A 69,659-nucleotide genomic window follows, 5' to 3' on the forward strand; every position below is an offset into this window, starting at 1 on the left:
TTCCCCTAACCTGGAATTTACCTGGTAGCTGCTTCCTCAACCAATCTCCTGTTCCAGTTTGGGCTAGGAAGAAGAATCCCAAATGGGGATTCTTTTTGGCAGGAAGGGGTTTTAGTTTTTCAGACAGGTTTATAGGGCAGCCTTTTATGTAAAAGAAGTTAAAGCACATTAAAGAATGTTTCTCCTTCCCTAACTATGACTGGTATCAATCTCGAAGCACAATCTTGGAGTCACATACAGGAGGTGGACAGCTAAGTCCTGGAAGTCATAATTAGGATGTAGACTTAGCCCAAAGCACAAAGATATTATGGACAGTGTGGGGTGAAACAGCTTTTTGTCTGCCTTAGGGGAGTTTTGCACATGGAAAGAGACTCTTTCAGGACATGGGTAAAGTGAAAAGTCAGTAGGGCTTTCTTTGCCCAATTCAGTTTTGCAGAGCCCCAAGAAGCACAGCTCCTCAAGAAAACTCTTGCTGGACTTTCAAAGCAAAACCTTGTGTTGGTGTCATTTTTGGGGACTAGTGCTTCCACTTGTGCTCCAGGGGTTTCCCAAGGCAGGTTCAACACACACGGTCCACTCAGCTCCTTGGCGATCTCCAGTTCCCCCCGATCTCTGCCCTCAGTCCTGAGCCCTGTGATAACCTCAATCTAGGGAAGGAGAAACATCTCAAACTAAGAGCTTGGCCCCTGCTCCTGAAATACCTATATGAATTCAAATGTGCATACTAAGTACCACTACAGCCAAGGCAGGACCAGGTTATATTACCTGTGTAGACACACAGAATTAATGCTTGTGGGACTTGCCATGCAAAGGATGATATTCTTTAGAAGTGCTGCCACAGCAGTTGCTGAAGCAGCAGCCCTTCAGCTCATCCAGAGTTGCCCTGGGGGTAAAATTAGCAGCCAAGTCTGTTTTTACAATGAGGAAGAGGTTATGGTGTCTTCTTCTCTCCCTCTCCAGCTTCTTCTTTCCGAAGAGCTGCCAGCACATGCTCTGGGCCCTTTATCACAGTTTCACTGTAGGTTCCTCTCTTCTGGAGCTATTTTAGACGGAAAAAAAACCCACCCTGGCATTTACACTCTGCTTTTGCTACCTTTCCTTCCATCCCAAACCACACTTCTGGACAGAAGGGATAACAGGGAACAAAACTGTCACTGTGAGTTACACATTATCAGCAGGACGTGCTGACATTTGGTGACTCCCTTTTGGGGCATTGCAGTAGCCCCTCTCCTGCCACCCTGCTGGGGCACTGGGGTGAGGGCATATAGCCTGCAGGACCATGGTGCTTGATGGTGAAACCATGACCCCATGCCTACTTGATCCAGTTCTACTGGCTCTAAGGCTGATTGGAAAGGATGTGGTGCTGGTGGCTGGGCAGCAACCAACCATGAAGCACTCAGACAGGAGCAATGTTGGCCAAAGTGGCTTCGATGGAAGCGGTGTTTGTTAATCAGCTTGTGGTTGCCCACAACAGGCTTTGAGTCAGTGTGTTTATAGCTCTGGGTATTCCCCATGCTGCCCAAGAGCAAGGGGAAGGAGCAATCCATCCAGCCCCTTAATTTGGCTGGGTGGTGCATTGCTTGCTGCTGGGCAGAGTCTGGCCATGGTTTTTCTGGGAGTTCATGAAGGGATGGGATGAGCCAAAGTGAGCTCCATGGGCATGAGAAGAAATAATCCTCTGGGAGGAAACAGCAAACTGGAGCTGTCTGGGGTTTTCTGAGTGAGGAACTTGTCCGTTTGTTTCTACAGGGTAGAGACAAGTGAGACTTTAAGTGTATTGTCTGCAAGCAAAGAGACTGCATTCATCTCTGTGTCTGACATGTAACTCTGATTTGTCTTAATAGCAACACTCTTACCAGGCACCAAACACTAGTACATTTCTCATAGGCCAGACAGCAGGGATGTGACAGATCAATTTTCCATCTGCTCCATGGAGAACATAAACACTCCATTATTCAGCCGTGAAAAGAGCATCTCTTTGGTTCTTAGTAGCTGGGTTTGTTGGCACTTGAAGCCAAGCAAATTGAATTCTTATTTTTAACACTAAAGCAGAACAGATTTGCAGGTTTCTGTTGCCAACAAAGTGATGCCCTGTGCCTGCTTTGTCCCTCTGTGTGTAGATGTGCAAGTATCCCCCCATGGTATACTGCGAAATGGGGCTGGCCTTGATGAACTCAGCAGACACTACACCATGTATTTAATTAGCTAATGTTAAGGCTGTGGAAGGGGTCTGTTAAGTAAATGTGTGTAAAGGAGCTGATGCTATTCTTTCACCAATTCAGTCACAAAATAAAGAGGATGATCAAGGCAAAGGAGCATATTCCACTTTGGGGAAAAATAGTTGCTTATCTTCCCTCTGAAGCTTAGCAAAGCTTCTGCCTCTGCAGAAAGTTCATGAGCTCATTTTTACGGCTCAGGAACAACTTGAAGACCAGGGATGTATTTCTCTATAGAATCCCATTGCTACTGGTGTATTTTTGCTATACACCCCCCATTTTGTAGCATTTTTTTTCAAGAGGGTTATAAGCCATATGTGTAAAGAACTTGTGTACCACATGTTATAAAAATTCCGTCTTGGCCATGGTCTGATTTAATTATTTTATTACAACTGATTAATATAGAGAGGCAATAAGCAAGCAGCGCTGGGTGCGTAGGGGAGTCTCTGCTCCACCAAGACACACGCCAGGGTCTTTGGGGTCCAGTCTCTTACACTTCTTGGTCTTTGGTCTCAGCCAGTCCCTTCTTCATCTGTACCCAGATGCTGACACGGCCCCTTGTCATTGTTCTTTTCTTGTTGCCGAGGTCTGCTTTTTGGTGAAGAAACTTCTTGGAAGAGGTACTGAACCCCTTGGTAATGTATTAATAAAGAATCATTTATCACAAGCTTAATCACAGCCCTAGTTCTATCCTTACATGGTTATTTAGTCAAAGCATAGGTTTCACAAACCCCTTCCTTAAAGCATTCAAGCAGTAAAACAAAACCTTATTATTTTAACAGTCAAAAATGATTAAAGACTATTCTATTCCTTTGTTTCTTCTTCTCTCCCTTCATTATATTGACAGCAACATCTATTATAATCAAAGTCGGTTTTATACATCCCGCACATGGTACACTGGTCACAGGTGCATTGGTAACAATGATTCCCAAGTTCATGACACCAATCATTCTTGTATTCTTTACACACACATGGGGTGGAATTTCCAGTGTTGCTGCAGGAATGATGCTGAACCAGAGGGAAACTGCTGGCAGTGGTGGTGTGACAGCAGGTATAAGGGAGAGGCACTGTTTCCCAGCTCATTGTAGATACACTGATGAAACAAAGCAAAATAAATCACATTCCATTAAAACTCCCAGCCCTTGGTTACATTCAGAGCACTGTTTATGCTAGCAATGAGGCAATTCGTAACTTGCACCACAACGGACTGACTGCAACCAGAAACACTCTTGTGCTGGTTTAGTCACTACTTCCCCAAATGCCAGCACTTCCTCGTGGTGCCAGAGGCACAGCCCTGTCAGGATCATTTGCAAAAGCTCCATCTGAAGAGGGGTTCTCATCTCTTCAAATGTTTCCCCCCCCAGTTCTTAAGAGCAACACTGGCAGCAACAGCTTCATAGGATCACAGACAGGTTTGGGCTGGAAAGGACCTTAGGATCATCTGGGTCCAACCCCCTGCCATGTGCAGGGACACCTCACACCAGACCAGATTGCTCCAAGCCCCTGTGTCCAACCTGGCCTTGAACACTGCCAGGGATGGGGCAGCCACAGCTTCTCTGGGCACCCTGTGCCAGCGCCTCAGCACCCTCACAGGGCAGAGCTTCTGCCTTAGATCTAACCTGAACTTGCCCTGTTTCAGTCCGAACCCATCACCCCTTGTCCTATCACTACGGTACTGGATGAAGAGTCCCCTCATAAGCTGATCTGTGGTGATTGCAATTCAGGTGTCACTGGGCTGCTCTTGGTCCATGCTGCCAGGCAAGACCCATCTCCTGGCGGTCAAAGTGCATGTTTTCCTTTCAATAGGCTTTTCAGAGGAGAAATCCTTTCCCTTGGCTCCCCTTGAGCACAGTTGTTCCTTTCAAAGGTTTGGGCCGGAATACAGCTGGCTGAAACCTTCAGACTGAGCCCAGCAATTCTGAAGCTCCTGCTAGCCCAGGCTTGCTTTCACATTCCCAGAGCTTATTTCATGATCTTGAAGATTCACTGCTGTTGTAAGAGGCAGCACAAAGCGCTTTACCCCGACACGACCAGAAGACATCTGCACGTTTCCATCTGCCAGTGCCACGCAGTGTGCACACACATCTTTCAGCACCAACGTATGAGCAAGCAGGTGGCCAACAGCACCAAGTCCACCCAGATAATCTGTTATTTAGCATCAAGTCAGCTGTAGGCCACATTCCACAGCAGGAGGTAACATCGGGGGCTCTGTGTGTAAAGCATGGGTGAAGCGAGACAAAAACTTAATATTCCAGTTCCTGAGACATTTCGACACATCTCCGGCCATCTGTCCTTTGGCGGGGATTTGCGGTAAGGGTAGCGAGGGCAAACAATGCGTCATGCAACAAGGGTTGGCATGTTCTTCCCCAGAACTGCTCCTGCGTCAGCTCCAAGGTAGCTCCAGTCACTCAGGCCATCTGCCCGGTCAGTTCACATGGCAGAGGGTTATGCTTCTTCTCTAGCGATGTTAGGCTCAAACCGCATTAAACAGCCACTGTTGCTTCTCTCAGGGAAAATCAAGTTTGTGAGCTGGGAAGGATGGCCAATTCCTCCCCCAAAATTAAGGGGCAGGAAACAAGAAGCTGAAGGCAGTAATGCGCTTAGGAGCTGTGAGCATGAGTCTCCGGGCTTGTGTAAAGGCAGTCTCCTTGGACGCTTTCCATTTCCAATTGTTCCTTACTTAAAACAGATTTTAAATACCTTTGTGGATGATAATGTGGAATTGAATTCAGGCTGATGAGCCGTGGATGGCCTTAAGGATCCGCGCAGGACATAACATTAAGAAGCACGTCTCCATTCCTCACAGTTGGAACAGATGCCATCCCACCTACCCCCTCCCTGTGCAAAGGAGCAGCTCCAAGGGGTCCCAGCTCCAAGGAGCACAGGGGTTTCAAGTGCCCCTGTGCTCCTTAAAGCAAACCTTAAAGACTTTAAAACTCAAAGACAACGCTCTTAGATTTTGCTATATAACTTAGCCACCACCCCTTACCCCCAGCAGTACCCCTGTATTTGTCTGCACCTCTTATAGAATCATGGATTCTCAGACTGGTTTGGGTTGGAAGGGATCTTAAAGCTCATCTGGTTTCAACCCGCTGCCATGGGCAGGGGCACCTTCCACTGGACCAGGTTGCTCCATATACAAGTGTAACAACTAGGAGCCCTGTGCTTCCTTGGGCTTCAGGCATAATGCAATTTCTTAACATGCGTGTTATAGAAGACACCCTAATATCCAGAAAGGTGATTGGGGTGTCTGTTTTGATTGGTGACAACCCACCCTGCCCATGCCCCTCAGCAGCAGCGCTGCCCTTCTCCATCCTGCTTGAGGATGAGGTGTGCGCATATTTAAGGGAGTTTTCCTGTATATTCACAGATATTATTGATTTTCTTAGATCTCTAAGTAGAGCTGGAGAAAAGGAGGCTCGTGAGCCTTGCCTGGTTTCTGCAGCAGGACCAGCTGATTTGACAAAAGCTCCCGCACATCTTGCCTGCACTGGCTCTGCAGAGGGAAGAAGAGTGCTGGATGGGTGCAGTGGTGAGGGTTAGCAATAGGTGGCATGCTTGAATAGGGTTAACCCCTGCCTTCCCCCAAGCAGCTCAAGACATCCCGTGGAAAGGACCCCAGCAGCCTTTGCTCTCTTCCAAAGGCAGGCTTAGCTGGGCTCATCTGCAAGCAGATACATCCACATACACACTGGCATTAGACCACAGGCACAGATTTGATCAGGTCTTACATGTGGCTGGAGGTGAGCCCGGGCCCCTGGTGCTGTTTGCTGGCACTGGGGTGCTGCTGGTGTGTTCTTCACCAACGCTGTTAGATCTTCCTTTTGGCCCCTACTCCCCTCAGTCGCTCTCGATGGGCCTCTGCAGGACTTGATCTCCCACCCAGTCTGAAGCTCCATCACACCAGCCTGGGACTGGCCATCTTCCTGCTGCATCACCCCTTCCTCCCTGCTGCCTTCAAACCACCAAGCTGGATGTTTCTGGGTCCCATGGTCTTCGCCAGGCAGCTGAGTCGCTCCTGGAAAGCACACGAGAGGCTCTGAGCACTGGCAGCATCCGCGTGGGTAATTCATGGCTCACTCTGTGAAGCTGGACTAAAACCTTGGCAGCAAAGGGAGAATTTCAAGTACACTTGAAACAAAAATGCGTGGGGTTTGTTCCTAGTGAAAGAGCAAGAAAAACATCCATTTGCTTGGGACTGAAGTGTTTCCCAGGGAAGGCGGGAGGGCACTCATATTGCCTGGTGCTCTTCTCGGTTTTGGAAATGCGAACATCATTTAAAACCACAACCACAAGGTCAAGCCTTGCATTTAGAAGCTGAAACTTCCCATGTTGACTTTTGGTAAGATGCAGAGTGCCTTTACTCCATTACCCAGGCCGTGCATCTTTGTGGCTTGGCTTGCCCCTGGGTGGGAGGAATGCAGAATTGCTGCCTGCATCTCCTCCTGAAGCATCTTTCTCATGGGATTTCCAAAGAGAAGGTGTCTCAAGTGGGAGGCACCTCCTGGCCAAGTCTGATGGACGGAAGTGATATGGTTTTGCTTGCATTTTAGATAAAAAGATAGCATGTTCTTTCATCACCAGCAACCACGTTCACACTTCATCTGATAACAACCACCTAATGTGGTAACACAGTATTTAGGCTTCAATGTTTCCCTTCTCAAAGACACCCTGATACTTTGCCCTATCTTGGCTTCCATCTGGGTGTATCCACATTGCTCGTCAATGATGGTTGTTCCTAAATATCCCCATGAGGCAGGTGATGCAGAAACCAGCAAAAAGGGGTGACAGGATTTTGTCAGAGCTGCAATAGCGCTTTATCTACCATGTATGGACAGTCCTTTGGCTGCAGCGATGCTTCTAAGGCAATAAACATAACCCTGGGAAACCCAGGGAAATAACCCTGCTATAGTCAACTGGAGTTCAAGTGGAGGAGATGGAAGATGAACTGATGAAGTCTTCTTTTCTATGAGCCTCTGGTTATGTAACTGAGTCTCAAATCTCAATTCATAGAATCATAGAATCACAGAATGGTGTGGGCTGGAGAGGACCTTAAAGCTCACCCAACTGCCATGGACAGGGACACCTCACACTAGAGCAGGTTGCTCCAAGCCCCATCCAACTTGGCCTTGAACACTGCCAGGGATGGGGCAGCCACAGCTTCTCTGGGCACCTTGTGCCAGCGCCTCAGCACTGTCACATAACTTCTTCCTTATATCCAACCTGAACTTCCCTTCTTTCACTTTGAACCCATCACCCCTTGTCCTATCAATCACACCTATAGAGTTATTTTTGTTTCAGTTCTTAATCTAGGATTTTATGTGACTGTCCCTCAGGTATCTGAGCAACAAGGTATAACTCTGCTCTTTTGTGCTGAAAGTTCAATGTCTATATTTTCTGTAACAGTGACAGAGAAAAATGACAAAGTTTGCACCCTGGCTTGGAAATGCATCCTTATGATCCATAAAGGAAGCTCAGAAAATTAAACACAGGCAAAAAGGAAGGGCAAACTTCTATCTGTGTCCACAGCACACGGCAGGTTTGACTCTTCTGGTTTTCCTGAAGTGCTCTGCAGCTGAATGCAGAGACCTTGCAGTGACTGGCAAATGAAATATAACTGGTTAGAGATGGGAAGTGGTTTTCCTGTGTGCTAGGTTGATTTTGTTAATATCTTTCTACCTCTAATGACAAAGGAATGCTTTGGAGAAAACAGGTTTAATAAGGTTTTGAGTATGTTTCCACTTCAAGGCTGAGAAAGCTGTAAGCGCAGGGAAGCAGGGACCTCTCCTAGCAAAACCAGGCTTCTCCATCCCAGTATAGCTGAGGCAGAGGATGAGTGAGCCTGAGAACCCCCTGCAAAGGCAACAGGTCTACTTCTGCTTCAGACAGCCAAGAACAAAGCCACAGCTTGAAGACACCACCACCAGCGCAGCCCCTGCAGCTCTTGTTCCAAGTCCCTGTGTGGGGTTTCAGCTGGTCAGACTCTTGTGGGCTTTCACACCCCATCAGAGGAGAACGGATGCAGCACTCTATGTGCTGACCCTTGGGCAGGTTTTTCACCCCCTGGAGGGATGAAATGTGTGCTCATTGCATGCAGGTCAGGCTGTTCAGCTGAAACTGGTGAGGAAAGTGGGGTTAACGTTAGTGCCCAGCTTTACCAGGCATCACTCAACACCCCGCTTTGCTGCTTTAAAACAGGGGATCAAAGGCAGAGGTTTGAGCTGCTGCCGTAAGAAGCTATGAAGCTTTAACGGGTGGTTATGAGCTGATCTAGTTAAAAGCATGCAAGTGACATCACAGTTCGATTTAAGTCTGGTTATATCTGTTTATGTATTTCTGTATCAGCTTCATGCCTTCCTCCTCTCAAGGCAAGCTCAGTTAATAAGCCCTATTTCAATCAGAGTCGGTGTAACCATTTGTAAACAGGTTTCTCTAAAACCTGCTTTTAAGCCGCCTGGAAGACTTTTCTATTCTAGAAACTGAGTCAAAGCATCACCTCATGTTCCTGCATCAGCGACTGGTACGTTTTTGTTAGCTTCCTGCACGTTTTTACTGAAGTCATCATGAAACCAAGCATCAGACTTAGCTGAAACATTACCTTTCCCCATTTGAGCCCCTGCTCTGCTGAAGATGGCAAAGTGGATTCGTGTCCTGCTTAGAGGACACCATGAGGACCTGGCAGAGTGGGTTCATGTCCTGCTTAGAGGACACCATGAGGACCTGGCAGAGTGGATTCATGTCCTGCTTAGAGGACACCATGAGGACCTGGCAGAGTGGGTTCATGTCCTGCTTAGAGGACACCATGAGGACCTGACAAAGTGTGGCTGACACAGGGCCTGCTGCACCCAGGGCTCACACATCCAAGCAGCCCCTCTCCTTTAGGGTGACTCCCTATGGGGTGGTGTTTTGGGGGTGTCATGGGAGCCTGGCTGGTGCCATGAGGCTCTGAATGATGTCTGGGAGTTTGCCCAGACCTCTTGAACAGGGCTTTGAAAGATGTGACTCTGTGGAAGGTCTCATGCCAGTCCAGCACTGCAGGGATGAGGAGCACAGGACACAGGAGTCAATCCCTGCTGGCATGACTTGAGGATTGGAGCAGATTGGAAAATAAAAGCTATCCTTAGCAAATCACTGTTGCACAATGAAAGCCTCAAAGTGGAAACCTCAGGTATGAACCATCTGCTCTTTGAAACCTCTTTGGGTTTCTGCTTGAAGGTTAAGAACAAGGAGCAAATAAGTGAGGCCCTCTCCGTTGGGGTAAATGCAGCACATCTGCATATCCATTCCCAAGTCTGCTGTTTCCACTCTGCAGCTTTGGCTCAGGAATACAGTCACCACAAGAGCTCAGATCAAACCGAGTCAGTGTAAATGATCTGCAGCAGGAATAGGAAGAGGGAATGAGGCCAGAAAGAAAGATTCCTGGAGCATTTCACCCAGTACTTTGTGCAGCAACCCCGCTGTGGTCAGTGGAGCTGCATCTGCATGGCTAAATTTGACCCTGTGGGCCTCTATCCTGCTAAACTGCAAGAGGAAAAGTGAAAAGGGAGGAGAAATACACAGGAGTGAACTGGAATCCTGCTCTGGAATTGGAGCCGTGATGATGGTCAAAGATATATAGTCTTAGTTTCACTTTTACAAGTGTAAACCCAGGCTGGGTGGGGACAATCTGGACCGTGACGCATCTTCCTCTTCCCAATGCTTCCCTTTCAAGCTTATCTCTGGCCCTGCCCTTCCCACAACCTGTTCTGTAATCTCTGCTCCTTGCTGCAGTGTGTGCCACCACAAAACCAGCCCCATGAGGACAATCAGGATCTGAGGTGTGACAGTGAACATTCAGGGTATTTCAGTAGGGTAGGTTTTGGAGTCAGGACATCGGGGCAGATGCTGGCTCCAGATCCAAAGTTTATTCTTTAATGTTTTCTTGGAGAAAAGAGCATGTCTTTAGTGTGCTAAAGAACACTGGAGAAGGAGCATCTGAGAGTGAGGTACAGTGCCAGGAGACAAAGACCCCAGGGCAAGGCAGGGGGGATGACTTTGGCTTGCTCCCAGCATTGATTACACCCTTGGCTACCATGACCCAGCTAAGGTCCCCCGTCCTTTGATGGGCACCACTCATGGACAGGTCTGATCTTCACAGTACTTTTACCTACGTAGCTTTGGAGAGCTACAAGGCAATGGTGTGTTCTGGAAGGTTTCTCCTGTTTTCTGGAGGGATTTGGAGTAGGAACTCAAGGGTGTGCAAGGAGAAGCTGAGGAGAGCTGGTAGTAGAGCAGAAGGTGGACCACATCTCTGCAGAGCCACACAGCTGTGAGGAGGCCAAAAGTGGAAGCCAGGGCATGTAGTCAAATAGGCTTTGCACAAAGGGGAACTGGATGCTCTCGGTTTATAGCAGGTAAAGTTAAGCATCAGTTATCTGCAGAAAACCAGCTCCATACCCACCTGGCAGCACTGGCAGCAGAGCTTGGTCCCTTGGGTCAGCATGGTGCTGCAGATGAGGGATTGGTGCTGAAGCACCTCGGAACAGAAACCTAAGACAGATCAGCTCAGGCGTGGCCCAGGCTGAGGACTGTGCAAGATGTTCATCACCAACTGCTTCCTGTTTCCCTCCTGGTGCATCACTGCTCGTCCTGCCTTGTCCTGGCTGCCCATGACCTCCCTGCATCTCCCCTCACTGTGCTCTTATCGTTTCACTCTCTTCTCCCAAATCCATTGCTCAGCTCTTTGCCTGTTGTCTGCAATTCCTGGCTAATGTGCTACACCAGATGACAGAAAAGAGGAGCTAAGATGCCTTTGGTCCTCTGCTGAATGCATGCGAAGTCCCCTCTTCCCAGCAGTTAGATGCTGGCAGGGGAATGGCTGTACTTGCAGGACTGTCACTCCATGTTGCAGAGATGTCCCTTCATGGAGAGTTGTGAGCATCCAAAGCACCTCTAGGCTGCGCTTTGCCATGGCTGGTGAACCCCAGAACAGGTCCCATCAGCTGATGCTGTCTGTATCCCTCCTCCTGCTGCTCTTCTTGGGGTGCCTGGATGCCTCTTGCCATACTCTGCTTGAGGTCCCTGCCATCCCATGGTGGCTCCTGCCGTCCTGTGGTGGCCCCTGCCATCCCATCAGCCCAAGACTTAGACCTGCATCACTTCTGGGTGGGGGGATGCTCTGGCCATTGAGGAAGAGTCTGGTAGGGGACACCTCCAGAGGAGATGCTGCTGCGCAGGGGGGTAAATAGTGCACAGGGCAAGAGGCTGTGCAAGGGGAAGACACCCCTAAGAGGCAGCTGTGTGGCTTGGGAAGCCCACACTGTGCGCTGTAATGGTGTAACGTGAAATCTGTGTGCGGTCTGGGACCCCAGCGCACAGTTCCATGCAGAGAAGCTGTGTGACAGTGGCAGCAGCCATGGACACAACAGCTCTCATGGACTGAAGCACACGGAGACACTCGGGCTCTATCTGACTGCTCAGGGAGGGGGGAGCCGTGATGCCCAAAGCCACCGGTGCTGTCCCTGCGCCAGCCTCCAGCTGGGAGCTCCACAGGAGCCAGCAGCTGCTGCCCTGCAGCCCTCGGAGCTGCTCCCTCCAGCATCCCGCACGGCTCCTGCCACAGCGCTGCGCCGGCCGAGGAGGAGGAGGCTGCAGCGGAGCTGAGCCGCGAGGTAGGTACCGCTTCCAGGCACGGGAACCTGCTTTACCCCCCGCCGCTGAGGAGAACGTGCCCAAACCCGGGCACTGTTCCACAGGGGGACTCCGGGGTGGTGGCGTTTTATCTTTAGGACAGCCCGTGGGTTTCCCTCTTGTGCTCTCCTGCGGTGTTTTGGAAGCTGGAGAGGGGCTCTGCAACAGGGACTGTAGCGATAGGACAAGGGGTGATGGGTTCAAACTGAAACAGGGGAAGTTCAGGTTAGATCTAAGGCAGAAGCTCTGCCCTGTGAGGGTGCTGAGGCGCTGGCACAGGGTGCCCAGAGAAGCTGTGGCTGCCCCATCCCTGGCAGTGTTCAAGGCCAGGTTGGACGGGGCTTGGAGCAACCTGGTCTGGTGTGAGGTGTCCCTGCCTGTGGCAGGGGTTGGAACTGGATAAGCTTTAAGGTCCTTTCCATGACTGTTTGACTCTGTGAAGACTAACTGTTGCCACACATCTCCTCCTCGCACAGCTGCCTTTGCCATGTGGGAAGTGACTGTATGGAAAGTTGGCCGCTCCTTCCCCTCTTTTCGATCGCTGTGTATTTGCACCCACAGCTCCGGGGGACAGTGACCATGTGCATCCGTCAGCTTTGTGGTGCTTCTTACCTTTGGTAATTCAGGCCCTACTGCCTGTGACGTGAGAGAGGAGCTGAGACACAGGCCTGCTAGGGAAGGAACAGCGTAGATGATGCTTTCCGCTCAGGCACTGTGTGTTCACACTTTGGCAACGGCCAGAGGGCTGATCCTTTCTCACCTGACTGCTTCTCTGAAAACACTTCAAATGGGATGTGAGACCTCTGGATATCCTTGGTACCCCTGATTGCCAGCCGAGCTGCCTGCTGTTCATAAGAGCATCGTGTTCTGTCTGGTGGCAATTCCCTCCCCAGTGTGCTTGTACCACAGGCAAGCTCCTTCCATTCAGCGCAGGGTGGACTGTACTGTGACCGTGTGGCAGGAGTGAGATGTCAGGGCAAGAGCAGCAACAGCAGGCAGCAGCAGGCAGATTCAGGCAGACGGAGGTAGGTGGAGGCGGTAGCAGGCAGATGCAGGCAGATTCAGGTAGGCGCAGGCAGATGCAAGCAGATTCAGGCAGTACCAGGCAGATGCAGGCAGCAGCAGGCAGCATCTCTTCCCCACTGCCTGCATGGCACCTCCCTGCCACCACAGAGGGAACGGGCCGCTTCTCTGATGCTGCTGAAAACCTGTTGTTCTGGTGCCTTTTCTGCTTGCAGCAGACGGATTGGCAGGCAGAGCAGGCAGCCCTGCCGTGCCCCTGGCAGTGCGTGCTGCAGGGGTTGTGCCAGCCACAGTTATGGCTGTATTTTGTTATACCAACCTCTCCCAGTCCTTTCCAGGTCCCTCGGTTAGTGTCCTGTCGGTCACATGCGTATCCAAAAGCCTACATGAAATTTGTTTCCTGAAGAGCTTCTTGAAGGACCACCCTTGGCATCAGCATTTTGATGGAGGGTGGTGAATGCTGCTCCTGACATGGTTCTGTAACCCCTGCAGGCCGTTTGTGTGATCGCGTTGGCCAGCATGCTCAGGCCATAGTTTATGATCCTAGACTCAAACCCAGCTTCGTATTGAAATCATGGCTGAATATCAGGCTTGTAGGTGAGTCCCAGGGCTGAGGTTTTAACACAGCAAGTGCATCAGTGACCCTTCTTTGTCACGGGGTTCTGGAAAGCCTGGAGACAAACATGTAATTGCTCTATGCAGTTCTTTCCTCCACAACAGGCTAGTAAAAAGGTGTGTTTTAATCCAAGCTCAACACGGAGAGCATAAATGATGTTGTGAGCACACTCATGTTGTTGAGTAGCATGCCTTAATGGGAAGCACATAGAGCATTAACCTCCTGTGGTATATGTGGTCAGGTGCTGTTTGATGTCTCATCAGAACATCTATTCACATTTCAAAAGGCAAAGAAAACCCCAAACATTGTGCATCTGGGAGTTTATGAAGCGATTCCACTTTGCTGCCTTGGACTGTGATCTATTTTATTACATTACAATGAAGAATCTCCACTTTAACTCTTTGGGTTGAATTTTCCAAAACTGAAATGAAACACAACAGGAATAAATGAGGGCTGTTCTGGTTCACCTTCAGACCCGCTTTACTGACAAAAAGCCTTAAGTAATCACAAAGGAAAGCCTTCCTTGTCCCAGCTTATGACAATTAGCACTAGCAGAGTGAGGTGCACAGGTTTCCCAGTGCTGACTGCCCCCACCTTTGCTCTGTGCTCTTCCTTAAGGAAAACATCCGCGTTTGGAATCACAGGCTTTGCACATGTTTGATAGAATGAAGATGAAATAAGCAGACAGCATTTGGGGTAGAAGAAGCACTAACACCGGAACCACTACTTTTCATTACTGGATATTCAATATTATCTGAGGCTAATTCAAGCGCTTCCTTTTTCTTTAAAGGTGGCCTGAAGCATCGGGGCTCAGCTCTTGACTTCAGGGTTTCTCAGTTGTCCTTTGCTCTGCCCAAGCAATGTGGACTCATTGCTATTACTCTTGTCTATTGAAGTTGATCTTGTGTTTGGTTCTGCTCAGAAAGACACGTTCACACCCAGTGATTTCACAACAGTAATGAAACGTTTGACTTTTTACCTCTTCTGCCTCCAAACTTATCAGAGGTGAGGTATGAAACCTTGATGGTTCTTGAGATGATTGGGGTGTATCAGCAAAGAGCGAGCAAAAGAAATTCTGGGTATCATAAAAGGAAATGCAGATGCTACCTCCGCAGTGACAAAAGTTCATCTATTCTGTCCCACTCATTCGAAACCCACGAGACCACCTCTCGTGCTTTCAGTACACCAGAAAAACATGAAACTGCAGTTTGGTAATGAGAAAACCTGCCCCATGCGTCTGCATGCCAGAAAGATCCTCCTCCTCCTCCTCTTCAACCCAGCCTCTTGCTGGATCTGGTAGTTTTGTGATGTATCTTGTATCACCTTTGAGCTGTGCATGTCCATCCCCAGCCCCCAAGAGAGGAGGACGGTGTAGGTGGTGGGATAGCCCTGGATATCCTAAGGGATCCTCTTTACTCATGAGGTGAAGAGGGGCTAAGAAGGGCTGATGCATAAAGCAAACCCATTCCTGTTAGTGCATGGTCAGCCCTGCTGCAGCCAAAGCCAGGCTTGCAGCTCCAGGCTGGGGAAGGAGGGATGCCTGTCCATCCCTCCCCACAGCTTTCACCCTCTCCTGCCAGCATTACCTTGTCTCCCTGATAGCAGCAGGGGCCTGATTATCTGCTTGTTTTCCTAAGCAAGATTAGGAGAGACTTTAAACACAGTGAGCATTGATCCCTGCAGGATTTGTACCTGCGCTGCTGCCTGCAGCATGGGGCAAGTCATGGATATCTGCCAAACCCTTGTAGTGTCCTGATTGCTCCTGATGTGTCTGGGATGACTCGCTGGGTCCACGCGAAGGTGCTGAGCACAAGTGGCCATCCCTCTTCCCCATCACACTCTGGCACATGGGCTCAGTGCAGCTGCACTTGTTTGCAGCAGTGTGGATGGTGCACGTGCCTGGTGGGGACAGCAGGCTCCACGGTGGGACTTTGGTGTTGAAAATGAGTTCCTAAGAGGCTGGTGCTGCAGCTCTGGAAAGAGCTCTATGCCCGTGGCTCTCCTGACCAGAAAGCTTTGAAAGCTCTTTCTGGATCTGGTGAAAAGCCCCTGAGTTTGGGGCTTGAACTAGATGATCTCCAGAGGTCCCTTCTAATCCTAATGACTCTGTGACTCTGTGATCTAATCGTAGCGCAGATGTGTGCAAGTGTCTGTATTCTGCACGGTTGAATTGTTTTAGCCTTTCCTTCACTACTGTGTGCTTCAGCTTTTCAGTGCAAGTTTTCAGTGCCATTGTGATGCCCTCCTTGCCTTTGACTCGCCACCTCTTGTAGAGCAGCTTGGGCTAACTGGGAGGTTTTCAACACTTTGTATCTTGCACATTTCCTGCAAGAGGTGGCAGAAAAAATGTGTTTCCTGAGATGAAATAAGCAAAAAAACCCCAGCTACACAAACCAGATCAAAAGAGCCTAAAAAAAACAAGAAAAAGAGTAAAGCTGCTCAGCAGCTTCCTGTTTACCAGCGGCTCAGGTATAGATTGATCAGTGGCATTGCCAAGCTCTCCTAACAGTTCCTCTCCCTCAGCAAAGCTCTCTTCACACTCCGGCAAGGGCAGAGGCCTGAGGGAAGATGTGAAAGATGGGATAACACTGCACAGACGCCTGCTCTGCCATCGTAGCCACTGTGGTCTAGATGGGCATCGCCAATGGATGCGCTGTGTGATGCTCTTGTGCTAAGAGCAGCCCACCCTGCGGGGGCATTGCTAAAGGCATGGGTCCCTCCAAGGGGTCCTGCTGCAAGTGGCAGGGTCCCCGAGTCACCATCCTGCTCTTAACCCACACAGGCTTCCCTGTTTTAAGAGCATGGTTTCATACACTGAAGGCCTTTTTTTCCTTTTAGAACATGATAAATGACCAGAGCTGCTTCCACGGGAAACTTCCGTGGTGAGAGTGGACATGGGCACCGGTGGCTGAATGGGGAATATCCCACCCTGCAACCCCTCACATCCCTACATCCCCCAGGCTGGCATGGCCCAAGGCAGGAGAGGTTGTCCCCTTTGCAGACTGGGGCTGGGTGCCGCTGGGGCAGGCTGCTGGCTCTGGTGATCCTTTGCTTCAAGCTAGTGCCAAGCTCCAATGGCCCTTTGCTCTGAGTCAGTATGGTGAGGAAACAGCAGCCTACAGCAGAGAGGGAATTCCATGCCAGTCAGTGTAATTGCAGTTGCTGGAAAGCACAGGAAAAATAAACAGCCTGCAAGAGAACAGAAAGTGTAAAAGACAACACACATTTGTCAGGAAGCAGCTTTATCACATTATCCTCAGTTGGATGCTGAAAAGGGACTCTTCATCAGGGACTGTAGCGATAGGACAAGGGGTGATGGGTTCAAACTGAAACAGGGCAAGTTCAGTTTAGACCTAAGGAAGGAGTTCTTCACTGTGAGGGCGCTGAGGCGCTGGCACAGGGTGCCCAGAGAAGCTGTGGCTGCCCCATCCCTGGCAGTGTTCAAGGCCAGGTTGGACACAGGGGCTTGGAGCAACCTGGTCTAGTGGAAGGTGTCCCTGCCCATGGCAGGGGGTTGGAACTGGATGATCTTAATAATCACAGAATGGTTTGGGTTGGAAAGGACCTCACGCTGCCAGGGATGGGGCAGCCACAGCTTCTCTGGGCACCCTGTGCCAGCGCCTCAGCACCCTCACAGGGAAGAGCTTCTGCCTTAGATCTAACCTGAACTTCCCCGGTTTCAGTTTGAACCCATCACCCCTTGTCCTATTGCTACAGCCCCTGATGAAGAGTCCTTAACAGATTAAAAAGCCTGGGAGCAATGGGTTGCAGTTCATTAAGGACAAGCACCAACTTCTGCACACAGACATTGAGTTTGTCGTCAACTGAGACCACAAACACAGGATGGGGAAGGCAAGGCTTCTGGGGAAAAGGATTTGGGTGCTGTCATCCAGCACGACAGAAGCATAAGTCATCAGTGGTACGTGATTGCAGAAGACAGCTACTGCAGGCAAGAGACTTCCAGTCTGCTTTGCCAGGGGTGAGGCCACAGCTGGGGCTTTATGTCTAGTTTTGGGCACTGTGATGCTAGAAGGATTAAGGAAAGCTGTGCAGCTGCTACAGGAGCACAGTGGCCACGATTAACAGTTTAGAAAACATGGCCTAAAAGGACAAAGAAGATGGAATATGAGCTACTGCAATCAAAGGGAAAACTGCACTTAGGGTACTTTGAAGCAGCTAGAAGAAAGTAGTGCTTGTTCCTCCAGGGATAAGGTAAATAACTGACTCCAATCGTACCAGGAGGGTTTTAGACGTTAAGCACTAAGTACTTAAAGAAGAAGAAGTAGTAAGACAGATTTACTAGGAATGAGTCTGAAGAAGCGCTGGGATGGTTTGTCAGGAGAAGCTGGGGGTAAAACAGGGGCTGTAGGAGCAGGCTCGGCAAGAATGACAGTGGGACACTGCCCCTGCCTTCAAGACAGGAGATGGACGACATGATCTGCCAGCGTCCCATCCAGCCCTCTCATGTGATTGCTCTGCTCTCATTCATTCTTTGCTTTTGTCCTTCTGTGTTCCCCACCCTCAGGCAAGGCAGTGTCAGATGCTGGTCTGAGAGGTGCCATGTGCTGATGTACCAAAGCTGCGGGTCAGCAAAGTGCTTCAGGGTGAGAAGAAACGCATCAGATGAGGGGCAAACAAGGGGCAGGCTTGTTCTCAGAGATCCCATGTGCACGGGGTGGATTCGGTTACTTCTTTCTGTCCCACAATCACCCTGTTGTAAAACCCGGGTGAGAAAACCCCTCTCGCTGCTGGCATTGCTATGAATGAGTTACTGTGCTGGGAGGTTTGCAACGCGCTGATTCCTGCTTGGCTGCAAGTAAGCGATTGCGCAAGGCTGCAGCTGTCACAGCTGTAATCCTTGTGGCTTTGGTGGCGGCAGTGAAAAGCAGAGCGTGGAGGAGAGTGAGCTGGAGGCCTCGCCATGCACCTCCAGCTGCTTCTCCTTCACAAACTCAGCACCGGCTTCTGGAGGGCACCCTCGATCGCAGCCTTTTATCTGCACTGAGCATCTGCTGCCTAAGAGAGAGCCAGAGCAATGCCCAGAAGGCTTTTCATAGGCACTTTTGAACATGTGGCGTAGGCAGCAGGGCCAGGGCAGGGATTGTGCCCCTGTGCTGGGCACTGGTGAGGCTGCACCTCAAATCCTGTGTTCAGTTCTGGGCTCCTCACTGCAAGAGAGACATTGAGGGGCTGGAGCGGGGCCAGAGAAGGGCAACGGAGCTGGTGCAGGGCCTGGAGCACAAGTGTGATGGGGAACGGCTGAGGGACCTGGGGGGTTCAGATGGAGAAGAGAAGGCTCAGGGGGACCTGATCGCTCCCTACAGCTGCCTGACAGGAGGTTGTAGTGAGGGGGGGTCGGTCTCTGCTCCCAAGGAACAAGGGACAGGACAAGAGGAACCGGCCTCAAGCTGCCCCAGGGCAGGTTTAGATGGAGCTGAGGAACAATTCCTGCCCCAGAGGGTGCTCAGGCATTGGAACAGGCTGCCCAGGGCAGGGCTGCAGGCACCGGCCCTGCAAGTGCTCACACAGCGTGGAGACGAGGCCTCAGTGCCATGGAGCAGTGGTGGCCTTGGCAGCGCTGGGGAGCGGTTGGACTGGGTGAGCTTGAAGGGCTTTTCCAACCTGGTGATGCTGTCTGCATACACAAGCGCGTTGTCGCAGTGATGCATTCACTGTGGTGGAGGGTGTCAATGTATCTGCTGACCAAGCTGAACAGAAAACTGAACATTTCTGCCTGCTGTCAGCAAAACAGGCCCATCTTAGTTCTACTGGAAGAACCTCTGAAGCTTTGAAGCCTGCCCGGTTTGAGGAAGCAGGGTTAGAAGAAGAGGTTATTTCTTTGTAAAATGCTGCATTTGAAAATGACACCTTTAAGAATGAAAAATGGCAACGATTTGGCTGGAACTTGTCAGAATAAAGTATTATGGCTGTTCTGTTACTTTTCTTCTTCCTCTAATTTGGAAGGGGGAATCCCCCTCGGCACTTTCAGAGGTTTTCATCAATCTAAATCTACTTTTTTTTTTATGACAAAAAAGCCCCCCAAATACTCAAAATCTCACCTGGTCACAAAACCTCACCACCCCCCCCCCCCCCCCTTGTTATGCAGGCATACAAACTTGTTATCCCCATCAAGAAAGTGAAACGAGCCGTTCTGTGTATGGCATATTTGTACCTCTACACTGGCAGTGGTTGATTCAACAACTTTGATTAAGACCATGCAGTCCTGCTAGGCTGATGTGTTGATAGCTGAGGCTGAGTGTGGAATCAGAGTCATAGAATGGTTTGGGTTGGAAGGGACCTTAAGATCACCCATAGGCACATCTGAAGAACTTCTGATTGATAGACCCAAATACTGTGGCAATGACTGAAAAAGGCAAAGATTCCTCAAAGACAGCTCCTGTGTGGGGTTTCCTCCTGTAGCTCCCAGGTGAGTGCCAGCTCTGTGCACTCGGTGCTTGGTGTCCTTTCCAATCCCTGCTGTCCTGTGGGAGAGGGGTGCAAGGGGGATACAGTCAGTGGAAGGTTCTTGTTGGTCCATGCAGGCAGCAGGGACTCTTGGGAGAGGGATTTTGGGGCAGAGATGGCCAGGGAGAGGGATATCGGGTGAGATGTTCAGCAAGGTGCTACCTGCCACACTGCTCTCCCTCTGCAGAGGACATGCTCGCCCTGACCCCCTGCCTCTGCCTTCCCTGCGAGTCAAGCTGTTGTCATTGTTCTCCCCATCAACAGTGATGATTCCTGGTGGTTTATAAACCATGTTAGCTGAGCAACCCAGGATCTGTAAACACGCATACCCCCTGCTGCAGTCAATCCTGCCTTTGTTTCCCCTACTGAGCTAAGTCACCTAATATTACTCTCTAATATGGGAGAGTAAGAACTCTGAGATGCAAGGTTTGAAAGGGAAAGGCCTCTTTTTGACTAAGAAGCTCCTCTTATTTGGCCATCAAGCCAAGGCAGAGAAAGTCTCTGGAGAAGAGTGCCTCACTCGGATGGTTACCACCGCGTTGAGATGGGTGGAAGCAGAGCATCACATCAAGGCAAACTTGTCCTCCACTTGCCAGCTGGGTGCTGTGACAGTGAGCAGTTCCAGGAACGACTTAGTCTTCTCTTGGGAAATATCCTACCAGGTAGGGTATCCTACTCTGCTTTTATTCCCATCTTTTCTTAATGGCTGCTGCACCAACACCATAGCCTTTGCCGTGGTGACACAAAGGTGCCTCCCATCCGCTTGACCCAACAGCCAGAGCTATACCAGGGCTTGCGGCTGAGGCTCCTGAGGCCAAAGCAAGTTCTTGCTGGTGGTGTCTTTTGTTTTAACCGCAGTTTCCTTTCTGTGATCAAGCTCGATTCACCCAGACCATCTGTAGGAGGAAGGAGAGGTTTCTACAAGAGCAGGCATAGCAGTTTTGCAGCAGCTAAGCTGGCTGTCACCCCAAAGTGACAAGAAAACCCTCTGGGGCTGATGTCAGAAGCTGAGCTTGGTGGGCATGGTGGTTCCCGCAGTGCCAGCAGGTATGGCTGGCTGTAGGAACTGCAGATGTGGCCATGCTGTTTGCCTCCCAGCAAGATTCGTTGTGGTCATGGCATTTGTCACAGCATTTCCACTTTACATGGGCTTCAGCAGAGCATCACTTCCCTGACCTCGGGGCTCTGAATAGTGTGGGGGAGAGGAACTCTGCGTCACTCAGATGTGGTGGTCACTTTTAGGCTGACAGTGTCTACATGAAGCATTGCATAGGGGTTTTCTTCCCCACTGAGGCAGAAACCATAACTTCAAAGAGCTGCTGTGGCTGCTGCAGGCTGACCCTGGCAACCACCATCAAAACACAAGACAAACCAGAAGGCTTCTCCTACAGTGACATTTTCCCTGTGTTTTTGAACCTGTGCAACAGTGTTTTCATCATGGTGGTGATACCACATAGCTCTTCCCCCTGCAGTTCTTGACTGGGGGCATGGAGCAGTGTGTGGCATAGCTCCTGCACCCAAACTGGCCATAGGATGGAACACTGGAGATACCAACAGTCAGTTATCTCTCTTGCTGTAAGGTGTTTCTCACAGGAAAGCCCACAAGAACACGGAGAGACATCACTACCACTGCTGTTAGTGTCCAGACAAAACTCAGCTGCAGCGTGCCTCTGGGTCTGATGTCTCCCTTCGCACACTTAACCCAGGACCACTTACACCAGCTGGCTTGCTCTCCTCCTGCAGGAAGGCTGCTCCACAGCACCAGCACCAGCTCCCTTCAGCCCAAGGGGCAACCTGCAAACATTGCTCTGCTGTGCCTGTGCTTTCTGTAAAGCAAGACAATCCTCTTTTCCCCTGGCCTTCTCCATGCCGGGTTGTCTGTATGTTCCAAATGTATCCCTCACATGTCTTTCCTTTGTCAGGCTAAGCCCAGCTCTCTCATGTGGATGCTCCTGCCACCTTGCAGACTTTCTGTACCTCTTTCCACCCGAGCTCAGCACTTTCAAATGCAGGTGACCTTTAACTTCAAATCTCTTGCTGGTTTACTACATTTTCTGCTTTGTTAGCCTCTGCAGGTGAACTTCAAAGGATGTTTGTTGGCTCAATAGAGAGCCCTTGTTTGCCTCCGTGGTCCTTGTGTAACTCAGGAGGAGGTGTAATTCAGGATCATAGAATTACAGAATGGTTTGGGTGGTAAAAGGAGCTTAAGACTATTCAGTTCCACCCCCCTACCAATGGGCAGGGACACCTCGTACTAGACCCCGTCACCCAAGGCTCTGTCCAACGTGGCCTTGAACACTGCTGATGCTACTTACAGACTGAAAAAGTGTTGGAAGGGTGCAGATCATTGCAGCCTGGCTCGTAGCTGATGGTGAAGAACATTGGAAATACATCACTCCCATCCTTCCCCCTCCAGATAACCTCCTGTGAGCTTTAAAGGGAAGTGTAGCATGCCTACAGCATTCAGCCTCCCACATCTGTGAACACACATTCATCTCTACCACCCTCCAGCCCAGCAGTGCTCTCTCTGCTCATGCTCACCTCAAATTACCTGTAGGAGAGTGAGTAGCCAGATTAGTCATCTCCTAAACCCATCGCTGCTCCCTTCATTTCACTGCCTTCAACAGATTACATCTTCCGTTGCCTTTACTGAATTGCCTTCCTCCATTGAGGAAACCTCAGAGGATGACTGTGCCAGGATCACCCATCACCCTGGAAGCTCCAACCACAGCAGTCGCCAGGCCTGCTCACTTCTATCTTCTTTTCTGCCACTTGAATTCAAGCTCTTTTACTTGCCTTTAAGGTTCTCTGCATCTTCTTCCTTGCTCCTACTTTCTCTAACACACAGAGTGCTCCCTGCCACACTCTTCCACCTCCATGCTTCACTTTGCCTGGCCCTCCAGAGCTGCTGCTGCTGCTTCATGTACACAGCTTGAAGTATCTCCCAGTTGAAAACAATAGACATTTTGAGTGAACTGAAGTCTTTTGCAATACCATAATACCTAGAGCAGAAAATTATTCAAGAAAAAGCACAAGATTCTCTTTTCATTTTAAAATAATCATGAGTATTTAAAATATAGATATATTTCATTGTTTTATTGCTTTCAGGACAAACTATTCTTACTTTTTTATATAAATTAATAACTTATTGGCCAAACTAATGCACAAACCATCCAGTGGAAAAGGGGGCACCTTTAGTTGACCGATGTTTGCTCATAAGAAGAAATGATGAAAGCTATTGATTTCTAAACAATGAAAGTAGGTAGAATGGAGTTACATTATGTATGTAACAGGAGGAGGGTTCTAACAGTAAACCCTGTAACTGGGTGCTTGGAGGCAGAGTGGTGCCATGGTCATTGGTAGCATTTTGAATTCATAGAATCATAGAATAGTTTGGGTCAGAAAGGACCTTAAGATCATCCAGTTCCAACCCCCCTGCCATGGGCAGGGACACCTCACACTAAACCATCTCACCCAAGGCTCTGTCCAACCTGACCTTGAACACTGCCAGGGATGGAGCACTCACAACCTCCCTGGGCAACCCATTCCAGTGCCTCACCACGAGGTCTTTTCTTTCTGCCTGTGCTACTGACTAGTGCCAAGTCCTTTGGCTGCATCCAAAGGAGTGTGGCCAGCATGCCAAGGCCAGGCTGGATGTGGTTCTGAGCAACCTATCTAGAAGAAGATGTCCCTGCTCATTGCAGGGGGGTTGGACTGGATGAGCTTGGTAGGTCCCTTCCAACCCAAACCTTTCTGTGAGTATGATTCTATAAATAGGTTGGTTCTTCATTTTTCTCTAGCCCATTTTCTCACTTTTTTCTTTGTCTGCCTACAACTTTTAGCTCTTCTCTTTTTTGGGGATCTTCCTTCACTATTTGTTTCTGCATCAGCCAGCAAGCTGGAAAGCTACTTTGGATTGGAGCTGCTACCAAAGAAGTTAATGACTTTAATAACAATCAAGCTTTGGATCTGCCAAGTACTTGTTTGTGTCTCTTGGGCAAAGCTCATCTTCTCTGTGCTCCTATAAATCAGGAACACGGTGCTTGTTGAGATTAGTGGATGAGAAACGCATCATTTGGCTGACTTACAAAGCACCACAGTTTACAATATACAGTACAGAGATCATGTAAAGTTATTGAATAAAGTAAAAAAAGTCAAGCTTGTCTTTGCTTCAATATTTTACCCTTGACCTAAAATAATGCACTAGAATATACTTAAACCCCAGGTAGCAAAGAAGCTCTCAGATAGCTCCACTTGAATAAGAGCTGCTTAAAAACTGATTGCAACGAGGTATCAGTAGCTGTGAGTTCTTACTTTGCTCCTGAAGTGAATACATTACTGATGGGGAGAACCCAGCCAGAGCGCAGTTCTTAGCTGAAGGAAACAGAACACTAAAATAACACGACTCGGAAATGATCCACCAGCTTCTGTAGAAAGCTGCAAGGTTACGTATGCGTTCTGTGATGGAGATATCTCAGCTTTACACCCCTGTCAGGGGTGGCTGTGTAGCAGTGGGGTTTAGCAAGTGCATTGGAAGGAGAACACCTATTCATGTGCCACCTTCACTGCCTTGAAAAGGGCCGTGTTTGAGTTTTGTTTCACATAATGTGTTTGTGTCACCTCTTTTCCTGTTTACCACAGCTTCAGGATCTTCTGTTTGCCTCTATTCTGTAACTAGCAGCTGCCCATTCGACACCTGCATATCACCAAACCTCAGCCATCTCCGCAGGCGATGGAGTAAGCCTCCTGGAAGCTCCCGAGCCTGCAAGAGAGGACAAGGACACAGTAGAAGAACGGGACCAGGGCCAGTGGAGAGAGTAGAGGCTTCTTGCTGTCAAAGGTAAAGTCTATCCACATTTAATGTACTACTCATGAAAGTAATAGTCTAACCTTGGCAAGGAGGGCAAAGGGACCTGCAGCAGTTACTTCTTTCCTCCGGAAAACTGCTTTTTCATTCCGACTGTTTCACCAACTGATGTGGAGAGGGGAGATGTTGGAAAATGTGCCCAGGTTGGAAGCTGGCAAAGGTATCAAATGTTTCAAAAATCATCTGAAACTCTAAAGCGGGGCCTCTCCAGTCCCTATTCAACCCAGGAAATGCATTCTGAATTCTGCCATATCAGATGTTTTATATCTATAAATCTACCACTCTATGCATGTATTTATATATCTATATACATCTGCAACACAGCATTCACTATCGTTTGATTTTTGGTTTGACTTTTGGTTAAATCTATTGACTGGTTTTAAGGGGTCCCTCAAGGAAATAAGAAAATCAAGCCATTGCTGCAATGCTGACAGTCACAGTGTGTGGGGGGGTCACATATCAAAAGCATTAGCAGGAAACATTTTCTACCCATATGTATTGCTGCATGAACAGCCGTTATCTAGTGACTCAAAGTGTCAATATTTAGGGGCTTATGCATGAAAACAAAGTTGACATTAATAACACAAATGTCCTACCTACAGCTGAAACCTCAATATACGAAAGCATCACACGATCAGCGTGGGTTGCAGCACTGCTTTCTTTTCATTACTCTTATTTATGAACAAGGAACTCCATAGGGTTGAGTGCTGTATTTGTAAAAGGTTTCTCTGCATTGCATATGCCAATTGCCTTTGGAGAAAACAGTCCTGGTGCCCTAAGGAAAGCTGAGGAGATCAGTGGGGCATTAGTATCCACAGCTGGAGCAGAGGATGAACACTGACTCCCGCACCTCTTTGTGTTGTGCATACTGGTCCTCCTATTTCCCTGCACAAGGTGGCACAAGATAGGCAGGAAGGGGTGAATTCCAGTTCATTCCTTGTCAGTATGAACACTTTCACCATTATCTGCCTTTTTGTATACCTTTTCACTTATAAGAGCATGTCCTCTGCTTTAATGAATTAATCACCATCAATTATATTATTATTAGAGCTTACTAGCAATAATTATAGTCCTGGAAACGGTATCTTTGAAGGTCTTTCAAGATATGATCAACCTGTACACAGGCATAACAGAGGTGCAGTGAACAAGAAACATGCAAATGTCTTAGCAACGAGAAGGCAAACACCTTTGAAACAGCATCTTTCAAAAGAAGCATCACTCCTTAAAATGTGGGCACCTCATTCTGCAAACCAGATCCCTCTTACAGGGGTGATGAGGTGACATCTGGAAACAAATGAACAAACAAAACCCAAAAGGTGGCTTAAAGCACTGGCTCCCTTTTGGAGAGCAGGTCAGACTACTTTGACGCTGTCTTCACTGCAATGCTTCAGAAAGGACAGAGAGGAAATGCTCTCCATGCCCTCATCAGCTCAGCTGAAAATGTGTGATGGCTTCTTCAGTCAACACACTTTCATAATGGTCTTTATGCTACAAGTGAAGGACCTCCCCAGCCAAGGAACAGCGATAAAATCCAGATTCTTAGATCAGATGCAGGTTTTGTACCATTTTACACCATTACAATTATTCAGAGCATGAATCCTTTCTAATGCCAACGGTTGGACTTTATGAGGTCTTAAAGGTCTTTCCCAACCTAGTTAAATCTATGTTCCTCTGGTGAGGGGCTAACTCACTGCCACTGAGGCAGTTTTGGGGAAACGAAGAGCACCCCAGTGCTCGTACCTCTGCATGTATAGGAATGGTGGCAGGCTTTCAGCACCAACCCAGTGCTTTTGAGTGGTACAAATGAGACCAAGACTGCATATCGCAGTTGCTCTCTGCCTGGAGGCTGACCCACGGGCTCGATGCAGCACAGGGAGAGGCAGAAGCCACTCTAGGAGTCCCATGCCAGGACAACCAGCCATTTATCCCTTGCTCTTTCCTGCACAGGTATCTGAGATGAATCCCACAAGCCCGTTCTTTGGCACAACAGAATATGACTATGGATATGATGAAAACACTGCTCCATGCAATGAAGAAAATGGCTTTCGCAGGTTTAAGTCCCTCTTCCTGCCGATTCTTTACTGCCTTGTGTTTGTCTTCTGCCTTCTGGGAAACTCCTTGGTCCTTTGGGTTCTCCTGACCAGGAAAAGGCTGACGACAATGACTGACATCTGCCTCCTGAACCTCGCAGCCTCTGACCTTCTCTTCGTTGTGCCTCTCCCGTTCCAAGCCCACTACGCTTCAGACCAGTGGGTTTTTGGCAACACTATGTGTAAGATAATGGCTGGCATTTATTACACAGGGTTTTACAGCAGCATTTTCTTTATAACCCTCATGAGCATTGACAGGTATATCGCAATTGTCCACGCTGTCTATGCCATGAGGATACGGACAGCCTCCTGTGGTATAATCACCAGTTTAATCCTGTGGCTGGTGGCTGGCCTGGCTTCTGTACCCAACATCATGTTCAACCAGCAGCTGGAAATCGAGCAGTCTGTGCAGTGTATCCCCATATACCCCCCAGGCGACAATACCTGGAAGGTTGCTTCTCAGTTTGCATCCAATATTTTAGGCCTCTTGATTCCCCTTAGCATCCTCATCTGCTGCTATGCCCAGATACTGAAAAACCTGCAAAAATGCAAAAACCGGAACAAGATCAAGGCCATCAAGATGATTTTCATCATTGTCATTGTTTTCTTCCTCTTCTGGACTCCCTTCAACGTCGTGCTGTTCCTCGACTCCCTGCAGAGCCTGCACATCATCAATGACTGCAAGGCGAGCTACCAGATAGCCCTAGCGCTGCAGCTGACGGAAACCATCTCCTTCATCCACTGCTGCCTGAACCCCGTGATCTATGCCTTTGCTGGGGTGACATTCAAGGCCCATCTGAAGGGACTGCTGCAGTCCTGTGTCCGTGTCCTCTCCAGCCCCGTTGGAGGTGCTGGGGCTGGTCAGTTGTTCCCAACACCCAGCCAGATCTCCAGCTGCTCGGACAGTGCAGTGATCCTGTGAGCCCATCCGAGCTGCCTTCTTCCTGTGTGAGTAGTTGGCCTAAGGTCCGTTGTGGACCTGGAGGCTGGTACCATGTGTGCAGCATCCTCTTGGGAGAACCAGTATACCTCCTTTTGGGATATGCTGTGAACAGAAGAAGAGGCCACATTAGTTTCCTAAGAGTTTGTTAAACGGTGACTTTACAAGCTTGCCATAGAATGGGTTTTAGTTAAGCTTTAGAGCTCTTTCATTTCAGCAAGTAGCGTGCTTCCTCTACTATTTATTTTCTCTTCTGATGCAAGCATCACTTCTGCCTCATCCCAGACTATGTTCTGCCTTGTGGAAGCTGTTCCATACATGAATCCCAACATCCCTGGGACAGGCGTGGGATGCTCCTCTCGGAAGGCATAGGATTACTTCACATTGCAAAGAGGGAGTCACCGCAGCCACTGTCACCATTCCCATTTTGCTTCAGCTCCCAAAGAGGCCACTCAGACCACAGCCCTGCTGCTTTCCCATGGGATGATCCCAGGGGACACAGCTGGTGGGGTCCCTAGAGCTGCAGCTGCCCAAAGCAGCCTTTGGGGTGGTGATGCCTTCGAAAACCGCAAAGCAACACCTCCAGGTGCCTCATAGAGTCGCAAACACTCGGATATGTCATCACCAAAGCAGCCTGGTAGTCTGCATCACTGCTGGAGGTGTGGGATCTGTGCCCCCAGCGCTTGCAGCTGAATGTAAGCACCACACAACGTAGCATGTAGGCTCTGTGTCTTTTTCCATACATCATTATCTCCTCCTGCTTTAGAATTGTCTTCTTTGAATAAACATATTAACTGCACCTCTTTGTCTTGGCTCCTGAAAGTCTTTCCAACGGATGACAAGCTTCGGTTAGGATGAGGAAAGGATATTCTAGCCAGTGTCACATAAAACACGTTACATAGAGATTCGCAGTGTTGACTGGTATTTAAGAACCCAGTAGTGTACATCTAAACCCCCATCCTCTCTCAAACACTGTTGATCCCTCATAGATTAGGATTGCGGATCCTTAGGACACTTTTCCCTTCAGAAGGCTATTTCTCTGCCTAATGTGTCAGTAGAAAGGAATAATACAAGCAGCTATTTTCCCCCTTTTAAGGCATGAACTACCAGACTAGAGACACAAACATACCCAGCATAACCCCAAGTACTCATGTACAGCAGAGCTCTCAGGAGCATTGTGCCTCTTCTCTAAACATGACACTTAATGTTGTAAATCCACAGGATTTTATGCTACTCCTATATGAGATGGAAAGAATCTATGGAGACAGTAAGCAGTGCTCAAAAATGTTTGCACTTCTACGCACTGAAACAGTTCTGGATCACAGCATCACAGTAGTAAGACACTATTAAGGAGCTGGTACTGCCATTTTTAGTGTTACAAGTATTTTGAGGTAGAAACTTGTCAACGACAATCTGCTTTCTCCTGCAGACATAATATTCTCCTTGGGATAAAGCAGGTAGCAGATGCACTATTTCCTCAGTTGCACGGGTTCTGACACACAGTAGTATTGGCAAAAGGATTCTGCAATCTGCTCAGATCAGCTCATTTTCATGAGATGTTGTCAGATGCAAAGGCAGCAAGGAACATTCGCGTTTGATGTCACCTGGATTCCCTGGTGCTGTACAAGGTAATGTGAATATATACACCAAAATATCTAGCCCAATATTGTTCTTTTAAATCAGTGGAAAGCTGGTCACTATTCTGAAGAGATGGAGTAAGGAAATGACTGATGTTTGTGGACCAGATCTCCTAATCAGATGTTGCATAACTAAAGCAACTGATGTTCCTCCAAGGGCCAAGCTGTAACACCTACCACTGCTATCAGATTGCCAAGTACCACTTTTCACGTTGGTAGCATCTCCCTAGCTAGATCTAGAAGGTTTGTGAACCCGACCAAACTTTCTAGCTGTTGATTTTCATCTAACACGTTTCACAATCCCCCCTTTCATGTTTTCTGCCCTTTTGTATGATGCAGAAGGCACTGGGAGGGAAGTCTGGCCTTTTTCTAGTCCAAGACCACTTGGCAGCGTACAACAGAACATCCAAACGTGCACACCTTCAAAAACACCTACCTTTAAAACAAATAAGGTGCTATTAAACTGCACAAAGCAGTACGGGGGAGAAAAGCAAGAACATCATGTAAGATGTGGTGCTGCTGGTGATCCTCCTTTCTCTCTTTGGCCCCATGAAGCCCCCCTCTTTCCATAAGGAATAAAAGAAGAGCTGCGCCTGGCATGAGAGCAGGGTAAAGTGCTGGTTTGTTCTGTGTTGGGCTTTGGCTGTCCTTGAATGATGCAATACTTCAGGATGTTACAGCTCTGGAAATGAAAAAGATCACATTAAACTTTATCTTACAGTGAATTTCTACAGACCAGTCAGTCTCACCTCTGTGCCAGGCAGGGTCTTGGAGCACATTCTCCTGGACAGCATGCTAAGGCACATGAAAAACAACAAGGTGCTTGGTGACAGCCAGCATGGCTTCACTAAGGGGAAATCCTGCCTGACCAATCTGGTGGCCTTCTATGATGGGGCTAAAGAACTGATGGACAGGGGTAGAGCAGCTGATGTCATCTACCTGGACTTGTGCAAAGCGTTTGACACTGTCCCACATGACATCCTTCTCTCTAAATTGGAGAGATATCAATTTGATGGATGGACCACTCGGTGGATAAAGAACTGGCTGGACGGCAGCACACAAAGAGTTGTGGTCAATGGCTCAATGTCCGGCTGGAGACCGGTAACAAGTGGTGTCCCCCAGGGATCGGTGTTGGGACCGGTCTTGTTTAACATCTTCATCGCTGACACAGACAGTGGGATTGAGTGCGCCCTCAGCAAGTTTGCCGATGACACCAAGCTGTGTGGTCCGGTTGATACGCTGGAGGGAAGGGATGCCATCCAGAGGGACCTTGACACGCTTGTGAGGTGGGCTGATGCCAACCTGATGAAGTTCAACCACGACAAGTGCAAGGTCCTACACCTGGGTTGGAGCAATCCCGGGCACAGCTACAGGTTGCGCAAAGAAGAGATTCAGAGCGGCCCTGCGGAGAAGGACTTGGGGGTGCTGGTCGATGAGAAAATGAACATGAGCCGGCTGCAGTGTGCGCTCGCAGCCCAGAAAGCAACCGGATCCTGGGCTGCATCAAAAGGAGCGTGACCAGCAGGGCGAAGGAGGTGATCCTGCCCCTCTACTCTGCTCTTGTGAGACCTCACCTGGAGCATTGTGTGCAGTTCTGGTGTCCTCAACATAAAAAGGACATGGAACTGCTGGAACAAGTCCAGAGGAGGCCACGAGGATGCTCAGGGGCTGGAGCACCTCCCGTACAGAGACAGGCTGAGAACACTGGGGCTGTTCAGCCTGGAGAAGAGAAGCTGCGTGGAGACCTCAGAGCAGCTTCCAGTGTCTGAAGGGGGCTACAAGGATGCTGGAGAGGGGCTCTGCATCAGGGACTGTAGCGATAGGACAAGGGGTGATGGGTTCAGACTGAAACAGGGGAAGTTCAGGTTAGATCTAAGGCAGAAGCTCTGCCCTGTGAGGGTGCTGAGGCGCTGGCACAGGGTGCCCAGAGAAGCTGTGGCTGCCCCATCCCTGGCAGTGTTCAAGGCCAGGTTGGACACAGGGGCTTGGAGCAACCTGGTCTGATGTGAGGTGTCCCTGCTTGTGGCAGGGGATTGGAACTGGGTGATGTTAAGGTCCTTTCCAACCCAAACCAGTCTGTGCTGCTGTGATTCTGTGTTTACAGCAGAAAAGAAATGAAGGTCCTAGCACCTCCTGAAACAAAGGAAGTAGTCCTCTGCACCTTGGTAGATGGGCTGGGTTGTGGCACTGCAAATTCCTGAGTAACAGCACCACTTTGGGGAAACCCAGCACAGGCATGAGATAGAGAATGTGCCTCACCCTGAAACCCTGAGATTTCACTGCTTTGTGTATTATAGCCAACTGAAAGCCAGGTTCTGCCACATGTTTGAGATCCACCACTGAATTCAGTGAGGTTGGGTGCAGTCACCAGCGTGACTTGTATAACATTTTCCACGGCGTGACGTCAACGTTAAAAAGATCCAGATAAGCACTACTTATTGCCTGCTGCTCTTATTTAAGATAAAGATATGAAGAAGAAGAGTTGGATCAGCCAAAATTGATGATATTGCTCATTTGCGGCCACGCACTCCAACTACCTATAGTCCTTACACTAGAATCTTGGCTACAGAAACACACCTCATCCAGTCTTCCTTCTGACACCTTGTGTGGGTTTTGCTCTTCTGCATTAGAAATACACTCTAACCCAAATACATTAACCAATGCAACCCCCAAATGCATTAATAAATTGACCCAGAAGTGAGACACAAAACTTTGTGGTTTACAATATCTGCTGAAACGACCTCATGATGCCACGAAGTTCTGAAGCTTGCGGGGCTTCAGCTTTCTTTAAGAACCTGAACATCTCCGAGATATTCATGGCCCTTAGATGACTTCCATGCTCACCTTCTCTCTCTGTCAGCAGCTCCTTTCCTTCTCTGGAGCTGGAGAAGATAATCAGGTGGCCTCTCTCATCCATCCCAGTGCACTCCAGTGTTGGCTGCTCAGTCTGTCTCCCCTCCTAATGGGTCATCCTGTTCTCCCCCTCCTTCACACTGATGCCTAGGCTAGCTAATAAGCTGTGTTTTCCCTTCTTACAGCTTCCTGATACAGCTTTTCCAGGCTGTGATATCCAAAGCCTTTGGGCCTCATTTTTACAGGCTTTTTTCACAGGCAGAGAAAACAATAGGAAAGATCCCCTGATTTCGGGTAAAAAACACAGGTTTATGGGGCCTAGGCTTACCTGACAGTCTTTTCAGTTCAATGAGTGGATGTAGGGAAGCTGGAAGTGTCAGTGGTGAGCACTCTGTAAGTAATGCTTAATGCATTTAGCATACGAACACCTAGGAGATAAGGAATAGACCCTTGTCAGTGTAAAAACAAGTAACAGACAGTAAACTCCACTATCCAAGGACAAGTGCTAACAGTACTGAAAACCTATTGTGACTTGAAAAAGTCTTGCAAAATGGAGCCTCCGTGTATGATGGTAATTCCCTAAAGAAACACTCAAGGGGTAGTTTGGTTTTGACATCTCAGGTGAATCCAAGTGCACTTCAGGCAAAGCAAATGCATTTTATTGCTAACATTCACTTAAAGCTTTAGGTAAGACTTCATCTGAGCGTACTGTAGTCCGAAGTAGGTAGAAATACCAGCTTTCCTTCAAATTCTCTTGCTCAGATAGCTCTTCACTTGGTTATTTTCATCACTTATTTGTGGCTTTCGTCTTAACACTTGCACAATCTCTTCCAAGAAGAATGACAAACTGTTTTGCGTGCGCTGAACACACTGGCATGAAACAACTATTGCAGTGTGGCCTGAGAGCTTCACAAATACAGATGGACTTGGCTTCATAATCACGCTTGCTAACACCGATACTGCTTTGCACAGTGGCACAAACAGCCTATCCACAACCATTCAACCGCATGGTGTGAAACATCGCACTTGCAGACCAAGCTGCCAGCCAGCTCTTCCGTTCCCATTCTGAGACAGCAATTAGTACTGCCCCGTAAAAAAGAGAGGAAGAATGCAGTTACGTGTACCACCCCATAGCACAGAGGATACCACAGTGATCCGCGTTAGCTGGAGATAGGGAACAGCATGCAGTCTGTGGTATCACAGGCTCTGTGGTGAGGTTGGCTTGCAGTGGACTGTGAGAAAGGAGGTTCTGCTGGCTTTCCTAAAGCCCAGGGTTTTCCTACATTTTCTCTACAGAAGTTACTAAGGAAATGGTGTTTCCACCCTGTAAATAAAACCTGTAAGAAGATGTTTAGGGTCAGAGTCAGTGTGTCTACAAACTGGTGTGGGGTGGCTACCAAACTGGTGTGGGGTGGCTACCAAACTGGTGTAGGGTGACTGCCAAACTGCTGTAGGGTGGCTACCAAACTACTGTAGGGTGACTGCCAAACTGCTGTAGGGTGGCTACCAAACTGGTGTAGGGTGGCTACCAAACTGGTGTAGGGTGGCTACCAAATTGGTGTAGGGTGGCTACCAAACTGGTGTAGGGTGGCTACCAAATTGGTGTAGGGTGGCTACCAAACTACTGTAGGGTGACTGCCAAACTGCTGTAGGGTGGCTACCAAACTGGTGTAGGGTGACTACCAAATTGGTGTAGGGTGGCTACCAAACTGGTGTAGGGTGGCTACCAAACTGGTGTAGGGTGGCTACCAAATTGGTGTAGGGTGGCTACCAAACTGGTGTAGGGTGGCTACCAAATTGGTGTAGGGTGGCTACCAAACTACTGTAGGGTGACTGCCAAACTGCTGTAGGGTGGCTACCAAACTGGTGTAGGGTGACTACCAAATTGGTGTAGGGTGGCTACCAAACTGGTGTAGGGTGGCTACCAAATTGGTGTAGGGTGGCTACCAAATTGGTGTAGGGTGGCTACCAAACTGGTGTAGGGTGGCTACCAAATTGGTGTAGGGTGGCTACCAAATTGGTGTAGGGTGGCTACCAAACTGCTGTAGGGTGGCTACCAAACTGGTGTAGGGTGACTGCCAAACTGCTGTAGGGTGGCTACCAAACTGGTGTAGGGTGACTACCAAACTGGTGTAGGGTGGCTACCAAACTGGTGTAGGGTGACTGCCAAACTGGTGTAGGGTGGCTACCAAACTGGTGTAGGGTGACTACCAAATTGGTGTAGGGTGGCTACCAAACTGGTATAGGGTGGCTACCAAACTGGTGTAGGGTGACTACCAAATTGGTGTAGGGTGGCTACCAAATTGGTGTAGGGTGGCTACCAAAGTGACTTCAGGCTGCTGGACTCTATGGGGAGTTTTCTAAGATATAAAGCAAGCTCCACTAGACAGGAGTGTGAGGCCAGTCTTTAAGAAGACTGAAGACTGGGCCTGGTTGTGTCTTTTGGATTCATCTTCATTGAGCAGTCCTGCAGATACCTGGGAAGCAAAATCAGGGAAGACTTACATCCCACAGATGTAAATACTGCTGGGATCTGGAAGCTGGCACAGGGCAGGCACAAGATCCACCAAGGGATTTAGGCACTTTGCCTTGTTGAACCTCATCCCATTGGCCACAGGCCATTGACCCTGCCTGTCCAGATCCCTCTGCAGAGCCTCCAGCACTCCCGCCCGAAGATGAGGACACTCAAGAGGAGTCTGTTGCACAGGACTCAGTAATGGGTTTATTGAACATCTTTTTCAACACAAAACATCTACTTCATCCAATTTCCCTATAAAAAGACCTGGAAACGCAGCAGAGGAATGGGAGAGCAACTCCTTCAGGATGCACCTCCCCTCCTCTGCTTTGCCTGAAACTCTTAAACATGCTTTGACACAGCGACTGAAGGCAGCGTTTCTCTTTCCACGTGAGGTGCCTAGAATATGGAATGAACTGCGAGGCCATCGCTTACTCTTTGCTGTGGTCTTTCTTAGTGGCGTACAGCTAAGACCCAGGCATTTTGTTTAGGGAATCTGCTTAATGATTTTACCAACCTTCTTTCCAACAGTGAACTGACTCCAGCTTTCCCTTTCCCTCCGCAGGAAAAGAAACCTCTTCAAGAACTTAGGAAAACTGTGTCAGTGTCCCAGATATATCCCCATGTCCCGACCTCAGTATCCCGTAACATTCTCAAGTTAAGGCAACACTGATCTTGTCGGAACAAACTAGTTCTCTCTTCTATGCAGCGGTTGATGGAGTAATAGAAGCACAGCATGGTGCTTGCTTCAGCTCTGTCAGTGGTGGTGTTGTGGCAGCTTGTAGAAAGCCCCGGCTGAAGTAAGATGGTTTTGCTGCAGAAAGTTTTTGTCCTTTTTTGATTCTTCCCTTTGGTACAACCAAGCAGTACTTCCCTGTTCATAGAAATCCAGTTGATGAGCATGGCGAAGTTTATGTACTCAAGAGAGCCCCTTCTTGCTCTAATTTTATATATGGAGAACCTAAGCTCTTTATAAACCAAGCAATCTTCACCTGGCAATGTCTATGCTTTGGGATGCTTTTCTCCCACTGCTTCCTCCCCTTCCACCTCCTGGGCAGTTCTTTGGATTAGTGAATGCTTATAGAGCTCACTAAACCCTTGCAGCAAGGATGCTAGGAGTAAAATCATAGATGTAAGTCTGAGAGACCTCTCCAGAGATTATTTAGTCCTTTCCCAATTCTTTCTCGCAGACCATGCTTCCTAGACCGATGAACACGTCATTCCTTTCCCCTGTATTTCTTCAGAGTCTCAAGATCCCTGCAAAAGGGATTTTCGGGTTGTTCTGTCCTTTCTAACAGGTCTTATCCTCTATCATGTAACAATTAAAACAATGATAATAACAAAAATAGCTACAATTCAAAATGTAGTCCCAGTTAGAATCATAGAATCACAGAATGGTTTGGGTTGGAAAGGATCTTAAGGTCATCCAGTCCCAACCCCCTGCCATGGGCAGGGGCACCTCACACTAAACCATCCCACCCAAGGCTCGGTCCAACCTGGACATGAACACTGCCAGGGATGGAACATTCACAACTTCCCTGGGCAACCCATTCCAGTTGCCTAAGATGAAGTGTCCAATATGAAATATTTCCTCTCTTTTGACTCCTTCTTTCCCCCCCTGCCCTGTATTTTAATCTCCATCAAACTTTCTGAAGCAGCTTCCAAGTATTCGCATCACCATTTTGGAAAGAAACTGTCCATTATTATCAAAAGTGAGAGCAATTGGAGCTCAGGCAACCTGAGAACACTGCCCACTTGTCTTCTACCTAAGCACCCAAGCAGGAGGCGCAAAGAATTAAAGCTCTTTTAAAACCATATGTGCAAAACCGTGCTTTGTTTCTCTCAAATGGTAAGTCGTGAGTCACGAGTCACTCATTCCCCATCACAAGGGGAACCAAACCTCGGTCTTCCAAGCAATGACTTCTTTTATGATCTTTCCTACAACTGGTCTGTGTAAGACAGAAAACAAAACCAATAGTTTATTAACCCCTGAGAGACTCTAATATTAGCAATTCTGTCAATATCTGGATGCCTGCAGGTTTGTATGCACTTTTTCTCCCTGCATTTGTTTAGAAATGGTTGTCTGCCCTTCAGCTAGGTCTTCTTCCTGCCCTGCATGGGAGGGACTCAATCCCAAAGTGCCACATTTGCCAAGTTTCCCAGACTTTTGCCATCACTTATAGGTTGTATTCCCAGCTTTTTGCTTGGGAATTCCAACCCCCTGTAGCCCTTGGGCAATAGACTGCAAAGGAGCCCCACTCTCAAGAGTGGAGAGAAGCCCCTCTTTTTGATGGGGCAGTGATAACGAGGTGCCTTAGGCAGGATTCTTCATGCTGCAAGCCAAGCTTTTCTTTACCAGCAATAGCAGCTCATAAAAGATGACACTTGCAAGCCAACCTGCTGAACTAGCATCCTGTGCATTGAGGAGGAAGAGATCTCCTGAGTGGTAAACCACATAACTCTTCAAATTCAAACAACAACTCAGAGGGAGATGGTACAGGAAGAAAATCTGTGGTTTATGTCTCCCTGTTATCGTTGTGTACCTATATGGAAAGTCCTTTCTGCTCAGGCTTGAAGGCTTTCCATGATTCGCTGTCTATGCTTCCAGCAAAATTACACAGCCCCTTTCAGATCAACAGGAAATGTTTCTCTTCTTTCAGCCATCACAGAGACCCCTCTTCCTAAAGCTTTGCTTAGGCACCAAACCCAGCTTGGTGAGTCTCCTTTGCAATCTCTGGAGCATGTGCAGTTGTGTCCTGTATGGCTGGTTTTATTGAAACTACCTAGATTTTCTAGGTAATGACCCAATCCAGCTGTAACTGTAGTGCAAGGCAGTCTCACAGCTTCTGGGGAATGCTGTAGGAAACCACCCAGCAGTCTTAGAGAAAATGGTCAAGAGCTGCTGCCAAAAACCTGCAACCCTGCAACGTGTAGCCTTGCTGTAACTTGCTACTCAATTGTACAAAGTCTCCTCAGGGAGCAGGTAAGTGGCCATATTATTCGTTAGTCCTGGTTTATTGTTCATCCATCCATCCATCCATCCATCCATCCATCCATCCATCCATCCATCCATCAAGCCATTCCATCCCTGGTGGTGTTCAAGGCCAGGTTGGACAGAGCCTTGGGTGACATGGTTTAATGTGAGGTGTCCCTGCCCATGGCAGGGGGTTGGAACTGGATGATCTTGAGGTCCTTTCCAACCCTAACTATTCTATGGTTCTATGATTCTATGATTCTAATGATCACTTACACAGGCCTCCATCAGCTGAGGACTGTTTCAGATGAAGTGCCAGTGGCATTGGTGAGCTGAATGTCTAAAACCAAGAAATGCATGACACCAGCCTCTAGACTCGACTACACTTCCTGCCTCTGAAGCAAAAACGTATCTTAGCCACTTTGTGTTATTTTAATCTCTTTCTATTGCTTTCAATCCTGTGATGTCACATCATGAAAAGGAATGAGCTGCAGGTTCCAGCTTGCCTCATGCAAGAGGCTCTTGGAAGTGTAAGATCATTACAGAAACTACCATAGATGTTCAAGGAAGGGGTCTGCACCACAGAGTGCGGTGTGGTGTAAACCAGCTCAAGCAGTCTGCACCATGTAGCTGGAAGGAAGGTAGCTCTACCAGCACAGTGCTCTGCCTGACCTCATTAGTTCGTAAGCCTCTGGACCTTCACTTGTGTCTGCCTCTTCGTAATGCTCAGCTAAGGCAAGTGTGATGCTATTGAACTTGGCACACTAACACTTTGCATGGTGTAAACACGTCTAATTTTGCTTACAGATTCTTTTTCACTAGTGATGACACAACCATATCGAAATGATGTACAAGTCTATCAGTGATAATGAACATAAAGAATACTTCAGCGGTGTTGTTTCAGCGGAGACAAGAATTTCATTTCTAAAGCACACGTTCTGGATGCCAGCTATTTCACACCACTTTCTGTTGAGCTGCAGAAGTGTCCAGAGCAGCTAGAAATACTCAGGTCTTACTGAATCCAACCACCCAGTCTTAACCCAGCAGTTGAGATACTGACTGCTCCAGTTCCAGCTGGAGCAGGACCCCCATAAAGTCTTCATCCCTCAGTTCTGAACCCAGCCTGGAAAGCGAGTGTTTCCAGAAAAGAAGAACCATGCCCATGATTCTTGTAATAATGTTGTGCAACACACATCACACAGGAAGTGCTGTTTCCTATTTTCAGATATAGGGTTTAACTATGTGCTTGTTCACGAAGTAGAAGACCCGGTCAGACAGCCCCAGCTTGATAAATCAGTGAGTAGCTTATTTTTTTCCTTTTTTACGTGTAAATGTGTCTATGCAGTTACAGGTACACTCGGTGGGGAAGTGTATGTGCCTAATGACAGTGGCAGTAGAGCTACCATTCAAGCAGAGGCACTATCTTTAAGAACAATTGGGTCTTGTAACTAGCTTACGACTCGGGATGAGGTTGAATGTGAGAGCAGAGGATTGAAGTGGACAAATGGTGTGGGAAATGCTGCTCTTTTTTTGTACTAGAAACTTACTGGGCCTTGATTTTGAAGCTGTTCCAGGAGATCAGTAGCTTGAAGATGTATTCTTCTAAGGATATACACCAATCAGATGTGAAACCCTTCGTGCTTAACCTAACCTCTCCTAATCTAAGCCGCATCTTGCCCTGTGAGATGCAAATGCTCTGCATCTCCTCTCCTCATCATTATCCTATTGCATGGTTTCTTTGTATTATTTAAGCCTTTAATCTGTTAAAGGTGCTGTTTCATTGTCATGTTATAGAAGAATACGTTCTTTGGGATCAGTTCTGCTTTTTAATGTGATGTCTCTGCGCCACTACATTAGAAAGCCTCTACCCCGTAACTCAGCTGGAGACATCTGCCATAGTCTGGCTTGCAATGTTTGCTAACACGTTTTTTGCTAACACGAGGAATGGTGAGCTCCTCTGCTTGGATAAATGAGACTTGCCACTTGGGTATTAGCGAAAACAGCTACAGCAGCCTAAGAGTATAATTTGTGTGTGATATATCAAATATGCAGCTATAGCAACACTTGCTTTCATGGGGAAACTGCGCTGTGATTTGCAAGGAACAGTTGACAGTGCCAGAGCAGTGGGCTTGAACTCTGTGTGGAGACCCTTATAGCAATAACGTGACAGGGACGTGATCCTGCCACGTTAAGTGGCCATCTCCACTCCACGCTGTCATCCTTCTTTCTTACATTCGAGTTCATCCCCAGGAGGGTTGCAACTACAACTGTTGTTTGAACTACTCTGAGCTCAATGTTTCATGTGAAGCAGTTTAAGCAGACAACCCTGTGGAAAACCCACAACACTGAACAGAGGTACTAGCACAGGACTTTGCCTACACAAGGGAAAAGTCCTCCTAAACATACAGGCATGATTTAGAGGAAGACATTGGATAGCTGTCACAAGTTTCTCTTTCTCAGAGTGCTCATTTTCGGTGCTTATGCTGCTCTTTTACTGTACATTTGTTTAGGTAAAGATGCTTCCTATTTCTTTTGTCTTGTGACCACAGACTGACTCTATTTACATGCATAAAAGCTCAGAATTGTTGCAAGAGTGTCTTTCCGGGTTTGGTGGGGAATGGAAACAATTGGATCCTGAGGCTTCCCAGGGAATTACGGCAGTTTCTTCCAGCCAGGAACATGTTTTTCCTTGGAAGTTCTGCAGGGATGAAGAAAGCTCCTCAGTCAGGAGGCAGTTCTGAGGAGCTGTTTCTAATGCTCAGCTCTTGTAACAGAGGAAGAGGTTTCCAAAGCGAGGTTTTGTTTCGGAGGGGACTGTCTGGTGAGGTCGCGCCTCGGTTGCCTGCTTTTGCAGAAATCATCCAGACTTCCTGTTAGCTACCAAAAGGACCCTGTGCAGGCAGAGACTATGGGGGTGTGGGCACTGATGGCCACATGCAGTCCGTAAAGCCAGCGAGAAAGCCCCTCAACTGAAAATCATGAAGACTTCCCCAGTGTTCACTTGTCAGTTTGGAAGGAAGGTCAGAGGGAAATAAGCCAAATAATCACAAGTGGCCAAATCAAAACCTCTCTGAAGAGCCCGTTTATACGTACAGCACAAGAGCAGAGGCAGCTGGAGATTTCTTTGCTTACACACCAACATGATGGTTCACGCCTAGATCATTTTACAGCCAAACCCAGACTTCTTGGCAAGGAAGTCTGCAGAAGATGTTCCTTTCGGCATGAAAAACCGTTAGATTGGGTATTAGGGACAATTTCTTCCCAGAAAGGCCTGTCAAGCACTGGAAGAGGCTGCCCAGGGAAGTGGTTGAGTCACCATCCCTGGAGGTATGTAGAAGACCTGTAGATGTGGTGCTGAGGGATCTGGTTTAGTGGTGGACTTGGCAGTGTGAGCTAATGATTGGACTTGATTTTAAGAGTCTTTTCCAATCCAAATCATTCTATGATTCTACAATTCCATGATTCAATATATGAGTGTATATATATGCATGTATACTTGTGCATTACACACAAAGAAAATTGTTTTAACACTGTGCAATCAATAGAATTTGTTCAAGAAGTCTATTTATATTGCATATATATCCACTGGGACAAAGACCCAGATTAAATTACGTCCTCTAGGTCCTGAGTGTTCTGTGACTTCTTTAACTGAGTAGGCTGACACAAGCTTAAGACACAGAAATTTCACATGCTACAGCTCAGAATGACCCACCATGTAACGAAATTCAGCCCCTACCAAAAAAGCAGACCAGGAACCTGCCTCTGTGTCCCTCCAGCTATGAGCTGAGCTTCTTCAGTTGCATTCAGTCTTGCAGAACTCAAGCTCAGAGAGAACGAAGTTGCTGGGTTTGAGCATGGAAATGAGATGTCTGCAAAAGACATCTACAACCGCACAGGGTAGACCTCAGCACTGAAAACAAGTGCAAGGTGGGACCACAGGCAGGAAAGGAGCAAAGATTGCTGCACCACACGAGTGCTCAGGGATCACAGAGCAAGATGGGGCAGATGTGCTGCCCGCAGTCCTCTGTATCCAGAGCAGTCTGTTGCTTTTGCCAAGAGAACACCAGATCGCCTTTGTCAAGGCATCGAATTGCCAAGAAAATGCAGATTTCAAACCCAACAACCTGCTGTGAACAGCACCAATCCAACACAAAGTGCCTGACAACAGCAGTCCCTGCAAGTGCTCGCACATCGTGTAGATGAGACCCTCAGTGCCATGGGTTAGTGGTGGCCTTGGCAGTGCTGGGCAACGGTCCTACCAGGGATGTGGAGAAGGGGAAGGGTTTGGTGGCAGCCTTCCAGTACCTGAAGGGGGCCTATAGGGATGCTGGGGAGGGACTCTTCATCAGGGACTGTAGTGACAGGACAAGGGTAACGGGTTCAAACTGAAACAGGGGAAGTTTAGATTGGATATAAGGAGGAAATTCTTTCCTGTTAGGGTGGTGAGGCACTGGAATGGGTTGCCCAGGGAGGTCGTGAGTGCTCCATCCCTGGCAGTGTTCAAGGCCAGGTTGGATGAAGCCTTGTGTGGGATGGTTTAGTGTGAGGTGTCCCTGTACATGGCAGGGGGGTTGGAACTGGATGATCTTGAGGTCCTTTCCAACCCTAACTATTCTATGAGTCTATGATTCTATGACAGGAAGGGCTGATATCTAAGTTGCAAGCCTTTATCTGCTCCCACTCCAGCAGAACTTGCCTGAGGGTTTTCACAGCTCTGCTGTACACTTAACAGCCCAGGCCATGACTTCTTACAAAGGAAGCCTAGTCCCCAGAACAATGCCCAAACCAAAACTGGAGGGACAGAGAGTTTGGGCAACCCTTGCGCTTCCTCACTGGAAACACTAACAAAGGATGAAGGCCAATATCAAACAGCTGCTGCACACAAAGAACTGCTCATGCACACTCATGGTGGTGGCCATATCTGTGTCTTACCTTTGTGCCCTTCCAAGACATTTGGCCAATCTAAACCCAGGAGATCCAGAATCATGGCTGCAAAACAGCTACCAGAACAAGGAATCAAACCTTCTTTCATCCTTGAGCACTGGGGAGGTCTTTCAACTGGCAGGGAGATGTCATAAATACGGGAGTTATAGGACATGCAGAGAGCAACTGTCATAAGCCAATTGCCAAGGTGTTTGCCTGTGTGTTCTTTCTACAGGACTGTGGATTGCTTTCCTTCCGGAGCTACCTAAAACCACCAAGCCTCCATGAGCTACACCTGACCCAGGCTCCCTAAAGGACACACTATTTGCCATCTTAACCCAGGTCAACGGTGCTGACTTGCTTCTCTGCAGCACCCAGTCAGCAGGTCCCCCAGGTGGGTATGTTTAGTACTGTGCAAAGGTCATTTCTACACCTCCAGTGACCTGGTTACCATAGGAATTAAGGCTTCCAGGAAGTCACCAACAATGTGAACAAGTGGCAGTCGGTTGCATTCACTCATGCCACAGTGCCTTCAAAGGCACTGGTTTGCACTCCCCCAGTGCCTAGTCCTTCTTAGGTGAGGGCTACAGTATGGGCTGGCATGATGAGAAGGTGGCCATGTCCCAAGGAGAAACACGGTACACTTTGCATGCCAGATGCTGTGCTTGCTTTTTGCTGCCTTCCTTGCTCACTCCATCCCTTTGGAAAACCACGGCTGAGCACAACAGCCCCAAAGTACCCACGGCTCAGACTAAATTCATCATTCCTCTGCTTCCGGCTGGGTCAGGCGCCTGACAGGCTCTGCTGAGGAGGAAACACACACCAGAGGACTTGGGGGTGTTGGTTGATGGGAAAATGAACATGAGCAGCTTCAGTGTGCGCTTGAGCCGAGAACCACCCCTGTGTGCTGGGCTGCATCAACAGCAGCGTGAGCAGCAGGTCGAGGGAGGTGATCCTGCCCCTCTGCTCTGCTCTCCTGAGACCCCACTTGCAGCGCTGTGTGCAGCTCTGGTGTCCTCAATGTAAGGACATGGAGCTGTTGGAGCAAGGCCAGAGGAGGCCACAAGGATGCTCAGGGACTGCAGCACCTCCCGTATGGAGACAGGCTGAGAACATTGGGGCTGTTCAGCGTGGAGAAGAGAAGCTGCATGGAGACCTCATAGCAGCTTCCAGTGTCTGAAGGGGGCTACAAGGATGCTGGAGAGGGACTCTGCATCGGGGACTGTAGTGACAGGACAAGGGGTGATGGGTTCAAACTGAAACAGGGGAAGTTCAGGTTAGATCTAAGGCAGAAGCTCTGCCCTGTGAGGGTGCTGAGGCGCTGGCACAGGGTGCCCAGAGAAGCTGTGGCTGCCCCATCCCTGGCAGTGCTCAAGGCCAGGTTGGACACACGAGCTTGGAGCAACCTGGTCTGGTGTGAGGTGTCCCTGCCCATGGCAGGGGGTTGGACCTGGGTGATCTTAAGGTCCTTTCCAACCCAAAACATCCTGTGGTTCACAGGTACAGAGATGGGTGTCCTGGGAGCTCTGCAGTTTCATTCTCATCCACACCCTGAGGTACAAATGCTCATGTGCTCAACAGCAAAAAGCATTCCAGAGGAGGACACCAGCGTGCTTCCTCCCCATCACTGACAAGCTTGGAGTTTCTCTACTTTAACATCCTTCTCTTCCTTTCCAGGCCAACGCACCATGGAAAACTACACCACAGACTCAGGCAGCTGGGCACAGACAACAGGATATGACTACGGTGAAGCAGTACCGTGTGAGGGAACAGAGGAAAAGCACTTAGCAGAGAAGCTTTTGCCACCGCTCTATTCTTTGGTGGTGATATTTGGCCTCACAGGCAACCTGCTTGTTGTCCTTATCCTGGTAAAATACAAGAGATTGAGGAGCATGACTGACATCTACCTGCTCAACTTGGCAATTTCTGATTTGCTCTTTGTATTCTCTCTCCCTTTCTGGGCTTATTATGTTCTTCACGACTGGATTTTTGGGGAGGCGCTGTGCAGAATTCTCTCCGGTGTCTACCTGCTTGGCTTCTACAGTGGGATCTTCTTCATAATCCTGTTGACCCTAGACAGGTATCTGGCCATAGTGCACGCAGTGTTTGCTCTGAAAGCCAGGACAGTCACCTACGGCATCCTCACCAGCGTGGTCACTTGGGCTGTTGCACTGTTTGCCTCTGTTCCTGGCATGGTATTCCACACAACTCAGAAGGAAAATGGACATTACACTTGCAGTCCTCATTATCCAAGTGATACCGCAGTCAACTGGAAGTACTCCTATACTTTAAAGATGAACATCTTGGGTCTTATCGTTCCAATGGTTATTATGATTTTCAGTTACTCACAGATTCTAAAAACATTACTGAGGTGTAAGAATGAGAAGAAACAGAAGGCAGTCAGGCTTATTTTTGTGATCATGATCTTTTACTTCATTTTCTGGACACCGTTCCACATTTCATCTTTTCTGTACACATTTCAATATGTACTTTTTGTCCCAACTTGTAAAACCGAAGGTCAGCTGCACAAAGCAATCCAAGTGACAGAAACCCTCTCCATGATCCACTGTTGTATCAACCCTGTGATCTACGCGTTCGTTGGAGAAAAGTTTAGGAAGTATCTCCGTGTCTTCTTCCGAAAGCACGTTGCTGCCCACCTCTGCAGAAAATGCCCAGCTCTTTATCATGAGAACCTAGAAAGAGTAACTTCCACAGTCACATCGTCCACTGCAGAGCATGACGTCTCTACTGGGCTGTAGATACCCCAAGGCAATAGTTAGGAATTGTTGCATCACTTGCTTTGCCTTAGGGACCGCCTGATGCTATTGAAGGTCTTTCTATCAACCACTACTGAATGACCCTCAGTTCTTGTGGTTAACTGTTCCTGGGGGTTATATATAGCATTTTCCATTCTTAAACTAAGCGAATCATGGAGTTCTCCAGAGCATCAAGATTTGGGTGGGACCTAAACCAGTATAATTCTGTTTCTTCACCCAAATTCTATCCAATGAACCAATGCTAGTGAGATTGACCTGGGGGCAATACAGTATTGAAGAGACTAAGGAGTAATATGTCATCTCACAAGAGCCATTTACTGGTGTGTGAGCACCATAAGATGAACACTGGGATGAAGCTCTGAGGATAGATGTACCTGTTCAGTATTCAGCATTAATGGAGTAACATTTGGAAGTGGCTGTATTCTTTCTGCAACACGGTCACAGGCATTTGATGGGGGGGGGCTTTTAGCTTTCTTCGTGTCCAGCCCCTTATTTCCCCTCCATGAATAAAGGATGTTTCCATGAAAAGGAATTTGAGGATCAATATGAGATAGATCAATGTGATATCTCTCCTTTGATGGGAGAGTTGAAACACCTTTATCTCACAGGGCCATTTAACCCAAGGATTTAGCTGTTAGCTAATAGTATAGTCATTTTTCAACATGATCTATGTTGACTATAGGCTATAGTCTATATAAGACTATATAGGACTATATAGGACTATATAGTCTATATAGGACTATAGGCTAAGTTCTAGTATTTTTATTGTAGTTCTTTAGTGTTATGCCTGCCATATCTCTGTTCAGTCGCTAACATTTTCCAAAGTGGGCTGAGTGGATGCAGTTTTTCTCCAAGGAAAGCAGCACTTAACCAACAAAATCCCCTGAGCAGAGATCTGCAAGGCCGGAACAAAAATCACCTTGGTGTTTGCTGTGCAACATTCGGTATTGAAGAAGTACCAGGACTCTGAAGGATTCTGGAGACTGTGAGCACAGTGCTGAGTGGAGGCCTCCCCATTCCTGGACAGGTAAATTGTGTGTGAAGAGGAAGACTCTACATGGCAGATGCAGAAAGTGTGTCAGGTTAGGCTCCTGCAGGAGAAAAACATGTTCTTCACAGCTCCTAAGTGTGATGTTTGGGATACGCTTCTAGGCAGACAGTAACCTTGGAACTGCAAAAGCAACCAACTGCAGAGGAGTCGCACCTGGAGAAGAGTGCTCATGGTCTACTGCGTGTTGACTGAAGACTTGAGACCGTTAGTCAATTGGTGTCCTATGGCCATACACTTATGCCATTGCTGTACAACAAAGTGGTGTTCTGGGGACATGATGTTAGCAAAGAAAAAGAGGGAGAACTTGCTTCAGACTGTAAGGAAGTGCAGGTGAACACTCTTTATACAAGCAAACTGTCCTCCTGCTTTTGCCCTCATTTACTTCAAAGGGCACCACTCTTACAGGTAAGGCCTTGCTTATGGGAATCTGGAAGTACAACTAACCTCCAGGCAATGTAAGGACACAAGAGAGGATTCCACACTACTTAACCTGAGGCACATGATTCAGATGCCTCATCTGAAGCAAGTATCTTCAAGGTCCCTCAGTGGTCAGCAGAGAAAGAGAGATGCCCAAGTCAGAAGCAGACATGATTTAAATGGGAAGATTACCTGTCCAACTGCAGGAGGAACTTAGAAAAGCCTCTTCATTTGGGTATCAGATGCCTTAATCCAGGTGGTGCAAATACTCTTCTCCCTCAAGCTTTGTAGCATCAACCACTGCATCTGCTAGTTGTTAGTTTTTATCCTATCAGCTATTATAATCTGGCCACTGTCTTGTGATGCCAATAGCCACAAACCAAAAGACCAAAAACTATCCCCACAGTAAACGTTGTTGCTTGGAAATAATATTTTTCCTTCCTTTTGTACTTTTCTACTGCACAAAAGTGGAAGCACCTTTTTAATATTAAAGCAGAAATGAGTTCAGTATGATATAAACCCTGCTGTAACTGTGATGTTTCTACTGCTGTAGCTTAAATTCTTGCCTTGTTGGAATTATGTTTCTTTCTGTTTTCATGTTAATGAAGGGAAATTAATAAAGTCAGTGTCTGAAGAACAATGTAAACCCTGTAGCACCGTGTTCTTCTCCATCAGTAAAAAGGCATCAGCTCTGCTCATAGAACAGAGGTGGCAAAAACATGCAAGCTCAGATTTAAACCCTCACCATAGCACACACATGCAAGCTCAGATTTAAACCCTCACCATAGCACACACATGCAAGCTCAGATTTAAACCCTCACCATAGCACACTCCAGCAAAAGAAACCAAAGAAAGAACTGTCTGCCCAGTCCAGAAGCTACTGTAACTGGCACAGATTTATCTACCCACAAGCTTGAGTAGAGGGCATTGCAATAGCTTTGGGAAAAGTCTGGGGCCACAGGTTTCAGATGGGTGAAATCTGGAGGAACAGGGATGTGTATAAGTAGGAGAAGAGGAGGTGTAAAGGAGCGTAATAACAGCTGACACTCTTAATAGTGGGATAAAGACTTTTCATATTGGGATGAAGACTCCATAGACTTTCTGCAGCCAATTTCCGATCTCCTTGCACTGTGTAGAGTGACCCCAGCCAAGTGATGCACCTGATCTCTCAAGCTTTTTGCTTAAGGAACGTTAAGCGTTTAAAGCTCAACATGGAAATATGCTTCTGCTTCACCGTATCATTCTAGGAATGTCTTTACAGAGGGAGTGAGTGTCACAACACTAAACAGGACTCCTACTCATCTATGAAATACAACCGTAACAGGTACAATTCTGAGCTATATCAACCTACTGTATGATTCCTTTTATAACTGAACAACAGCTTCAATTACTTGGTAAAATCAGGAGGTTCACCTGCAGGTGAAATTCTTACATGTGCTGTAGCTCCTGGCAAGCAGCAGCACATGTTCCCAAAGAGATGCTGGGCAAGGGATTGAGAAAAGCTGGAAAAAACCTGACTTGTCGCAATGCTGCTGGCATTGTCCATACCTCAGTGTTGACACACACACTAGATGGAGGCAATCTGAAGGACAAGGATGCTGGAGAGGGACTCTTCATCAGGGACTGCAGCGATAGGACAAGGGGTGATGGGTTCAGACTGAAACAGGGGAAGTTCAGGTTAGATCTAAGGCAGAAGCTCTTCCCTGTGAGGGTGCTGAGGCGCTGGCACAGGGTGCCCAGAGAAGCTGTGGCTGCCCCATCCCTGGCAGTGCTCAAGGCCAGGTTGGACACAGGGGCTTGGAGCAACCTGGGCTGGGGTGAGGTGTCCCTGCCCATGGCAGGGGGTTGGACCTGGATGATCTTAAGGTCCTTTCCAGCTCAAACCAGTCTGGGATTCTGTGATTCTATGAAGGCAGCAGGGAGGAAGGGGTGATGCAGCAGGAAGATGGCCAGTCCCAGGCTGGTGTGATGGAGCTTCAGAGTGGGTGGGAGATCAAGTCCTGCAGAGGCCCATCGAGAGCGACTGAGGGGAGCAGGGGACCAAACAAAGATCGAACAGCATTGGTGAAGAACACACCAGCAGCACCCCAGTGCCAGCAAACAGCACCAGGGGCCCGGGCTCACCTCCAGCCACATGTAAGACCTGATCCAACCTGACTTCCCAGCAGCTCTGCTTATCTGCAGCTGCTGTAGAGCTGAGTGAACACATGGTGTAGGTGCTGATAACAAAGCCGCAGCGCAGGTTCCTGCTGCCAGCGTGTCCCTGTATTTGGGCTGCAGATGTCACAGCTATTCACGCTCTGCGTCTCATGCAGCTGTAAGACCCAGCTGATGAGCAGACCAAAACCGTTCCCCTTGGTCAACCACTGTAACCGTGGGTGGCAGAGGCCCTCTTTTGGCGTGCAACACCCTCTGCAATATTACAGTGCTGCTCAGTAAATGCAATACCCAGCTGCTGATCACACTGAGATTACGGAAGGTTTTAGAGTCTCCAGCAGGCTCGGTAACAGAGAACAGTGAAGCAGGTTTCAGAAAGGAATTCTTTAAGTGTCTCTTAATTTCAGTCTGTGGGCTCTTTAGGAATTATACATTGAAAAATTAATTTGATACATTGAGAATTATAAGAATTAATGGCAAAAGTGCAGGGGTTTGGCAGCAATTAGGAGCTTGAGTATTTAGGAGTGGAAACATCTCTTCCCACTGACGCTATAAAGGATCTAATACAGTGCATCAGGTAGTGTGAGCATACCCTTAGAATGCCCTACAGTGGCCATTCATTTTAACCCTGAGACTCCAGCCCTTAGAGAGCTCACTGGAACAGCTGATTGGGAAAGGAAGAGAAAAATCTATTGATCCTTTGGAATAAAGACCTTGAAGAGTCCCTCCCTCGTGCAAAGAAAGGTTGACGAGGGAAACAGGCCATGCTTTTTCTTGTTACTGTCTCCCCCCAGATCTGAGAGGTAACTGAGAAGCTGCGATTCCCTCAGCTTCCATTAAGGAATAAGGAATGGCAGCATCCAAAGCAAGACATCTCCATTGGGCTTTTGGCAGTTTAGAATCTTTTAAGGCTACTGAGGATTGAGTGCAGGAAAGATGTTCCTTGAGCACCTTCACTAGGTTGATAGAATCAGACACTCTGGAACTGCCCAAAGGGATGTCAAGGGGGGGACACAACAGGGATGCACTTTATTGGGTTTCTTCTCAGGGTTTCTATCTCAGGGGTTCCTGGGTATCTGATAAGGCATCATCTTGTTCTTGCTTTTTCTGTACCTTTCCAGCCTCCCGTGTGGTTTCTTTGATGTCTAAGAAGGATCTAAAAAGCTGCTCATGGTGCAGCTTCAGTTTGACTCAAAAAGGCACAGGACCAGCCACAGGGAAGTGAACTGATCGGAAATCAGATTCTATCAGGCTTTTCTGAAGCTTGGTTCCGAAAAGTAAGTAACAGTGTTGTTTTAAAAGAAGGTGACACTCACTAAAGACGCTAAGTCATGGTGTTATGAGAGGGATTAAAACAAAACACACAGTCCAAAAGACTAGGTTGGAGGAGAATAGAATCAATCACATCTCCTAAATATAAAGACTGAAACTCAGAGCAAGCCAACACAAAGTGCAGGTAATTCTGAATAGAAGCAGAAGCTTTATACGAAAGCTTCACTTTTTGTCCATGGGCAAACCCCATGCAGTATTGAATGATTCAGAAATGTAAAGGGATGAACCTCCTGTAAACTGTTCCTGCCTCAAGGAGCTTAGCTCGATCAAAAAGAGACAACAACAGTATAAACCCCCCTTTCTGAAGCTCCAGCTGCGGGTTGTGAAACCGTGAGTTCAGCTCCTAGGAGGATCCACATTTCAACATCTCTGCGCATCTCACAGCAGTAGAAAAGTAACATCTGATGGCCCATTTTTAGAAAAAAGAGAACTGCTCCTTGATTTATTTCTTTTTCAATGCAAACAGACTTGTTTGCTAGCCGTTTTCAAACGGATACATCCTTTTTCATGCAGGAAGAGGTGTTTTTGAGCTTCCTCTCGTGACTGACAAGTCAGCTTAGCGTTATTCTTGATGTAATAACCCAAGCCATCACTTGCACCATAAGACAGATGGTAAGTCATCTTTGCTTGTTTTTACCATATAGGAGTTGCTTAGGTAGCCTAATGCCTGAGGTGAAAAATGCTTGTGGAATCTTGCCAGGGAACTCCTCTTTAACAGTTACACTGGGAAATGCACGGGATATTGTAAATGGAATACACTATTTCTAAGGGACAGAACCACTCCAAGACCTGAGCAGAGGACCCAGGTAAGCAAAGAAGTAATCCTGTACAGATTGAGCTGACTAAGAAATGTGATGGAGAATGCTTGTGATATTTTTTCTCTGGAGATCATAGAATCACAGAATGGTTTGGGATGGAAAGGACCTTGCGATGATCCAGTTCCAACCCCCTCCCATGGGCAGGGAGAATATATAAGAAATATAAGATGATACATATTGATGGAAATCTGGATTTTAAAACCGCTACTGCAAGGACAAGCCAGCTTATTTCAGTGAAGAGTCCTAACTCTTCTCACAGGATGAGCACAGTAAATCTAATGTTGTGTTTTAAGCAAGTCGTGGAACTTGCTCACGTACAGCATGGTTGGTGCTTTACCTCTGCTCACTACAGCTTTTGAACGGTTACCATTATATAGCACTGTGCAAATGAACTCAAAATCAATAAAATCTTGCTTCTTTAGAAACAGAGGGCTCTGCCCTGAAACTCAGAATGAAACAGTGACATGAGTTACTCAGCCTTCCTATGGAGTTTTTCTCTCCAGAGCTGCATGACAGACTGCCGCTCTTAACCAGAGCAACAGAATTTGTACAGCAGATTGCAGATACCTAGAAATCCTGCATTTATCTAAGCTGTATTCAACAGAAGATAGACCTCTTACTGAAACATCCTTTCTTCAGAGATCTTCCAGTATTATCTTTGGGCTTATCTGGCCATTAGAACATTAGAACAAGCCAGGTCGATTAACCCACTGAAGCATTCTAGCCAGTGGCCCGCGCGTCTTAAAGGAGTGAGATTTCTGGATAAAGCATGAAACCACGTACAATTCCTTCTTCTGGTTTCCACATTTAGTACCCCGAGTTTCCCTTGTCAGCATGTGCTGCATACTACACAATTCACTGTAGTAAGTGCTTTTGCAGAGAGGATGTTGAAGCAAAGGGCTAGAGAAATGGGGCTCAGTTAGCGAAAGGAAGCACTCCGAGGGGAGACCACAATTTAAGCATGCAAAAAGGGTTGAGAGGAAGGAGATGAAATGCAGGGAAGATGTGGTTACCGTTCCAAGAAAGCAGAGGAAAAGGAGGGAAGGCATTGAGACAGCAGTTAGCAGGAAGAAGGGGCTGGCACAAAAAGAATTAGACAATGTGGAGGCAGCATTTTGCAGTAACATTTGCATGAATCCTATTGACCACATACTCATAAAATCCCATTCTGGGTTTATGACCTGAGTGTTTTCAATACCCGTGCTTATACATGAGCATCGCGCAGGTGCCGAATGGTCAAGAGAGGACGTGCTGAGTCTGGCACTCTATTGCAGCCAGTGCCACATCCCATAATCCCAGTACACAGCATGGATGAGTGACACATCAGAAATGAAGATATTTGGCTAGATGCATTACCAGGGACTTGTACTGTCAGGGCATGGGACACAGATATAGCTGAATGGAATATTAACTATTTCACAGTATCCGAGCCTTGTCATGTTTTGAAAGAAATAAGTTAATTTTTTGGACCAAAGAGTGTTTTATAAAGGTGGGGTTTTTTTCCCTAGAAAAGTTGCTGAAAATACTTAAATCTAAACCCTCAGATACTTTAAAATCAACTTATTTACTGTCAGTACACCTGAGCCACAGCCACTTCCTTTACCAACAAACCCACTGTCTCACTATGCAAATAACTATGTAGTTAGTATGGCTTGTGGCGGGGGGAAAGGCTTCACAGAGATTGCAAGAGCTCCCTGAGAGCCAGTCTTTGAGAAGTGCGGCAGCAATCTCTTCTCCCCAAGAAACTGTGTCTAGGCAAAGCTGAGACCCAAACTCCAAAACACGCCAAGTTTCCCTTCTTCCTTGTTCTCCTGAACACGCCATGCTCCATGCGCCAAAGGAATGCTTGAACATGGATGTACTCAGTCCTGATACTGTTCGGAGCAGGGATGACAACCGGATTGGGGAAGAAGTTCGGGAAGGGACTTTTTGTTTGCAAAAGCAGCACCTCTTTTTGTTCCCAAGGTGCAGACTTGGCTCCAATAGTGCTTGCTCCTTTGGGGGCAGGTTCCTGTCTGTGCCCTACAGCATGAGAATCTCCATTAGCACCTGGCAGCTCAGATCCTGGGACAGGAAACTGGTCAAAGACCATGCAACCAGTCCCTTCCCAAGGACCTCAGCTTAGGTTTAGCTAAATGAACCCTTTTAACACAAAATAAAGTAAGGACACTGCCATTTTGAGCAACCAGTGCTTGCAGGACAAAATAGTCCTTTGAACCTAACAGTTTTGTCTAGAGAGACACAAAGAGGCGCTTCGGGGGTTTCACAGGCTGCAAATCAGAATGGAACATTACGAGCTTCCAACAAAATCAGACCAAGGGTCTGCCCCTTTGTCACTCCAGCCACAAGCTGAGTTTCTTCCTGCAGAGAGAATGAAGTGGTGGTTTTGAGCTACTGCTGAGCACAACGGCCCCAAACTACCGACTGCTCAGATTAAATTCATCATTCCTCTGCTTCTGGTTGGGTCAGGCAGCTGATGGGAAGGAAAACCGCACCAGAGAGTGTACACGTAGGAAATCATCCTCAGCACACTGCCAACACGTAGCAGTGTGGCTTCACAGGTACAGAGATGGGTGTCCTGGGAGCTCTGCAGTTTCATTCTCATCCACACCCTGAGGTACAAATGCTCATGTGCTCAACAGCAAAAACCATTCCAGAGGAGGACACCAGCGTGCTTCCTTCCCATCACTGACAAGCTTGGAGTTTCTCTACTTTAACATCCTTCTCTTCCTTTCCAGACCAACGCACCATGGAAAATCACACCACAGACTCGGACAACTGGGAACAGACAACAGGATATGACTACGGTGATTCAACGCCGTGCACAGGAATTGAGGAAAAGCACTTAGCAGAGAAGCTTTTGCCACCGCTCTATTCTTTGGTGGTGATATTTGGCCTCACAGGCAACCTGCTTGTTGTCCTTATCCTGGTAAAATACAAGAGATTGAGGAGCATGACTGACATCTACCTGCTCAACTTGGCAATTTCTGATTTGCTCTTTGTATTCTCTCTCCCTTTCTGGGCTTATTATGCTGTTCACGACTGGATTTTTGGGGAGGCGCTGTGCAGAATTCTCTCCGGTGTCTACCTGCTTGGCTTCTACAGTGGGATCTTCTTCATAATCCTGTTGACCCTAGACAGGTATCTGGCCATAGTGCACGCAGTGTTTGCTCTGAAAGCCAGGACAGTCACCTACGGCATCCTCACCAGCGTGGTCACTTGGGCTGTTGCACTGTTTGCCTCTGTTCCTGGCATGGTATTCCACACAACTCAGAAGGAAAACGCACGTTACACTTGCAGTGCTCACTATCCATCAGAGCACAGAGAGGTATGGAAGCAATTCCTGACCTTAAAAATGAACATCCTGGGACTGGTTATCCCGATGTTCATTATGATCTGCGGCTACACGCAAATTATAAAGACATTACTGCAGTGTAGGAATGAGAAGAAACATAAAGCGGTCAGGCTGATCTTTATCATCATGATTGTCTACTTTGTTTTCTGGGCACCGTACAACATCTGCATTTTCTTGCGTGATTTTCAAGGTGCCTTTCTCATCAACACTTGTCAAGGCAGTGGTCAACTGCACAAAGCGATCCAAGTGACGGAAACGCTCTCCATGATCCATTGCTGCATCAACCCTGTCATTTACGCCTTCGCTGGAGAAAAATTTAGGAAGTACCTTCATAGCTTTTTCCGAAAGCAGCTTGCATTCCACTTCTCTAAATTCTGTCCCGTTTTCTATGTTGACACAGCTGAACGGGCCAGCTCCACCTATACACAGTCTACTGGGGAACAAGAAGTTTCTGCTGCCTTGTAAGCTGTGCCCAGCAAAAAGGTGGAATTGACTAGTGTGAAATTAAGCCTGTGATGGAAACCTGCAGAATCTGTCCTGGATGTTGGCTCCAAGGCAGCTGCAAAAGACCACAGAATGCATGTTTACCAAAGCTTGGTTTTGCTCATGTGTTTGGGTATTTGTACATAAATGGCTTTAAACTGAACAGGGGAAGTTCAGGTTAGATCTAAGGCAGAAGCTCTTCCCTGTGAGGGTGCTGAGGCGCTGGCACAGGGTGCCCAGAGAAGCTGTGGCTGCCCCATCCCTGGCAGTGCTCAAGGCCAGGTTGGACACAGGGGCTTGGAGCAACCTGGTCTTGTGTGAGGTGTCCCTGCCCATGGGAGGGGGTTGGAGCTGGATGATCCTTAAGATTCCTTCCAATGCAAACCCTTCTTTGATTGTATGATTAATGAAAAGAATGCATCAAATTAGCTACCTAGATATGCTCATGTGTAGGGGGAAAGAAGTGTTCTCTTTATTTGTGTGACTGTAAAAGCATTGTTCTGTGTCATAGAGCCCAAAGTCACACAAAGGCTAGGGGCCTAAGCTAGCAGGCTCATAAACTGGTTTTTTGAAGTGAACTAGAGGTTGGGAATTCACACTGGTTCTTCAGAAAGATCTCTTGTCTGTACCTTATAGCAGGTATCTCACTCATGTAAGTCAGTCTCAGTCACAGCTTTTACTAAGCCTGGTTGTGTATCTCTGTAAATAATGCTAAATTACTGAGGTCTGTGATATAGAATCCTTACAAGTGGTATGGGAAAGTCTTACACATTTAGAATAGACTCTGATAGTTCAAGGTATATTTTCCTTTGTGCATGGTTGAGTACCGACCTCTTGGAGCTTTCTCATAATAGGTTTGATTCCTAGGTGTTGGCATCTGAGTGACTTGAGTTTGATATTTCAGCAGGCTCTCTCTTAATCAACTGCTGCTTTATATGCTATTTGTACTAAAAAGCTAATCCAGCGACCTATCATTGATCAGAACACCCCCTGTGTTTATAATACCTTAAAAATAAAGCATTGCATATGGAATTTTAACCAGGCTACATCAAAAACGGCTGAGTTAACACGGGTTTAGCTTTTTAGTGCAGTGATTTTGCTTGCCATTTTTCTAGCTTACATAAGAGAATAACTTTAAAATCTCGAAAGAACGCAGCCGCAATGGCTGCAAAACCACAACAGCATTAGAGGTGTGAAAATGATGTCTGAACAAGGCTGACCCAGATGTTTTCAGCGATAAACATACGCTATAGACATTTAAGTTATTGAAACATACGAGTAAGTAAAAATATTCACTGTTCTACAGACTCTACAGCATCTCTTTTCTGTTTTAGAAGCAGGCTTTTTCTGCCCTTTAGGAGTTTTACAGAGAGAAAAAGCTTCCATAACTAGTAAGACTGGTGGACAAATACGATTGGGGTTCCCCTTAAAGCTCAGATCCTACAAAGCACTTGAACACATAGAGAAGATGAAATAAAAAGGGAATACTCATGTGCTTAAGATCACAGTATTCATTTAGGACAAGTTGTCCTTCCTAGCGTTTCCTATATTTCCCCTAAAACATGTGGGTTTGGACAGCTGTGTAGACAGGAAGTTAAAATTGAGGATTTTGATTTCCATCAGGGTGATTTGTGTTTCTCTGCTCCTCCAGACAGCCTCATAAATATTATTTTTGCAAAGAAGCAACTGTTTTAAACAGCCCCAAAGAGGTTTTACATTGCCACGTGCTTGTGAAAGCAGGAAGTAAAATAGGGAAATCTTCGCTTATCAAACCACTTGGTTTAAGTTACTCAGTTTTGTCATATTACCCACCACTTTTGGGCTACATCCCCATGGGAACTGGAACAAAAGTATGCTGCAACTTCTAATATGCAAGATCTTCAGCTGCATGTAAGACCCTGCACATCTGTTACTTTCTGGACTTTGCATACGCCTTTAAAACACACACCAGTATAAGCAGAAATTGGGTAATTTCAGCATCATTTGGATGTTTCCAAGTGACAAACAGCTTCCAGAGCGAAGCGGTGGAACTGGAGAGAGTGCCTCAGCAGCTTAGCAAGACTTGCTATCCCTTCACTGAGAAAGGACCACACTTTAGCAAATGAGAATAAACCTGATTTCAGCTACTGTAGTGAGCTGTGCTCCACATTCAAGGAGATAATAGAAAACACAGTGTCTGGTATCTCTGCTGGTACATTCAATTATAGACTTTGCCAATAGATTGTAATAATGTTTTGTATTATACAAGCCATTAAAGTTGGTTAACTTTTGTGTGTTAGACTTCTTGATCTCTCCCCCTTAATGGAGATTAATTCCCTATCTAAAGAAGATAAATTCTTCTTCATAACAGGTTGTTGAAAGAGTAGGCAGGATGAAGTCAGGGCTTTACAAGTGGACTAAGAACCAGCATGATCAGATAACACAGGACCATCAAGATGACTCCAGTGCTCGTAACTGCTTGCCACTAATCTAATACTGAATATGCTAGTTTGGTCATCGTTACATTTGTTTTTCTTTATTTTTACAGGTGGTAAAAGCACTATCTCACACAATTCACGCTGATCCTAGAGGATTAAGTGTTTGTAAAATAAATAAGCATACAAAAGAATTGTTAAGTGCGTTTAGGATCTGCCCTAGTGACCGAAGACCTCACAGCCACAGCAGATTTGAGCACACACTTCCCTTCAGCTCTTAGGTTACGGTGCCATCCTGTGGCCACACCGTAAGGTTTCATGCTACCAAATGGGTTGGAAGGGACCTTAAAGCTCATCCAGTTCTAACCAGGCACACCTCACACCAGACCAGGTGCTTCAAGCCCCGTCCAACCTGGCCTTGAACACTGCCAGGGATGGGGCTTAGAAAACATTCCTGGCCACTACGAAAGGAGGTCCATCGATGGGTGGGCATGGTCACCCTTTAACGGTGGTCCAAGTGGGATGTAAGAGAAGTGAGGCCTGGTGTCTGCATAAGTTTTGTACGCCCTTAAGTTGTCCGGATTCCAGCCATCTGCTCTGGAAGAAGAGCATTTGGCATCCATTCCATCGCTTGGAAGTGACAAGAATAAAACTACATTCCCTGCCATTATTTCCTTTGGAAAGACAGAAGGGATTGAAACTTGGATGGCAACAGGATGCTCACACTTCCAACCTCTCTCAGACCCTGGCAGCTGTGACACTGCTCCTAGCACAGCACCGACACCCCAAGACAATTCCATGTGAGCCTCACTCATGGGCTCAGAGTGGGCTTTCAGAGACTGGTTTCTGGGGATGCCGGACTGTGGAAGCACCATTTCCTGACACTTCCTACGGCAGCAACAACTCCCGACCTGGAGAGGCTTCTCTGGAACTACTGCTTAAGGGAAGGGGGGAAAGGCGGGGGGGGAAGGAGGGGGGGAAGGAGGGGGGAAAGGAAGGGGGAAAGGTGGGGGGAAAGGAAGGGGGAAAGGTGGGGGAAGCTGGGGGAAGGGGGGGAAGGGGGGGAAGGGGGGGAAAGGGGGGGAGAAGGAGGGAAGGGAGGGAAGAGGGAAGAAGGGGAGAGAAGGGTGGGGAAGGGGGAGGAAAAGGGGGGGAAAAGGGGGGAGGAGGGGAGAAGGGGGGAAGAGGGGAGGAGGGGAGAGAAGGGGAGAGAAGGGTGGGGAAGGTGGGGAAGGGGGGGAAAGAGGGGGGGAAAGAGGGGGGGAAAGAGGGGGGGAAAGAGGGGGGGGAAGGGGGGAAAAGGGGGGGGAAGGGGGGGGAAGGGGGGGGGAAGGGGGGGGAAAGGGGGGGAAAGGGGGGGGAAAGGGGGGGGAAAGGGGGGGGGAAAGGGGGGGCGGGAAGGGGGGGCGGGAAGGGGGGGCGAAAAGGGGGGGCGAAAAGAGGGGGCGAAGCCGCTCCCCCACCACGCCACCGGCCGGAACGCACGCAGGGCACGCAAGGGCACGCAGCGACGTGGCACCGCCCACGTCCCCGCCCACTGCCGCCCGGCCCCTTTCCGCGCCTGCGCAGTGCAGTGGCCGCTGCTTTCCCGCTCGCTGAGGGTCGGGGTTCGTGTCTCGCTGTGGGGCCGGGGCCGGGGTGTGTGCGGCTGAACCGGCGGCACCCGGCGGCACCCAGCCCTGGGTGCGGAGCAGGGCATGGTGGGTGCGCGGAACCCCTGCGTGAGGAGGGAGGTCTGTGGGGAAGGGGCCTCCCGGTGTGCCCCCCCGCTCCTCTTCGGCGGCCTGGGGCAGGCCCGTGGACCGGTGGGGATCAGGGGCAGGAGGGGGTTCCGGGCTAGGCCGGCATGCCAGGCAACTGACTGGGCTTTGCTTCTCAGTTAAAGAATGAAACGTAGTAAGGAGCTGGTTTTTGTGAAGTTCATAAAGTCTGCTGGGAGCTCGGAGCATTTCTATAAAGCCCTTGAGGTAAGCAGGTTTGATCGCTTTTCTGAGTGAGCTTGGTGAGGTATTAAATGATCTCTGTGGCTGGCTTAGGTGTAACTTAACATGTGTACATAAATAAAGCTACTTCCGGGGTTTAGATGGACGCTTTTATTGGAAGAAGTTGCTTCCTGAACAAGAAATAATTGTAATTTCAAAACCTGTTGACATTTAGTGAAGTGGCATGTAGCTTAGGTGGTCTGGGTGGGTGTCACTCGTCTAAACTAAGCAGGCTTAAGGACTCTCGTGTTGTATTCCGCCTTGAGAAGACAGTGGGAGCTAATGGCACTGTGTGGCAGGATCAGGTCCTGAAAGTCTGTGTGGTGAAGACTCGGGGGAACAAGGGTGACCCCCAAGAGGTGTTTTAGCCCTTTCTTTTGCCAGTGTACTCCTGTGTGGTAGCTTTGCTGTGAGCTGTTTCGGGCAGGTGTACTTACGTAGCTTCCACAGGATTGGCTGTTTGTGAATTGATAATCAAGTAAGTGGTGTTGTATATGCTGTTTACCTGCAGTCTATGAAAGAATTTCAGTCAGAAGAACATCTCCAGATCCTTGACGAAGGGACAGCGCTCAATATAAGAGAAAATGATAAATCGCTTTACATTTGTGATCCTTTTACAGGTGTCGTTTTCAATCATCTCAAACAGGTATGATACCCATCAACTTGCTTCTACCTATATTCTTTTCTAGAAGCATAGGTGCCCATATTTTGTATGTTCTCTCTTTTGCACTGAATACAGCAGTATGAAGTATTCACAATAAAGTCTTCGAAGCTTCGCTGTGTTCTGTGTTTAAGGAGGATGACTAGCAAAGCATAAGGAATAATTTGAAGCAGGTGCAAAAATAAATAGCGTGATTGGTTCTGATTCTGGTGGAGTTTTAAGCTGGCTCTGGCACCTTTTTGCCTCCTGAGTAATGTGATTTTGTTTGACATGCAAGGAATAGCTGGAATTCTCTGGCATGTTAGCTTACACCATCTGCTGCTTTTACTGAGATCAGAAAACCTACAAGGATTGTACTGAAAATCCACAGCTGAAAGTAAAACCAAAACTGTCAACTACCTGGAGATGCTAGAGGAGTAGAGACCAGGGGTCCTGCCTTCCTCAGGATTCAGAGACAAGGAAAACCTTTCTGGTACCATTGTACGTTCTGCTAATTCTTTCCCCCCCCCTGTTATTTTATTGCAGCTTGGCTGTAGGATTGTTGGACCACAGGTAGTCCTGTACTGTATACAGGCCCAGAGATGTGTCCCGAGAGCTGAGTATCCCGTGTACAACATGACCATGGCCGATGTAACAGTATCCTGTACAAGCCTTGAAAAGGATGTTAGGGTAATGCTTTGTACAAAATGGATTGCTTAGGTGGTTGTCATTGACGTTTGCTTCAGATGGATCACTGCTACAGCAGCAGTCATACTGTATCTAAGTTGTACTGTGCCTCTGTCTGGATTCGTCTGCTGTAGTTTGTACACTACATATAATTTATGTAGGGAGTTGTACGGAGAAAGAAGGAGTTGTAGATGTAGTGTGTAAATGTGTATCTATCTGGTGGTTTATCCATGCATGCACATGTATATATTATGTAAGCAGATATATATGTAGTTGTAGAAGATTTCAGCTGTATTAATATGGGGGTACATGGAGGGTTTGGGGATTTTTATTAACCGATGAGACAGATCACTTATCTTGCTGGTTTGTCTGTGGCTGTAGCGCTGCAGGCAATGTGCTCTGTTTCTGGTTACTCAAAACTACATAGTAAAGATCTGCTACCCAGGCAGCTATGGTTTAAATGGTTTAATTTAGAAGTTGACTATTTAGTTATTGCAGTATCTCTTTCTAATATATAGTACCGAAGATGTCAACCAGCTGTAAAATTTTACTTGCACCATATGAATGTAGTATTTATATTAAGGGTGTGTATTATGTTCAGCTTATTGTAAATGCAAATCAAATGTAAACTATATTTGATGGGTTTTTTATGGCTTCCATATAGATCCATTTTGTGTTTTGAACCATTTTTTAGGAGAAATCATGGACAACTGAAATCCAAGATTTTGTTTCTTAAAGTGAATCATAGAATCAACTAGGTTTAAAAAGACCTTTTAAGATCATCAAGTCCAACTGTAGAACATATGTAATGTAGGTTCTTTCTTTTTTCTTCCTAATGTTCTGTATTTTTTTCCCCACTCAGGAAGAAGTTCATAAATATGTGCAGCTGATGGGTGGACGTGTGTCCAGAGACCTCAGTGTAGCAGTAACTCATCTGATAGCTGGAGAAGTTGGCAGCAAGAAATACGTAGTAGCTGCTTCTCTGAAAAAACCTATTTTGCTTCCAGCTTGGGTGAAGACTCTGTGGGATAAGTCTCAGCAAAGGTATGAAGAAACCAAACAAAACTAATTTTGTTTTGGAGACTGCTAATTCTTATGTAGATACAGTCTGCTTTCCTTTTCTGGTTGATTTTACTTGGAAGAAAAACTATTTCTTTTTCTCTCTTCCTCCTTTAGCATAATGACATACACTGATATTAACATGGATGATTATGCTTGTCCTGTGTTTCTTGGCTGTACAATTTGTGTAACTGGCTTAAACACTTCAGACAGGAAAGAAGTCCAACGCCTCACTGTTGAACATGGTGGGCAATATACAGGGCAGCTCAAGATGAATGAATGTACTCATCTCATAGTTCAAGAGCCAAAAGGTAGGACCTGCAGAGTAAACATTATTCTCATTTCTTGAGTTGAAGTAGTGTAAATATGTATGAGAGTTTAAACTGTCAGTTTGCTTCAGTGTTGCTCTCACTGCTTTTGTTTAGGGGAGCACTGTTCATAAGAAGAGTAACACAGGGCACCCTTACTTTGCTCTAAAGGTGTGAGAAGGAGAACCAAAGAGCAAAAGAACAGAGACCCAGATGGTATTTAAAGAAAGAAAAAGGGAGAATCCCAGAGGGGATGGAAGAATAAGGAAAAACTAAGTTTTTTTTTTGAGAGCTGGATAGGATGCAATTTATATCCTGATTGAAACTGTGTTGTGGACTAGTGTTTTTTTATCTGATCTGTTGATCTGTTCTCTGCACCTTCTGAATGCTCTACTAAGGTAAAATGAAAGCTTCATTAAGCTCCCTTTCTTTCTCGTGGGAAGATGAAACAATTGTAGTTTTATTGTGAGAAGAAAATTTTCCCCAATTTCCCTCCCTTTTCCTATGGGGAAATATCCTTGGACTTTATAAACTTTTTTTTTTTTTTTCCCTGTGCATGAAAGCTTTAAAGCCTTTTTTATAATTTTACTTTACTGTCTTGTCATATTGTACCCTTGAGCTAGTCATCAGTGAGAGTTTTTGCTCTAACATTTAGAGAATAAATAAGCAGCTTATCAGAAGAGTCCAGGATAACACAACCTGCACATTGAAATCATGGATTTTTAACCTTTCTTCATGTCCAGCCACCTTGTAGTGATCACTTTTTGACAGCATATTAGTGATTTGTGGTTTGTATTTTTGCTTACATTTGAAAGGTCAGAAGTATGAATGTGCTAGAAAATGGAATGTGCATTGTGTGTCTATCAAGTGGTTTTCTGACAGCATTGAGAAAGGCTTCTGTCAGGATGAGACAATGTATAAAATAGAAGCTGGATCAAAACTGACACCCAGTACGTCAACACCTACAAATGATGTCGGGAAGCCTGATAGTAAGTAAGACTTTTTAAAATATGTTCAAGGTAGGAAACATGTAGTAAGGAGGAAGAACTGTTCCTGATTAGTAGGGCACTGCTTGCTTTTGCAATGCTGGTTTGGCGGTTTGGGTTCTGATTCTACTTAGGCTTAAACCACGACAGATTACTTCTATTCACATGGAATATTCCAGTGTGTGTAGACTTAACATGTGAATAACTGCTTAAAAAGTAGACTTGAATTAGGCACAGGATTGTCTGTTTAAGAATTAGTGGTGTGTATCTCCTAAAAAAGCATGACTGGTCATACATTTATAGTTTAAGACGAGTCTGTTATGATTTTATTCTCAAAAGCAGTTTTGGGGAGGGGGGAAACAAATGCTGATTTTATTTTAATTATTAATTTTCTGATTATTTTCTTTTTTAATTTTTTTCTTTTTTTACTTTAACCCATGTTATCATAAGGCAAGCTAAAAGCATTTTGTAAACAAACATGAAAGCAGCATGAAAGACCCAGTTGGCTTTAAATGTGCCTTTCCAAACACCTATTACTGCACAGGACTTCAGGAAGTGACTAAGCAGGAGCCCTGGGTTAGCACTACCAAAAGAGCATTGGGAATTCAAGTTAGGCATTATGGAAACTGCATATAACTCTTACATCATTTGGCTTCATGTTGATTTCTTTTTACTATAGAGAAGATTGTCTATTTTTAAGAGTGTTTCTAATAGGTGAGCATAAAACTGGGATAAAAGCTTTGAAAACTGCTAGTAAGACCGTACTCGGTCTGCGTATAAATAAAGCCCTTGGTTTAACCACAGTTATACTTCCCTAGTATTTGTTATTATTCAGATTCACGTTTCCTTCTATCATAAAATCATACATGGCAGTTTTATGTTTTGTTTGGTGAAGCAGCAGAGAAAGGTGAATCAAAACTAATGCCTCTTTTTTAATTTTAATTTCCATTATAGATCATGCCCTTCCAGATGTAAGCCACATTTCCAACATCAATCTGAGTAGTGTTAATGAAACTGAATTTAGCTCTGCTCTGAGCAGCAGACAGGATCCTCTTCCTGATGAGCTGGAAAACTTGGATATAAGTTCCTTTCAAGCCCCTGAAGATTTGTTAGATGGGTGTCGAGTATGTTTACAATGTCTACTTTGAAATGTTCAGCCTTTAACCCTGTGGAAGCAGCTAGGTTGAAGCTGGCAATTGCTGCTTGAATAAATTGTTTCCATGGGTAGCAGCAAACGCCAGATTTCTTTTGTGTCTAGATGCTGTAGCTTGCATGTATGTCTAACTGTGTGTGTGTGTGTGATTGTATTAAATATGTAGTATAAGTACAAAATTATATAGACATATATTTAAACACTATAGAGAGTGCATGGGGGTTCATTCCATTAGTATATACTTTGCTAGGTTTATGTGCAGAGATAAATTAATCCAGTTCTAAATGCTTAACTTTGTTGCTGCTTCTCAGAAGTTACACCACTTGTTTCTGTGTTCTACAGCAGTCAAATTATACCAACATATTCTTTCTTTTTTTCTTTTTTCTTTTTTTAATTTTTTTTCTTTTTTTCTTTTTTTTCAAAGCGTTTTTGTTGCTCTGTTCCCTTTGCAGATATATCTATGTGGCTTCAGCGGCAGGAAGTTGGACAAGATGAGGCGGCTTATTAATTGTGGTGGTGGTGTTCGATTTAATCAACTTAATGAAGATGTTACCCATGTCATTCTGGGGGAAAATGATGAGGAGCTGAAACATTTTTTGGACAAGACATCTCACAGGTTAGTATTGCTTAAGGTCTACTTCTAGCTTGTTTTCTTTCTCCCACCACCCTGTAGAAAGGGTAACCAGTTCTTCAGTAAGTATTCGTGAGTACATCCTCATGTGTTCCTGAATACTGTAGTTCTTTGGGTAGCTATGAGTCACCTCAGGAAATAGAAGAACAGTATTCTTATTGGTGCAAAGAAGTGTTAACATGTATTTGTTAATATATTGAGGAGGAGAGGGTTTGGCAACCCTGCAGTGGCAGATATACTTCACATTATAGAAAATGAGTATGAAATTCTTTGTTTTCAGACTCAAAGAATGAAAAACCAACCAATCAAAACAATAAACTTGAGGTTTGTGAAGTGCCCAAAGCTTTTTAGTATTGGAGTTACAGTATTGGTGTGTGTATTTACTAGTATTTGTGGAGTAGGAAAGAAGAATAACAGTTTTGAAACCTGATGTAACTTGTTTGTGTAACACTTTTTGTTACAGGCCTCATGTAGTCACAGCAAAATGGTTGCTGGACTCATTCAGTAAAGATTATCTACAGCCAGTGGAGCAATATATCCCTGTAAACTATCAGCTGTTAGAGAATCCAATTTTGGAGCAACCTGGAATGAAGTCAATTCTTCCCAAAAATAACAGTCTCTTGAAGAAAGAAGCTGTGAATGTTAGAAAGCATCAGAAAGCTGCTGAAGATGACCTCCTCTCTCAATACGTAACTAATGATTCTACATTAGGTATGTTCTGGTCTCAGCATACCATAGAAAGTTTAACTGCTCGTGATTATTAGCATGCAAGTCCTGCAGCATTTCGTTATTAAGAAGCTAGCCACAGCTAGTGTGTTTTAGAAATCAGGCCTATATAGAGCAGTTTTAACTAAACCTGGCTGAAAACAGCAGAATCATAGAGTGGTGTGGGTTGGAAAGGACCTTAGGATCATCTGGGTCCAACCCCCTGCCACGGGCAGGGATACCTCACACTAGAGCAGGTTGCTCCGAGTTCCATCCAACCTGGCCTTGAACACTGCCAGGGATGGGGCAGCCACAGCTTCTCTGGACAGCCTGTGCAAGTGCCTCAGCACCCTCACAGTGTATAACTTCTTCCTTACATCTAACCCCAGTGTCCCCTGTTTAAGTACTGTAGTTTCTTCATGAAACTATTTTGAGTTGTCTTTAATATTCTAATCAAGCAATTACTGTGGTTGGTTGGTTTTGATTTATTTAATCCTTTTTTTCCTTTTCAGATGAAGCTGGAAAACTAACATCCAGAACCTTCAGTGATGTTACTCAGTTGACTGTTCAAGGAGAGAATGAATCTTCCACCCGTAGTGGTTTTCTGGGAGAGTCGTCTGCACTAGCTGAAGAAGGATTGTTTGTCAGAAAGAGATTTCTTCTTTTGGGTTTTGGTGAAGAAGATGAGTCTTGCATTGCAGATATTATAAAGGAGAATGCTGGGAATATCCTGCCACTGCAAAGCAGAACTGTTGCAGACTATGCAGTGGTACCTTTACTGGGGTGCACAGTGCAGATGACTGTTGGTGATGTTGTCACAAACACATGGCTGGTAAGGGAGTTACACTGTCAGACATATCTATTAGAGATATGTTTTGTCAGTATGCAGAGTTATGAGTGGCTTAAATATAAGTAAGATTCTGAGAGATTAGCCTTGTTGCATTTGATGTGTACTAAATGAAAGCATGCTTTAAAGCCTGTGCATTGATAAGTAATCTTTTATCTGTTCCACTTCATTTTCTGCAGGCTTGGTAAACAGGACTTCGTTGTCATGACTCAAAGGCTCCTTATATGGGAGTCTGACAGCATTCTCTCTAAGAATTGTAGAAGGAGCCATTTGACTAATAATGATTTCTTATGATATCTTTGTGCTTAACTTTTTCTTGTTTCATGCTTCTTACAGCTTTTTAATTGCAAGTCAACTTTATAGCTCGAAGTCAAATACTAACCCTATTTGCCAAGAGTGTGCGCATGATGTAGACTAACTGCTGTTAGTATTTTTCAGTACTAGGTAGCTTTCTGTAAAGTAAATCTGTGCAGACTCTTAGGGCATGTCTTGAAACTACTTTCAGGGAGCCTCCAGGGTTGGAAGAGTAGTAACTGAAAAGTTCTGAATAATGCCTCAGTATGTCAGACCTGGCAAAATCCTTTAGGAAAGAATTTGTCTGGTTCAATGGGAAATAATTTGTCTCAGATGTAAGGATGGACCCCGAATTGCTTGCTGTTGAGTCCGTGAATGCTATTGTACAGTTACTGAAATATTGTTGGCTTTGTTGCTATATGGCTTGATTTGCATTTTTATTTTTTTTCACTTTCTTTAAGTTAACATGTGTGGAACAGCAGCTCCTTTTAGATCCCCAGTCCAATCCACTTTTCACACCAGTCCCAGTAATGGAAGGAGTTACCCCTCTCGAAGATTGTGTTCTTTCTTTTAGCCAGTTCACTGGTGCAGAGAGAGACTCTCTGGTTTATCTGGCAGGACTGCTAGGAGCCAGGTATGTCTTCTGTCACTCTTTTTTCTTGTTCTTAGACAGCCACTGTTAAGAACAACATATTTAATCATGAAGTGGCAGATTCAGATGTTGTATATATTCTTACTGTACAACTTAGAATATCATTTGATCTGATTTGTGGTCTGTTTGAACTAAATTCTCTGCCTGTGAGTTCTCAGTCCTGTGTCTTCTTGGAAGATGGGTCCTTGATGATAAGAGAAAAACTAATATGAGGAGAACTATGGTTCATTTGGAAACAATGGTTGTTGGCCACTGAACAGTGTTAGTATGAGGTGTCCTTGTCCATGGCAGGGGGTTGGAACTGGATGATCTTAAGGTCCTTTCCAACCCAAGCCACTCTGTGATTCTATGTTTTGAAAATGGGGTATGTGAGGACTTCTAGAGTATGAGAAATGTTATGGGGTTTTTGCCTGTAAGTGTAGGTTAAGCTGTAAAATACAAAGTGGGATGGTCTTAGATAATTCTATAGGTCCTTTTTCTGTTGCTTGAATGTGCTTTACAATAGTATAAATGTGCCCTAAATTAATTCTGTTTATGACTAAATGAAAATTTTATGGCTCAATGAATATTTTATTAATCTGATTTTAGAGTCCAAGAATTCTTTGTGCGGAAAGCCAACGCAAAAAAGGGCATGTTTGCCAGTACCCACCTTGTGGTGAGAGAAGCGGATGGTTCCAAATATGAAGCTGCAAAGAAGTGGAATTTACCAGCAGTCACTGTAGCTTGGCTTTTGCACTCAGCAAGAATAGGAAAGAGAGCAGATGAAAGCAAGTTCTTGGTTGAAAATGCAGAGGCTGAAGGTTGGTTATTAGCAAGTTAAGAGAATATGGTTATGTCATATCACTGTTCATTCATAATAAAGAGTATAGGCAGTATGATTTTTTTCTTCCCTAACACCTTTGAAGTATTAGAGCTATAAGATATTTTTTCCAAGTATTTTTCTATATTTCTTTCTCCTGCTGTTGAGTTGTGATTACAGAAATCATAGAATCATAGAACAGTTAGGGTTGGAAAGGACCTCAAGATCATCTAGTTCCAACCCCCCTGCCATAGGCAGGGACATCTCATACTAAATGATCCCACCCAAGGCTTCATCCAGCCTGGCCTTGAACACTGCCAGGGATGGAGCACTCACAACTCCCCTGGGCAACCGATTCCAGTGCCTCACTACCCTAACAGGAAAGAACTTCCTCCTTATATCCAATCTAAATTTCCCCTGTTTCCATTTTAACCCGTTACCCTTGTCCTGTCACTACAGTCCCTGACGAAGAATCCCTCCCCAGCATCCCTATGTGCGTTTGCTCTAAGTATTTTAGAGCAAGCAAGTGGATTCTTGTAGTTATCAGTCAGTTGGGAATCTGGCTCAGTTACTCAGCTTTGTCCTTTTGGACACATTCTGCTCTGTAGGTTGCTTGGGAATTGATGGTAGATCACGCTTAGAACTCATACTTGTTAGTTTGCAATGACATGATGCCCCTCTGATGCCTGCTTCATCTTCTGAAGCTTCTGCTCCTTTTACTTCATGCTTTTTATTTGGCAATATTTCTTCCATATCTAACGATTTAGTGATGTAATACTGAATGTTAGCAGACCTGTATTACCAGTGCCCTTGTGAATTAGTTACATGTGTCACTTAGAGACCAAAAGTATGTTGTTGGTGTAGGCATGTTTTCCCTGTATATTACATTTTTCAGAAAAAAAAGGGGGGCGGAAGCAGGGGACATGAGCAGTAAAATGTAAAAACAATTCTTGCACTAATGTTTTTGAGCTGTGAAGATGATGAGCTATGCTTAAATAGAAACATTTATGATGGAGAAGCTTTGAGGGCTTATTGCTGTCTAAATCATAGTCCTATTTATCCAAAGGCATAAGGGACTGGAAGTGTACGCAGTGACCTAAAGAGGTGTGATTCAGAGTCATGACATTTTACATTGCTTGGGAATTAAGGAGCCAGGGAGGACATGCCTTTAATGTTGAAAGGGAAGGATTTGTTGTGTATTACATCTGTATTTTGATAGTTGTTGTACAAGGTGTATGAGCTATACAGGGATGTGTGGAACTGTGTGAGCAGACCTGGCGTTGCTCTCTCCATTTCAGACACTTAGTGTGTCTCAGTGTTTATA

At 46.6% G+C, this 69,659-nt stretch overlaps 4 protein-coding genes across 8 annotated transcripts in view; all 4 read left to right on the forward strand.

Moving 5' to 3' along the window:
- Positions 1 to 11,832: 11,832 nt before the first annotated feature.
- On the forward strand, positions 11,833 to 28,675 carry LOC136009100 (C-C chemokine receptor type 8-like). Of its 3 annotated transcripts, none has more exons than XM_065669178.1 (3): positions 11,833 to 11,866; positions 24,671 to 24,829; positions 26,804 to 28,675. In XM_065669178.1, the coding sequence occupies exon 3, from the start codon at positions 26,813 to 26,815 to the stop codon at positions 27,866 to 27,868; it is 1,056 nt and encodes a 351-aa protein (XP_065525250.1). In that variant the 5' UTR covers positions 11,833 to 11,866; positions 24,671 to 24,829; positions 26,804 to 26,812; the 3' UTR covers positions 27,869 to 28,675. The 3 variants fall into 3 exon arrangements, with proteins under 3 accessions (XP_065525250.1, XP_065525249.1, XP_065525247.1); XM_065669177.1 differs by lacking the exon at positions 11,833 to 11,866 and adding an exon at positions 20,534 to 20,651 and having other exon boundaries at positions 24,631 to 24,829; XM_065669175.1 differs by lacking the exon at positions 11,833 to 11,866 and having other exon boundaries at positions 24,527 to 24,829.
- A 10,407-nt stretch (positions 28,676 to 39,082) lies between these two features.
- On the forward strand, positions 39,083 to 47,679 carry LOC136007602 (C-C chemokine receptor type 5-like). Its single transcript, XM_065665553.1, has 3 exons — positions 39,083 to 39,161; positions 43,024 to 43,182; positions 44,466 to 47,679. The coding sequence occupies exon 3, from the start codon at positions 44,477 to 44,479 to the stop codon at positions 45,545 to 45,547; it is 1,071 nt and encodes a 356-aa protein (XP_065521625.1). The 5' UTR covers positions 39,083 to 39,161; positions 43,024 to 43,182; positions 44,466 to 44,476; the 3' UTR covers positions 45,548 to 47,679.
- A 2,772-nt stretch (positions 47,680 to 50,451) lies between these two features.
- On the forward strand, positions 50,452 to 57,456 carry LOC136007603 (C-C chemokine receptor type 5-like). 3 transcript variants are annotated; one of them, XM_065665554.1, is made up of 3 exons: positions 50,452 to 50,467; positions 51,036 to 51,134; positions 54,079 to 57,456. In XM_065665554.1, exon 3 carries the CDS (start codon positions 54,090 to 54,092, stop codon positions 55,158 to 55,160), a length of 1,071 nt encoding a protein of 356 aa, XP_065521626.1. In that variant the 5' UTR covers positions 50,452 to 50,467; positions 51,036 to 51,134; positions 54,079 to 54,089; the 3' UTR covers positions 55,161 to 57,456. The 3 variants fall into 3 exon arrangements, with proteins under 3 accessions (XP_065521626.1, XP_065521627.1, XP_065521628.1); XM_065665555.1 differs by lacking the exons at positions 50,452 to 50,467; positions 51,036 to 51,134 and adding an exon at positions 51,146 to 51,328; XM_065665556.1 differs by lacking the exons at positions 50,452 to 50,467; positions 51,036 to 51,134 and adding an exon at positions 53,810 to 53,957.
- A 1,685-nt stretch (positions 57,457 to 59,141) lies between these two features.
- The window catches only part of TOPBP1 (DNA topoisomerase II binding protein 1), a 24,420-nt gene continuing 13,902 nt past the window's right edge, over positions 59,142 to 69,659 (forward strand). Inside the window, exons 1-13 of the mRNA XM_065665560.1 lie at positions 59,142 to 59,292; positions 59,472 to 59,559; positions 60,086 to 60,220; positions 60,761 to 60,904; positions 61,764 to 61,945; positions 62,078 to 62,271; positions 63,084 to 63,257; positions 64,209 to 64,378; positions 64,860 to 65,023; positions 65,502 to 65,749; positions 66,256 to 66,575; positions 67,346 to 67,518; positions 68,125 to 68,336. Of these exons, the coding sequence (XP_065521632.1) occupies positions 59,479 to 59,559; positions 60,086 to 60,220; positions 60,761 to 60,904; positions 61,764 to 61,945; positions 62,078 to 62,271; positions 63,084 to 63,257; positions 64,209 to 64,378; positions 64,860 to 65,023; positions 65,502 to 65,749; positions 66,256 to 66,575; positions 67,346 to 67,518; positions 68,125 to 68,336 (2,197 nt within the window). The 5' untranslated portion in view covers positions 59,142 to 59,292; positions 59,472 to 59,478. The remainder of the gene's footprint in view (positions 59,293 to 59,471; positions 59,560 to 60,085; positions 60,221 to 60,760; positions 60,905 to 61,763; positions 61,946 to 62,077; positions 62,272 to 63,083; positions 63,258 to 64,208; positions 64,379 to 64,859; positions 65,024 to 65,501; positions 65,750 to 66,255; positions 66,576 to 67,345; positions 67,519 to 68,124; positions 68,337 to 69,659) is intronic.

Source organism: Lathamus discolor, chromosome 2 (assembly GCF_037157495.1).
Source record: "Lathamus discolor isolate bLatDis1 chromosome 2, bLatDis1.hap1, whole genome shotgun sequence".
NCBI lineage: Eukaryota > Metazoa > Chordata > Aves > Psittaciformes > Psittacidae > Lathamus > Lathamus discolor.

Excerpts from the sequence above, each read along its gene's own strand:
- LOC136009100 (XM_065669178.1), top strand. The coding sequence starts at position 26,813 with ATGAATCCCACAAGCCCGTTCTTTGGCACAACAGAATATGACTATGGA.
- LOC136007603 (XM_065665554.1), top strand. The coding sequence starts at position 54,090 with ATGGAAAATCACACCACAGACTCGGACAACTGGGAACAGACAACAGGA.
- LOC136007602 (XM_065665553.1), top strand. The coding sequence starts at position 44,477 with ATGGAAAACTACACCACAGACTCAGGCAGCTGGGCACAGACAACAGGA.